The sequence below is a fragment of the Thermobia domestica genome, chromosome 8 (genome assembly GCF_964235325.1).
Source record: "Thermobia domestica chromosome 8, izTheDome1.hap1.1, whole genome shotgun sequence".
NCBI classification, from domain to species: Eukaryota; Metazoa; Arthropoda; class Insecta; order Zygentoma; family Lepismatidae; genus Thermobia; species Thermobia domestica.
The window spans coordinates 237,822,698-237,894,786 of NC_137461.1; the positions used below are offsets into that span (position 1 = coordinate 237,822,698).

The 72,089-nt window shown below is 34.3% G+C and overlaps 1 protein-coding gene across 1 annotated transcript; it reads left to right on the forward strand.

Annotated features, from left to right (window-relative positions):
• Positions 1 to 27,285: 27,285 nt before the first annotated feature.
• LOC145692507 (protein takeout-like) lies at positions 27,286 to 56,491 on the forward strand. The gene is made up of 5 exons (XM_081767814.1): positions 27,286 to 27,298; positions 35,681 to 35,828; positions 42,249 to 42,382; positions 48,062 to 48,205; positions 56,288 to 56,491. The coding sequence occupies exons 1-5, from the start codon at positions 27,286 to 27,288 to the stop codon at positions 56,440 to 56,442; spliced, it is 594 nt and encodes a 197-aa protein (XP_081623940.1). The 3' UTR covers positions 56,443 to 56,491.
• Positions 56,492 to 72,089: the final 15,598 nt, after the last annotated feature.

The following is a 72,089-nucleotide window of genomic DNA, read 5'->3' on the forward strand; positions in this document are numbered from 1 at the left end:
ATCAACCAATATCAGTGTCGTATTCATAATTTTCAAAGGTCGCTGAGATGAGCAATGACACTTCCGATGCCGTGCCCTCAACATGGGAAGGGGGGATATATATAAAAATCATCGAAAGTGACCAATATCAAAGAGCGCTTTAGTAATAGTAAAAAGTGACTGACTGACGGAACATATGACTATTTTTCCTAATTTAATCCAGCGAAGATGATAATTGATGCCAATACCTTATACAAAGATTTTATTCAAGTAACTAAAATTATATGCCCTATTTTGCTTTGTAATTGAGTTCATTTTTCGTGCGTAAGCAACTTTGGAGAACACAAAACTTTATAGTAGTCAAAACCGTTGATTTCAATAAACCAAATTTTCATTTTTAATTAAACTACAATTTACGGTTGCTAACTTCTTTGAATTCAATCAGTCAATATCCATCTGTATCACCAACTTTTATTTTTGGTAGTTAAGTCGAAAACTTATTGTCACTGCAGTAGCTTTTCCCCATGTAAATGTATTGATCGAAAACGACTCGTGCAAAGTCATCATCAATGTATTAACATCCGTTAAAAATTGGTGATTCTGCCAAAAATCAACAGTTGACCATCACTAATTTGTTACTTGGGTATCGGAATTTATATACCTTTTCAAAATATGTATCATCTACGCAAAATGATGTCAGAATGTACGGATACAAGCATCCACTGCATAATAGATTTCTGGAGAAAGTTTATGCTCTTGGGGAATATGAATGGTACTTAAGTTGTATTTCTCCCAATGGGGGAAGTAATTAAAGAAGTTAGAAATTGTACAAGATGTAAATTTGTTGATAGAACAACATATTCTTTTCCTTTGAAAATTCCTAATGCAATTGGAATAATGTTCTCCAATGAAATGAGTTGACAGGTTTCTTTAGTAATTCCAGAAAATGTGAAATGTGGGCAAACTGTAGTGAAAGAGTCTCATCTTCCGGACAAAGAAAATAAAATTTGCACAAAATAGTAGTAATAATAATTGATACTCTTATCTCAATTTCTTATCCAAAGGAAGTTGTCATTAAAGTGCTGAAGCAACGTTTCTACCAACTATAGAGGAAATAAAAAAAGGAAGATTTTATAGCTTGAGCAAATGTAAATGAGTAAGAAAATGTACTATTATCTGATATGCAATAAATTTGCTTTAAAGCTAAATGTATTAAAAATCATATTTTAGAGTTCTATCGACCATGTTACAACCTACAGCAGAAAAATGACCAATATATGCAAATATCTCTTAATAAAATAGTGATGCAGCTACGGTAAACTACGTCAATGAAATTAAATCTCCAACAATTTGTGCGGGAGTAATGTTATTAACCTAAGAAAAGAAATACAATGATATTAATTAAAATGTAGCAAACATGAGCATAATAAGTTGCCCCTTGTTGAGGTATTGAATTGCATTCGTATCAATTGATAAGTGGAAAACGTGAAAAAATCAGGTTAGTGCATTCTATTGATTGTATATACAAAACATAGATAAATTATAGCATGAAGATAACAGGAACCAGAATATTGTTTTGTGAAGGTTAGGTTTAGCCCACCATATATTGATATTTTGGATAGTATGTAAATCCTATTTCTATGATATATGGTTTTTCATTAAACGAACAACATAGACATTAAATCTTTGAAACCTATGAAACGAAAGTTGATTACAAAATTAACATGTAATTACCTCAAGCAAATTTAAAGCACGCATGCACCTGAGATTTTTCATGGCCAGCCATATTGTCAAGTCAATAAGGGCATGAACATCTACCATAACAGAGCGGTCAACTTAAGATACAAAGCAAGATAGAAAGAGAAAATAAAGTTTTCGCTCTCTCTTGAACAAAACATGGGATGGTAGATACTAAAATTTTAATTGGATTAACTATTTGTGACAAAACCAAATCGAAATATGTTATTTCTTATTTTTACTCTTTTATTTATTGGCTTGCGACGAAATGAACTGTAAGAAATTCTTAACTGTTTGTTCACCAAAACAAGCGTCCCAAAATTTTAGAGGGCCTAAGCCACCTTGGCCACAGAATCAGTCATTGAAGAATTTCACTTTTGACAACCTTATGGTCTACTCCTTTTTCACTTCCTAATAATAAGTCCATCATTCTTTTCCTCTTTCTCATTTTTTTTCTTCTTAAAACTAAACCAGAAGTTTTGCAATACACAATTTTACCGTTATTCACCGCCACGTTCCTTCTACTGAAATTACAATGCGGAAATCTTTACGTTCTTAGTTGCTTTAGAAATATCAGCTGAATATTTTTTATTTCGTTACTTTCGTCTGTTACAGTGTTACATACATAATTAACGATACAGTATATGTAGAACATACGGAACCAATCGGTTAGGAGAAAAACAATGAAAATATACTCGTGTTTCATTGTAATTGTTGCAGTGCTATTCGTAAAACATATTGGAGCTCCATACAAATTACGTAAGTTTTTATTATTTCTAACCATAAAACGGTACAATATCATTAGTTGTTATAAATACTATGTGTCTTTTAGTAGTTAATATATATGTTTGAATATTTGCTTTCTTTTGGTGAAAATGTTGGTTTAGTTTCCGATACACTTATTTATTTTATGCGTGAGTTAAATTTTCATTAAAAGTTTTTATTAAAAAATGTTTATCTCAACACCAGAGGTGACTTAATGGTAGCTCGTATGTACTTGAGTAGTCTTAGGCATTGCCTTGAAGATCATCAGACGAAACTAATCGTGTTTTAGTTCCACTAAACAGTATGGCCGTTCTAACAGTCCTTGAAGTTTCTGTGTTAATATCTCTGGTAGTTTAGAGCATTTAGGTTTTAACCCAAAATTTTATAAGAACAAGCTGAAGACTAATTGACATGCTCAAAATATTGTTTTTACAGCTCAAAAGTTCCCCTCCCCCTCAAAAGAAAAACTCGCTTGAGAAAATCGAAATATGACGTCATTAAGATGACCACCAACATAATTTATCCCTTAAATACTAAAATGGTGTATCTTTCCGAACTCTTTTAAAAAAAATAAACTTCATTCCTCCTTTATTTTACACAGAATACGTTAGCAATGTTATTAATAACAATCATTCGTCATACGCTATCGCCATCTTCAAATATGACTTTCTTAAGTTTAAAGGAACATGTATTCTCAATTTCCGATTTTAAGATCTAACTGTGCATAATTTTGAAATGAAATGAAATCTTTCAGTTTAACGCCCTACTTTTATGCCCGTTAGGCTAATGGAGACAGATGATTAAGGCAAGTGAACGATGACGAGTGAGAGAAAACGGAAACACTCCGTGAAAATTCCCGGCAACGATTTTGTCCATTACATACAGGGTGTCCAATATACAATGCAACGTGGAGTGGGATAGTAGAACTTTTGAACCTGAAGTGATACATAAATAATAGTTATACCAAAATCAAGCCTTCTTCATGCATATATTTTTAAACTAGGAAGCAACGATTGAAGTACACTAGGAACCACATAGTGTTGCCAGATGTAACCAAAGGTGTAAATCTTTTTTTCTTTTTTCTTTTTTTTTCTTTTTTTTGCAAAACTTGTAAATTGACTTCTAACTCATACGTATGGATGTTCTGTCGTTAATTTTCAGTTTGTTTAGTTTGAGTAGCTTTGAAACTATGGAGCAGAAGAAAGAATTTTTCATTTCCACCTATAACTAATCGGATGAAGCCTCTGTAAGGGGGAACTAGGGAAATCGAATTTTCATATATTAACACTCTGAACTGGCAACCTTGCTGATGTTTCAGTGCATCAAAAGGTGTGTTAAGGATCTGTCTACATTATGTAATTCTTGAAAACAATGAAAAACAAACTTTGAAATTATCATGATAAAATTGTTACTTACATGCATCCGGCAACACTGTTATTCATTTCTATGGGGCTATTTAAAGCAAGAGGTATACAAGAACAATTCTCAAACTATTCAAGACCTGGAAACGAATATTCGCAGTACCATTGAGAACATTAACACTTCTAATCTTCGTAAAGTTACTGCCAACCTGGTGAAACGTGTGAACCAGTGTTTGAATCAAAACAGGAGACACTCGCAGCATCGGCTGTAGAGCTGATAACTCATTTCTGATAGTAGCAGGGTTGCCAGGTTCATGTAAGTAAACGTTTTATCATGATAATTTCAAAGTTTGTTTTTCATTGTTTTCAAGAATTGCATAATGTACACAGATCCTTAACACACCTTTTGATGCACTGAAACATCAACAAAGTTGCCAATTCAGAGTGTTAATTTACGGAAACCACTATTTCCCTAATTCCCCCTTACAGAGGCCTCATCCGATTAGTTATCGGTGGAAATGGGATTTTTTTTGATCGATAGTTTCCAAACCACTCCAACTAAACAAACTGAAAATTAACGACAGAACATCCATACGTATGAATTATAAGTCAATTTACATGTTTTGCAAAAGAAAAAAAAATGATTTACACCTTCGGTTACATCTGGCAACACTGTGTGGTTCCTAGTATACTTCAATCGTTGTTTCTTAGTTTAAAAATATATGCATTAACAAGGCTTCATTTTGGTATAACCAGGAATGTAGCCACCAGGTTTGTGTAGGGAGGCATCGTTTTTGAGGGGGGGACAGCTACAATTGTCAAAGCAAAAAAACATGTGTTGCTGCTAGTGTTTTTGAGGCCTGAAAGAAAGGAAAATTTTGGTTTCCTTCTGGAAGACTAAAAACACTATTTCTTCTTCTTCTTCTTCTTCTTCTTCTTCTTCTTCTTCTTCTTCTTCTTCTTACTATTATTATTATTATTATTATTATTATTATTATTATTATTATTATTATTATTATTATTATTATTATCATCCATAAATTATATTCAAGATAGTTTTTATTATGCTTAATCAAGAACTACTGCCCGGGATCAAACGCTATACTTTTGTGCGTAACTATAAAGGTAACCAAGGTTCTGTCCATTTTCGTGGAGGTCTGTGTTCAATTGGACCTCAAACATGAGTTGAATGCGAGTGGAGATAAGGCGAACGTCAGTTGTTGATGTGGGTATATCCAACATACTACCTGGTTGTGGCAATTCAGACACACCATGAACTTGCGTAAAGACAGAGGGAACATGGGACATCCACAGAGCGTCATAGGAGCATGTATGCTGAACGAGTTCAAATGGAGGTCAAACGCCGCTGTAGCGGGACAGAAGATATGCCAGGTTTTTGGTGAGGGTGTCGTGACGACGCGGGCATTGCTGCGATGGTTTAACAAGCTTAAGAACGATGACGAAACACACGAAAACACCACGTGCCAGAAGACCAACACATGTACAAAGAGGAACTGGGACTACAATTCAGTATATGGTGAAACCATTCGGCAGCACATCCATCAACTTGTGAAGCCCTACAAGTTGGGTCGATGGGTCTCTCATATTTTGACTCCGGGCCAGAAGGCAACGCGGCAGTCGCCTGTGTTTATTTACTGTTTCAGAGCCATTTCTGGACAGGGCGTTGACATGTGATAAAAAGTGTGTCCTATACGAAGCTCCATGGCGCAGTCATCATTGGTTAGCATCCCATGAACCGATTTCAAAACAGCAGAAACTAGCACTGTACCAGAAGAAGATCCTTCTGTGTGTTTGATGCATCGTGCATCGAGAACTGCTACCAGCTGGTCAGAGTATCAATGCAACTGTGTACTGTCAGCAGTTAAGCTGTTCTCAATAAAAACTCAAAACTCTGGAGCCATCACTTCTGAATTGCAAATGGGTCCTCGTTTACGGAACAACGCTAAGTCCCAAGTGGCTAGGATGACTCAGGACACCATTTTCCGCCTTGGATGGGAAACAATATTGCAACCACTATATTCCCCGGGTATTGCACCGTCCGATTATCACCTGTTCCGTTCTTTGGACAATCACCTTAGAGGACGCCAGTTCAAATCCCTAGTAAAAGTCCAAAATGCACCTGATACTTTCTTCGTTTCACGGCCCACCAAGTTCTACCGCGATGGATTGCATGGCCTTCCAGAACGTTTTCAGAAAGACGTCGTTGCTGATGGGTACTATTTTTGATCTTCCAGGTTAGGTGACATATCGATGTTCGAAGGGGGTGAGTGAAAAAGCAACAAAACTTTTCTTGGTTACCTTTATATTTAAATTTAAGACCTTGTGTACAGAACCTATCTACACAAAATTGATTTTCTTTGAAATTTCACTTAATTTCTTTATGGTTTCCTGACAAAAATATTTATTTATTGTTCGTGACTTTAAAAAAAATAATTATTTTATTACACTGAGTAGAAATAAAAGAGAGCGAATGAAATCCAAATTAAATAAAAGCATTGTTTCTCACCAAATTTTCCATCCTCTATGTGTTTTAAAACACTTGTTAAAGCATATAAAATATACTGTACTTACAAATCAGTTTAGTGGCTTTGTTTTATGGCTGTATTTGTAGTACCTTGTTAAAACGTTTGTCTTCAAACTGTCAAATATAAATCGCAGTAAATTGTGTAATCTGCTGTCACAAAAAAGTATCCTATTTTTCGATCGGTATAAGGAAGAGATACTATACTATTTTTTGATCGGTATGGAAAAACAATATTTCTCCATACTATTTTACCATAAATTATTAATTGTCAATAAACTTTGTTACTTTAAATGAATGAAGCGAGATCATTTTACTATGATGTTTTAAAAGCTGGTCATTTCGGGGGGTGGGGGGGGCAGGAAATCATTTGGGAGGCCTGGCTCCGATGGGTCCCCCTTGGCTACACACCTGGGTATAACCATTATTTGTGTATGACTTCAGCTTCGAAAGTTCTACTATAAAAAAATCCTGGTTGCATTGTATATTGGACACCCTGTGCTTACCTGGTCGGAGATTGAATCAGGGACAAGACGCACCAGAGATAAACGCTCTACCACTCAGCCACCGTGCCCCCAACTTTGAAACGAATCCATATAGGGAAAATACATTAAAGTAATCACTATTTTCCCTTTCAAGAGCTCTCCAAAATCATTGTTCTACCTCTATAACTAAGGGAGCCTGTCAATTTTATGTAGAGCAAGTAGTGATCAACCACTTTTAAAAATAAGCGTGTCAGATTGACTTATGATACTGTATGTGGCGGTAAAGAAGATTTGCACTGCGAGTAGTAGCTACAGCATTCGGGATAATTTTTACTATATACCATAAATAAATTTGAAACATAGTTTACGGACATTGCTGCCCGCAGCGTTGATGCAAAAGAGGGAGCAAACGCTCCTTCTGGATTTTCGAAGTGTGTTCAATTGTTAGATGTACACGACCACATGTACTAATTCAATTACTCACATACTAGAGTAATTAATATGTTTACAATAATACTATAATACCAGGCAGGTACGTACGGAGTTGATCCTTGAGGATTCGAATCACATGAAATCCTGACTTTTATGTTAATTTAGTATAATTTTAGGGATGATTGTACAAATTTTAATATTTAACTAGCTGAGCCTGCGGTGTCTACTCAGCGCCTCGTTCTATTATGACCATGAATCTATTTCCCACTCTGCATGTCTCCTTACTTATACAAGTAAAGGATAGGAGACTCACAAAGGAAATTACCTGCTACGTATAGATTTTGGAGTGAGTTTGTTGCAAATTTGTAGAAGTAACAAGATATCAAAGGATATTTTTTTAGTAATAAATCCATGTACGTCCAAATTAGAGGTCTGCACGGGCTCGGACCTACAAAGCATACATCTCTTCGGGCCCGGGCCGGGTTCCGGTCGTAAACTTTTAAATACACAAAAATATTTCTCGGGCTTTTTCGGGCCTAACTTTGTAATTATACTGTACAATGATGTTCGCTCGACCTTCTTACTGGAGAACTTTTAAAGCACAGCTGCAAAATTAGACCTCTTACTGCTGTAAACAAAAATACAATTTTACGTTAATTAAGTTTCAGTAATTCGAGCTTATTTCGGGCTTGTTTGATTATCACATGAGCTCGGGCCGGGCTGGGGTCTAGATGCTATAAAATATTTTGGACTCGGGTCGGGCTTTACATTAAAAGTTTACGGGCCGGGCTGGACCCGGGCTAAAAATTTCGGCCCGTACAGGCCTCTAGTCCGAATTATCATCATTGCGTCACTTGAGGCCTTTCAAGTTGCCAGCATGCAATAGGTTTTGTCATTCAGATTTAAGCTAATCGCCTGCAATGTCCGTCAATCCACTGTATGTAACTTCTCCACTATTTGCCTAACAGTGTGGTTTCGGCTTGCAACAACGTTAATATTATGGGCTCAAAACGACCCCTAAAATGTTGAATAGAACAATAACGACACGGCTATTGAAAATTTGAGTGAGAACTAGACAATCTACACAAAATTTAGAATCTACCAGCGAAAACGGCACGTTTCTATCGCGTGTGGTTTCGGAGATCTAATTGTCGAAACTATTGGGGACAAACATATAAACCTACCATTTTAATATATAGACTAGCTGATTCTGCGCTCTCTACACAGCGCATCATTCACATATGAGCATGAATCTCCTTGTTATTCCTTATATCCGTACATGTCCCTTTACAGACAGAAGTGAAAGACGTATTGATAAAAATTGGCAAGAGATATCGTAAAGGGGAGATTTTGTCGATTATACCTACTTTTTTCAGTATCTCGCACCGTTTGCAAGATTTGAGCCTACTTCCAGTTGGAGTTTTTAATTTACGTATGATCAGTGTTTTCTTTCTTCTTGCATACAGTGTGTAATAAGCAGATACATTACACATACAATTAATTATAATGACAGTGATGTATGGTGTTCATTGGGCAAAACAATCCAAACAATAAAGATTCAACTTACTGTTAGAGTGGAGAAATGGTTATCTTTCGTTTTTCATTATAAATTTACCATGAAACAAATACCTGAGAGGCATACAACCCTGTATACAATTATGTGGTGTTGGAATGTATAATGTGCAGGATATGATGCTTTAGTTTTTTCTTTTTTTTTAATTTCTGCACTTCCAGTGTACCCGTAAACATGTAATAAAGAAGTAATTGCCATGTTTTTTTTAAAATATTCAATCAGAACTGGACAATCTACACAAAATTTGCAATCGATCAGTGAAAACGTCATCTTTCTAGAGTCTGCGGTTTCCGAGATCTCATTGTCGAAAGGATTGACCACAAACATATAAACGCTCACAAACGTATAATTTAAAAGAACTAAAAAGATGGCAGCACAATTCATTTCCATTGATTTTGGAAAGGGTTTATTAAAATACAAAGGCTTTGAACAATAATTTTTAAAAAAATAAACTTTATATGAGAAAAGTTACTCAAATAATTTATTTAAAGTACACATAGTTCAAAATTTTGTTTCTGTTAAACGTGGAATCACAAATAACCGTAAATCAAATGTTTGAAATCATAGGTTATAGGTTACAGTCCAGGCGCTTTTGTTGCTATTGTAGCATTTTAATAGTAATACCCTTATTGAGTTTGAAACTCCAAAATCTTTGGACTCCTCTCAAATTAAATTCCTGCGTGCAACCAGTATAGTACTTCAGTTTATTTACTGTAGACACTAAGGATTTGTCTGATGTAGGTGTGTTGCTGGACAATTAGTAGCAGGATGTCAAATTGTGCATAATCAGGAGCGCAGTGGGAGGACAACTGTCATCACAGACCGTTACAGGTCAACGTACCATCTGCTTGCTCATGATATTAGGCCCATAGACCTGGCACAGCTGACGATGGATTTCAATCGGCGTTATGCCCTGTGCATTCAAAAACTTTATCACTGCTCGCACTTCATACACGGGAGCGGGAGCTGGAATAGGAACGTCCATCTCCAACCACTGCCACGACGCTACAGAGAGCATTAGGAAATTTCCGCTTGTCCATGTACCGTGAGAGACTTTACTCTTTCACGTGCATGCAGTCGCTTCGCGCAATGTCGTTTCCCAGCTATGGGAAGGTTACTTTCTGGATGCGCCTCGTAACGCACATTACTAGAGTGAATAAGATAGTAAAAAAATCATTGTAAGCAAATATTTCTGACTTATATACATGACATTGCGTCCATTCTTGAACTTATTGTTATGCGTAAGCCACAAGATAAGTACTATGCAATAAAAGCAATGAGTCGACTATAGCCAGTCAGGAAAAGCGTAAGATCGAAATCCATAGTCTCGATGCATCACTATACACAATCAGGAATAAGATAATGCCTTTAGAAATGCTCTGTTTTTACGCTCTTACTGTAGATTAGCAGTTCAAAAAAGCTCTGCTTCAAGCTGCACATGAGCAGTTTAGCTATTGTTTTGGCTGGATGGCAGCTTTAAAGTAGAAAAGGTTCAATTTCTTTATTACGTATATTTGCACAAAGAGAAATCTTTTCCATGAATACAATGAAAAAGTGTCTTTCCAGGCTTGAATGATTATGAAATATGATTATGACTATATAAAAAGATTATACTTTTCTCTTCTATGATATCAATTAGTGCAATTTCTAACAGTAGGATTGTTACTTTGATGTAGCTGTCGTTGATAAAAGTGAACGCAAGTCAAATGCCGACTCAACTAGCTGCGTTGCTACAGTTCCCATGCATTGACGGTACACCTGGTGATTCTCTTCGTCTAGGTCATCACCATCCATGACAAAGATATGCAAATCGAGTAGAAAGGGTGGTAAAGCAATTTCTGTTTCTTTGTGAGTTTTGTCTGATATACTAAATGCACATATACATTTTCTTAAAAACAGGGTTTTCTCGGTATATTTTTTTCAAGCTACCCTTTCCAAATGGCCAAGAAATTGTATTACACCCAGTTACGGCGTGTAAGAGAAGAATATTAGAAAGAATTTCTACTGAGAGAAGTCACGTTGATAAAGGTTTAAAATTTAATGATGAGAACTAAAGGAACAGAGCTTCATACATCTTCATGAAGCTTGACATAAGAATTAGCATATTCGATCAGCTTTCTTCTTTAAGTTTGAAGTGATAGGCTATATCTATATACACACACATATACGTATATGTATATGTATGTATGTATTACCGATCTGGCTTACACCAAGCTTCACTCACGACTATTGTTTCTCAGCAGAAAGTGTAATGTTTCTGTTTTACAGAACTACAAACTAGTCAGATAATATTGCTTTCTGTTTTCTTCCAGCTGATTATTTTAAAGTGTGTAAACAAAGTTCTCCGGAATACAAAGCATGTGTGCGAAGAGGAGTAGAACATATTATTCCCTATATTGTATCAGGTAAGAATGTTTATGTTTTTAACCCCTTCGGTCTCAGGCTACCAACCTTTAAAAACCGCCCTTCAATCTTTTGTATGTTGCAGCATTTAAATCATATTTTTTAATCTATCTTTTTCAGAATTAGAATATTTTTATTCTTTTACAAAGAAACACTATATCCACATTTGTGAACATTGTTTCCATAACAAGTAATTGCATATCCAAATGTTTGAGAAAAATTATGATACTTTTTATTCCGTTTTTTGCTATACTACACCTATCTTCTGATATATTATTATATTGATGTGACACAATAAAAACCACGACCACGTTTATATAGTGAAAATAGAATGAACTGAATACTTTATTAATATATATATATTTATTTAGTATTTTTTAAATATTTTTCTCCTTTCTTGAGAACATAATATGACACATCAAATTGTTTGTTTTGTTTCTGAATACCCATTTTCTCATTTTTGTGAAACAAATAAAAACAATTTTCATCTCCGCTTTTCAAAAACAAGCATTATAGTGTTTGTGTATGGATTCGTTCTTTTCATTCTTAAGAGAGCTAACCACGGAACATGTTCTAGATTTGTTTGAGGGTTCAGATATCGACGATTCAGATAATGATCCAGATTTTATGAATGATCCAGTAACTCGAACAGTGAAGATAACGATGGCGGTATTGCAAGAGACGAAAGTGGTAAACAATAAATTGTTTTACTCGTTATCTATTCTAAAGAACTGAATTATTTACACGAGGTTATTTGGGCAATCAGAAGCGGATCTATTTAGTTGTACTGCGACATCTTCAAATTTGAATTTTAAGTACCGCAGGAAATTTTCCAAATTTGTCAATTTTTGTCCAACCAGGAAAAACAAATTGTACTATTGAAATAAAAGAGGGAATCGCACTACAACTATATAGACCCGCCTGTGATTGGCCAAATAACCTCTTGTAGATAATTAAGTTCCTTAGAGCAGATAACGAGTAAAATAATATATTGTTTATCGTTTTCATCTCTTGCAACCCCCCCCCCCTCCCACCGTTATTTTCAGTGCTGGACTCACTGGAGTCCTCATCCATAAAATCTGGATCATTATCGGAATCATCGATATCTGAACTCTCAAACAAATCTAGAACATCTTCTGTGGTTAGCTCTGCTAAGAATGAAAAGAACGAAAAAATTGACTATATGGTTGCAATATGTTTACATCAATGATTAGCACGAATAGTTGAAATCACTGTAGTTACAAATTTTATTATACTTTCTAATAATGAAAATGAAATAATGCTGTTATCAATAATAGAATTTTAATTCTTACAATGCATTTATATCGTGTTTCGTTTCTAGCATGTGCAATTTCACAGCAAAACAAATCTAAAAAATATATTAAAAAATAAGGAGTAACAACTATCAAATATACAACCAGTGTCCATAATTGTGGACATTAAAAAATAAATTCTTTTATATTATTATTATTATTATTATTATTATTATTATTATTATTATTATTATTATTATTATTATTATTATTTATCAGAGATAAAGCAAAGCTAATGATCCCCAACAAGTCTCTGAAACTTTAATTGAACCTCTGATTGGAAAAAGGGAATAAGTACAATTTTTTGCGATTTTAACCTGAGATAGCAGATGTGTTCCTTTTAGTCTGGTCTTTTAACAACAAAAATGGCTCGGATCGTGACAGACCGGACACAAGTATGAAACTTGGCAGACTTAAAGTACTTCGGTATTCAATTCGTTTTAGGGTCGGGTGCCAAAATTTTCTGGCCGCCATTTTGAAATATACCGCCATATTGGATTTTATGTAATGTTTTCTTAAAAGATCATTATCTCGGTAACTAATGGTCCGATTTTGATGATTCTTTTTCTAAATTATAAGTTAAGCCCGAATGTAATCGATTATAACAGTAATGAAGACAAGGAAACATGATAAAAACGAGAAATTTAGAAATATTTACGCTTTTATGAAACATATTTACATATAAATGAATTTTTCTCCAAAATGGTCCATTTTATGAAAGCATGTACGCTATAACATTTGAAAGAGCATATAAAGAGCTTCAATTTGATGTATAATACGTTAAAATGCGATGAAAAATAACCGAAATATAGTTAAATTAAGATATCAGTATAATAGAATACAAGGAGTATGCAGAAAGTCAACTAGACGAAACTTGGTGTTATGTAATAACAAGCATGCTCGGAACCTGGCAAATTAATATTTTTTCTCCACTTTTGTGAATTGTTATTCAGATCAATATTATTCATATTATTACTATTGTTATTAAATTATCATTATACTGTTCATATAAATTATATTATGTAAGACACTAAAAAGCCACATCATAAATACGTCTTTGCATATATGTCAATTTTTAAATTTAACTCTTTCAAACATAATAAATAGCTACTGAAAAACTAAATATTCCAAATCAAAATGCTAATCAAAGTAACAAAAATTGATAACATCCAATCGCCTATTCCACAAAGAAAAAATACTTCTTAGTCACATTGCTGTTCATCACAGGAGCTTCCACAGCAGCAAGGATCTGTATATTGAGCACCATTCGTTGAACATGCGCACTGTTTTGAGCAAAGAGGAAGAGCTTTGCAGCCATACTTTAGCAATTCTCTTGAACTTTTAGAAACTTATGGTTTGGTCATCCATAAGGGCTTCCACGATCCACCTTCTTTCACCCAGCCGAAGTTTTCTGGACTTGAAAATATTCAGTAGTTCAGACTTATTTGACGACAGTAAAAGTTTCTCGTGATCAATGATGATAGCCAACTACGATTTTCATGAGAAAAAGAGTTGCGGATCACCCTCACGCGTTTTGCATGACATATACAGCCCACTGAACAAACTGTAATCATTTCTCAATTCATCTATCTTCTGTTCAGATGATCTCCTACCCTTCTTTAAGTTTTCTCAGGAAAACGAAAAACTATTCCTTTTTATGGGAGACTAAATTGACTTGCTTTGTTTTACAAACACCGAGTCAACAAAATCTTCATATTGGTTTTTACCAATCACTTTTATGGCTGCAACAGATTTTGAAGATCCTGTAATGCATATGCATGTGATTATAGATTCATTACCTGTTACGTATCTAAAATAGGATTTCCTGCAGCAGAAATTGTGTCATGCAATGTTCGACAAAGATTCTTAAAACTTACATCACTTCCAACATAATTTTCGTTAATTATTTCCTCAATGTGTGCAGCATCTTCAAATTCTTTTGTGGGTCTGCATAACTCAGGAGCAGTGAGCATCCGCCGTTGAAAAGCACGTGTATTTTTAGTTAATGGCTCCACTGGAGTCTCTAACACTTCTGTTATTTTGGTCGAACGGCATGAGACAAAACTTTTGGTTAGTCTTTGAAAACACCCAGTTCTTAAATTCTGCCTTTCCTTTATTTAAACTCTTCCTGTTCCTGAGATGCACAGATAGGGGCAGAAGACGCTCCAATATAGTTACATATAATAGGAAGTTACTTTGTCGTGAGTTCTAACAAATATCAAAATTAGAAGTTCCAATTCCAGTACAAGATCCCAATACAAAAACATAGATCTTTTCTATATCATTCCTTCCCGCCACTGTTGGAATTCTTGTTTACAGTTTCTGGACTCTTGTTCTGTATGAAACCCTGCCATTTGAAGAAAGCCTAGAACTACAGCTGGTTTCTGCTGTGCTCTTCTGGTTCTGGTTAGGTGTGAGCAGTCCAGGAATGAATCAGCTGACTCTGAACCTGCTACTCCGGCCTCAGCTAAGGACGATGTCCATCCAGTACCATTTAGTATGTGGCCTAACACTCTTCCAAGGGCCATTTCTATGTGTAGTACACCAAACATAACGATAGAACTTCTCCACAGTATGAATTGGACCATCTCCACTTTATTTGTTTTGCTATTGCAAAGAGAAGTTGGTCAAGGAAAATAACCTGTATTTGATTAGAATTACATCGATCAGTAATTTTCTTTATGATAGACATATCATGCTTCACCATTGAAAGAGACGCCGCTTTTCAGAAAAATTGGCAACATGACGTTGGTACCTTTAGTAGAACACACACTTCCTGATTGAGTCAAATTATACTTTGCCCACAAGCATTTATTTTCACCTAGCAGAGATTTTTTTTCAATCCACCGCCTCTCTGTCTAAAGTGCTTCTTCGAGCCCTGACCGTATTGGTTCTTGAACAGTAATATGAACTTGCAGTTTGTCAAAATCACATGATGATACTGATGACACAATAGCATAGATATCTGGTAATAAGTAATCTTCTACTGATGAAGAAACTTCAACTCGCATTGGGGGTAAACCAAAGTTGGAATCGGAAGGCAATTGGAATACGCTAATACTTGTTCCATGGAAAGATCCTGTCGAAGTAGTTGATGATGTGTTGTGGTCTAAATTGTCCAATGCACCGATGGTGTACACATTAGTCATTAATGGAAAGGGACAGACAAGACCCTCTGATTTGGAACATCTGCATGTCACTGCTGCTATCTGATCTTGAAATTTGGATCACACGATTATACACAAAAATGTCTAAGTTATGTAAATTACTGACAATCTTTTTTTCTAGCAAGTAAGAGTGTGTACCTGTAAACCTACATACAGTGGGAGCGGCGGTTAATGAGATATGTTGTGCCTTTTTTTCGTGGTGCTAATCTTCTGTTCTTAAAATTAAAATATATTAATTGACTTATTGTTAGAGCAGTTTGAGAATATGTTATAGAAATTTCTTCTATGTTAAATCCATACAACAGCAATTGAACGAAATTCTTTAGATTTTCTGGAACACTTTCATCTTGACAGTTTTCTGTAAAGTATTCTGAAATTGTTTGGTACTCCCAGTTTATCATATTTCTTCTTAAACACTTTGAACACATTGAGAAGGCAAAAATCTCCTTTTATTTGATCGTTTAGACATGAATCCTTGAGTAATTTCTAGTGTCCTTTCTTTAAATACCAATAACATTTTGCCATCACTGTTTAGTACAATCAGAAATAAAATAAGCGAGGATTTTGTTCTTTAGTCTTGTTTTATTCATTGCTTTTGATAAACTTACCGCTCAACTTATATAGAGTGTGCAGTTCTGACAAATTGAAAATGAAATGAACATTTTCTATTTTACATCCCAAGTGATCTATGAGTTCATCAAATACACATCATCATCTTGACTTTCGGTTTCATTTAAAGATCTGTTCTCCCTTTCCCAACTTCTGTACCTATTTTTATACATCCATAAGCACTGTATGTAGTATGTAGCCTCCATTGCTACCAAGTCTCCTCCGGAAATTTTAGAAAGCAGAAATATATATATATACTCTGATTAGCAAGCCATTTCCTTAAGATTTTTGTCAAATGTAAGTGACAGTTTCTTCTAACCCCTTTCCCAGAATTACAAAAAATATAAACCGGTGGAATTACGTTTCCTCTACTTTCATTTCTCCTCTTACGCTTTGGTTCATTATTTTCTGGGAACTGGGACTACAATTAAAGAGGAACTGGGACTACAATTCAGTATATGGTGAAACCATTCGGCAGCACATCCATCAACTTGTGAAGCCCTACAAGTTGGGTCGATGGGTCTCTCATATTTTGACTCCGGGCCAGAAGGCAACGCGGCAGTCGCCTGTGTTTATTTACTGTTTCAGAGCCATTTCTGGACAGGGCGTTGACATGTGATAAAAAGTGTGTCCTATACGAAGCTCCATGGCGCAGTCATCATTGGTTAGCATCCCATGAACCGATTTCAAAACAGCAGAAACTAGCACTGTACCAGAAGAAGATCCTTCTGTGTGTTTGATGCATCGTGCATCGAGAACTGCTACCAGCTGGTCAGAGTATCAATGCAACTGTGTACTGTCAGCAGTTAAGCTGTTCTCAATAAAAACTCAAAACTCTGGAGCCATCACTTCTGAATTGCAAATGGGTCCTCGTTTACGGAACAACGCTAAGTCCCAAGTGGCTAGGATGACTCAGGACACCATTTTCCGCCTTGGATGGGAAACAATATTGCAACCACTATATTCCCCGGGTATTGCACCGTCCGATTATCACCTGTTCCGTTCTTTGGACAATCACCTTAGAGGACGCCAGTTCAAATCCCTAGTAAAAGTCCAAAATGCACCTGATACTTTCTTCGTTTCACGGCCCACCAAGTTCTACCGCGATGGATTGCATGGCCTTCCAGAACGTTTTCAGAAAGACGTCGTTGCTGATGGGTACTATTTTTGATCTTCCAGGTTAGGTGACATATCGATGTTCGAAGGGGGTGAGTGAAAAAGCAACAAAACTTTTCTTGGTTACCTTTATATTTAAATTTAAGACCTTGTGTACAGAACCTATCTACACAAAATTGATTTTCTTTGAAATTTCACTTAATTTCTTTATGGTTTCCTGACAAAAATATTTATTTATTGTTCGTGACTTTAAAAAAAATAATTATTTTATTACACTGAGTAGAAATAAAAGAGAGCGAATGAAATCCAAATTAAATAAAAGCATTGTTTCTCACCAAATTTTCCATCCTCTATGTGTTTTAAAACACTTGTTAAAGCATATAAAATATACTGTACTTACAAATCAGTTTAGTGGCTTTGTTTTATGGCTGTATTTGTAGTACCTTGTTAAAACGTTTGTCTTCAAACTGTCAAATATAAATCGCAGTAAATTGTGTAATCTGCTGTCACAAAAAAGTATCCTATTTTTCGATCGGTATAAGGAAGAGATACTATACTATTTTTTGATCGGTATGGAAAAACAATATTTCTCCATACTATTTTACCATAAATTATTAATTGTCAATAAACTTTGTTACTTTAAATGAATGAAGCGAGATCATTTTACTATGATGTTTTAAAAGCTGGTCATTTCGGGGGGTGGGGGGGGCAGGAAATCATTTGGGAGGCCTGGCTCCGATGGGTCCCCCTTGGCTACACACCTGGGTATAACCATTATTTGTGTATGACTTCAGCTTCGAAAGTTCTACTATAAAAAAATCCTGGTTGCATTGTATATTGGACACCCTGTGCTTACCTGGTCGGAGATTGAATCAGGGACAAGACGCACCAGAGATAAACGCTCTACCACTCAGCCACCGTGCCCCCAACTTTGAAACGAATCCATATAGGGAAAATACATTAAAGTAATCACTATTTTCCCTTTCAAGAGCTCTCCAAAATCATTGTTCTACCTCTATAACTAAGGGAGCCTGTCAATTTTATGTAGAGCAAGTAGTGATCAACCACTTTTAAAAATAAGCGTGTCAGATTGACTTATGATACTGTATGTGGCGGTAAAGAAGATTTGCACTGCGAGTAGTAGCTACAGCATTCGGGATAATTTTTACTATATACCATAAATAAATTTGAAACATAGTTTACGGACATTGCTGCCCGCAGCGTTGATGCAAAAGAGGGAGCAAACGCTCCTTCTGGATTTTCGAAGTGTGTTCAATTGTTAGATGTACACGACCACATGTACTAATTCAATTACTCACATACTAGAGTAATTAATATGTTTACAATAATACTATAATACCAGGCAGGTACGTACGGAGTTGATCCTTGAGGATTCGAATCACATGAAATCCTGACTTTTATGTTAATTTAGTATAATTTTAGGGATGATTGTACAAATTTTAATATTTAACTAGCTGAGCCTGCGGTGTCTACTCAGCGCCTCGTTCTATTATGACCATGAATCTATTTCCCACTCTGCATGTCTCCTTACTTATACAAGTAAAGGATAGGAGACTCACAAAGGAAATTACCTGCTACGTATAGATTTTGGAGTGAGTTTGTTGCAAATTTGTAGAAGTAACAAGATATCAAAGGATATTTTTTTAGTAATAAATCCATGTACGTCCAAATTAGAGGTCTGCACGGGCTCGGACCTACAAAGCATACATCTCTTCGGGCCCGGGCCGGGTTCCGGTCGTAAACTTTTAAATACACAAAAATATTTCTCGGGCTTTTTCGGGCCTAACTTTGTAATTATACTGTACAATGATGTTCGCTCGACCTTCTTACTGGAGAACTTTTAAAGCACAGCTGCAAAATTAGACCTCTTACTGCTGTAAACAAAAATACAATTTTACGTTAATTAAGTTTCAGTAATTCGAGCTTATTTCGGGCTTGTTTGATTATCACATGAGCTCGGGCCGGGCTGGGGTCTAGATGCTATAAAATATTTTGGACTCGGGTCGGGCTTTACATTAAAAGTTTACGGGCCGGGCTGGACCCGGGCTAAAAATTTCGGCCCGTACAGGCCTCTAGTCCGAATTATCATCATTGCGTCACTTGAGGCCTTTCAAGTTGCCAGCATGCAATAGGTTTTGTCATTCAGATTTAAGCTAATCGCCTGCAATGTCCGTCAATCCACTGTATGTAACTTCTCCACTATTTGCCTAACAGTGTGGTTTCGGCTTGCAACAACGTTAATATTATGGGCTCAAAACGACCCCTAAAATGTTGAATAGAACAATAACGACACGGCTATTGAAAATTTGAGTGAGAACTAGACAATCTACACAAAATTTAGAATCTACCAGCGAAAACGGCACGTTTCTATCGCGTGTGGTTTCGGAGATCTAATTGTCGAAACTATTGGGGACAAACATATAAACCTACCATTTTAATATATAGACTAGCTGATTCTGCGCTCTCTACACAGCGCATCATTCACATATGAGCATGAATCTCCTTGTTATTCCTTATATCCGTACATGTCCCTTTACAGACAGAAGTGAAAGACGTATTGATAAAAATTGGCAAGAGATATCGTAAAGGGGAGATTTTGTCGATTATACCTACTTTTTTCAGTATCTCGCACCGTTTGCAAGATTTGAGCCTACTTCCAGTTGGAGTTTTTAATTTACGTATGATCAGTGTTTTCTTTCTTCTTGCATACAGTGTGTAATAAGCAGATACATTACACATACAATTAATTATAATGACAGTGATGTATGGTGTTCATTGGGCAAAACAATCCAAACAATAAAGATTCAACTTACTGTTAGAGTGGAGAAATGGTTATCTTTCGTTTTTCATTATAAATTTACCATGAAACAAATACCTGAGAGGCATACAACCCTGTATACAATTATGTGGTGTTGGAATGTATAATGTGCAGGATATGATGCTTTAGTTTTTTCTTTTTTTTTAATTTCTGCACTTCCAGTGTACCCGTAAACATGTAATAAAGAAGTAATTGCCATGTTTTTTTTAAAATATTCAATCAGAACTGGACAATCTACACAAAATTTGCAATCGATCAGTGAAAACGTCATCTTTCTAGAGTCTGCGGTTTCCGAGATCTCATTGTCGAAAGGATTGACCACAAACATATAAACGCTCACAAACGTATAATTTAAAAGAACTAAAAAGATGGCAGCACAATTCATTTCCATTGATTTTGGAAAGGGTTTATTAAAATACAAAGGCTTTGAACAATAATTTTTAAAAAAATAAACTTTATATGAGAAAAGTTACTCAAATAATTTATTTAAAGTACACATAGTTCAAAATTTTGTTTCTGTTAAACGTGGAATCACAAATAACCGTAAATCAAATGTTTGAAATCATAGGTTATAGGTTACAGTCCAGGCGCTTTTGTTGCTATTGTAGCATTTTAATAGTAATACCCTTATTGAGTTTGAAACTCCAAAATCTTTGGACTCCTCTCAAATTAAATTCCTGCGTGCAACCAGTATAGTACTTCAGTTTATTTACTGTAGACACTAAGGATTTGTCTGATGTAGGTGTGTTGCTGGACAATTAGTAGCAGGATGTCAAATTGTGCATAATCAGGAGCGCAGTGGGAGGACAACTGTCATCACAGACCGTTACAGGTCAACGTACCATCTGCTTGCTCATGATATTAGGCCCATAGACCTGGCACAGCTGACGATGGATTTCAATCGGCGTTATGCCCTGTGCATTCAAAAACTTTATCACTGCTCGCACTTCATACACGGGAGCGGGAGCTGGAATAGGAACGTCCATCTCCAACCACTGCCACGACGCTACAGAGAGCATTAGGAAATTTCCGCTTGTCCATGTACCGTGAGAGACTTTACTCTTTCACGTGCATGCAGTCGCTTCGCGCAATGTCGTTTCCCAGCTATGGGAAGGTTACTTTCTGGATGCGCCTCGTAACGCACATTACTAGAGTGAATAAGATAGTAAAAAAATCATTGTAAGCAAATATTTCTGACTTATATACATGACATTGCGTCCATTCTTGAACTTATTGTTATGCGTAAGCCACAAGATAAGTACTATGCAATAAAAGCAATGAGTCGACTATAGCCAGTCAGGAAAAGCGTAAGATCGAAATCCATAGTCTCGATGCATCACTATACACAATCAGGAATAAGATAATGCCTTTAGAAATGCTCTGTTTTTACGCTCTTACTGTAGATTAGCAGTTCAAAAAAGCTCTGCTTCAAGCTGCACATGAGCAGTTTAGCTATTGTTTTGGCTGGATGGCAGCTTTAAAGTAGAAAAGGTTCAATTTCTTTATTACGTATATTTGCACAAAGAGAAATCTTTTCCATGAATACAATGAAAAAGTGTCTTTCCAGGCTTGAATGATTATGAAATATGATTATGACTATATAAAAAGATTATACTTTTCTCTTCTATGATATCAATTAGTGCAATTTCTAACAGTAGGATTGTTACTTTGATGTAGCTGTCGTTGATAAAAGTGAACGCAAGTCAAATGCCGACTCAACTAGCTGCGTTGCTACAGTTCCCATGCATTGACGGTACACCTGGTGATTCTCTTCGTCTAGGTCATCACCATCCATGACAAAGATATGCAAATCGAGTAGAAAGGGTGGTAAAGCAATTTCTGTTTCTTTGTGAGTTTTGTCTGATATACTAAATGCACATATACATTTTCTTAAAAACAGGGTTTTCTCGGTATATTTTTTTCAAGCTACCCTTTCCAAATGGCCAAGAAATTGTATTACACCCAGTTACGGCGTGTAAGAGAAGAATATTAGAAAGAATTTCTACTGAGAGAAGTCACGTTGATAAAGGTTTAAAATTTAATGATGAGAACTAAAGGAACAGAGCTTCATACATCTTCATGAAGCTTGACATAAGAATTAGCATATTCGATCAGCTTTCTTCTTTAAGTTTGAAGTGATAGGCTATATCTATATACACACACATATACGTATATGTATATGTATGTATGTATTACCGATCTGGCTTACACCAAGCTTCACTCACGACTATTGTTTCTCAGCAGAAAGTGTAATGTTTCTGTTTTACAGAACTACAAACTAGTCAGATAATATTGCTTTCTGTTTTCTTCCAGCTGATTATTTTAAAGTGTGTAAACAAAGTTCTCCGGAATACAAAGCATGTGTGCGAAGAGGAGTAGAACATATTATTCCCTATATTGTATCAGGTAAGAATGTTTATGTTTTTAACCCCTTCGGTCTCAGGCTACCAACCTTTAAAAACCGCCCTTCAATCTTTTGTATGTTGCAGCATTTAAATCATATTTTTTAATCTATCTTTTTCAGAATTAGAATATTTTTATTCTTTTACAAAGAAACACTATATCCACATTTGTGAACATTGTTTCCATAACAAGTAATTGCATATCCAAATGTTTGAGAAAAATTATGATACTTTTTATTCCGTTTTTTGCTATACTACACCTATCTTCTGATATATTATTATATTGATGTGACACAATAAAAACCACGACCACGTTTATATAGTGAAAATAGAATGAACTGAATACTTTATTAATATATATATATTTATTTAGTATTTTTTAAATATTTTTCTCCTTTCTTGAGAACATAATATGACACATCAAATTGTTTGTTTTGTTTCTGAATACCCATTTTCTCATTTTTGTGAAACAAATAAAAACAATTTTCATCTCCGCTTTTCAAAAACAAGCATTATAGTGTTTGTGTATGGATTCGTTCTTTTCATTCTTAAGAGAGCTAACCACGGAACATGTTCTAGATTTGTTTGAGGGTTCAGATATCGACGATTCAGATAATGATCCAGATTTTATGAATGATCCAGTAACTCGAACAGTGAAGATAACGATGGCGGTATTGCAAGAGACGAAAGTGGTAAACAATAAATTGTTTTACTCGTTATCTATTCTAAAGAACTGAATTATTTACACGAGGTTATTTGGGCAATCAGAAGCGGATCTATTTAGTTGTACTGCGACATCTTCAAATTTGAATTTTAAGTACCGCAGGAAATTTTCCAAATTTGTCAATTTTTGTCCAACCAGGAAAAACAAATTGTACTATTGAAATAAAAGAGGGAATCGCACTACAACTATATAGACCCGCCTGTGATTGGCCAAATAACCTCTTGTAGATAATTAAGTTCCTTAGAGCAGATAACGAGTAAAATAATATATTGTTTATCGTTTTCATCTCTTGCAACCCCCCCCCCCTCCCACCGTTATTTTCAGTGCTGGACTCACTGGAGTCCTCATCCATAAAATCTGGATCATTATCGGAATCATCGATATCTGAACTCTCAAACAAATCTAGAACATCTTCTGTGGTTAGCTCTGCTAAGAATGAAAAGAACGAAAAAATTGACTATATGGTTGCAATATGTTTACATCAATGATTAGCACGAATAGTTGAAATCACTGTAGTTACAAATTTTATTATACTTTCTAATAATGAAAATGAAATAATGCTGTTATCAATAATAGAATTTTAATTCTTACAATGCATTTATATCGTGTTTCGTTTCTAGCATGTGCAATTTCACAGCAAAACAAATCTAAAAAATATATTAAAAAATAAGGAGTAACAACTATCAAATATACAACCAGTGTCCATAATTGTGGACATTAAAAAATAAATTCTTTTATATTATTATTATTATTATTATTATTATTATTATTATTATTATTATTATTATTATTATTATTATTATTTATCAGAGATAAAGCAAAGCTAATGATCCCCAACAAGTCTCTGAAACTTTAATTGAACCTCTGATTGGAAAAAGGGAATAAGTACAATTTTTTGCGATTTTAACCTGAGATAGCAGATGTGTTCCTTTTAGTCTGGTCTTTTAACAACAAAAATGGCTCGGATCGTGACAGACCGGACACAAGTATGAAACTTGGCAGACTTAAAGTACTTCGGTATTCAATTCGTTTTAGGGTCGGGTGCCAAAATTTTCTGGCCGCCATTTTGAAATATACCGCCATATTGGATTTTATGTAATGTTTTCTTAAAAGATCATTATCTCGGTAACTAATGGTCCGATTTTGATGATTCTTTTTCTAAATTATAAGTTAAGCCCGAATGTAATCGATTATAACAGTAATGAAGACAAGGAAACATGATAAAAACGAGAAATTTAGAAATATTTACGCTTTTATGAAACATATTTACATATAAATGAATTTTTCTCCAAAATGGTCCATTTTATGAAAGCATGTACGCTATAACATTTGAAAGAGCATATAAAGAGCTTCAATTTGATGTATAATACGTTAAAATGCGATGAAAAATAACCGAAATATAGTTAAATTAAGATATCAGTATAATAGAATACAAGGAGTATGCAGAAAGTCAACTAGACGAAACTTGGTGTTATGTAATAACAAGCATGCTCGGAACCTGGCAAATTAATATTTTTTCTCCACTTTTGTGAATTGTTATTCAGATCAATATTATTCATATTATTACTATTGTTATTAAATTATCATTATACTGTTCATATAAATTATATTATGTAAGACACTAAAAAGCCACATCATAAATACGTCTTTGCATATATGTCAATTTTTAAATTTAACTCTTTCAAACATAATAAATAGCTACTGAAAAACTAAATATTCCAAATCAAAATGCTAATCAAAGTAACAAAAATTGATAACATCCAATCGCCTATTCCACAAAGAAAAAATACTTCTTAGTCACATTGCTGTTCATCACAGGAGCTTCCACAGCAGCAAGGATCTGTATATTGAGCACCATTCGTTGAACATGCGCACTGTTTTGAGCAAAGAGGAAGAGCTTTGCAGCCATACTTTAGCAATTCTCTTGAACTTTTAGAAACTTATGGTTTGGTCATCCATAAGGGCTTCCACGATCCACCTTCTTTCACCCAGCCGAAGTTTTCTGGACTTGAAAATATTCAGTAGTTCAGACTTATTTGACGACAGTAAAAGTTTCTCGTGATCAATGATGATAGCCAACTACGATTTTCATGAGAAAAAGAGTTGCGGATCACCCTCACGCGTTTTGCATGACATATACAGCCCACTGAACAAACTGTAATCATTTCTCAATTCATCTATCTTCTGTTCAGATGATCTCCTACCCTTCTTTAAGTTTTCTCAGGAAAACGAAAAACTATTCCTTTTTATGGGAGACTAAATTGACTTGCTTTGTTTTACAAACACCGAGTCAACAAAATCTTCATATTGGTTTTTACCAATCACTTTTATGGCTGCAACAGATTTTGAAGATCCTGTAATGCATATGCATGTGATTATAGATTCATTACCTGTTACGTATCTAAAATAGGATTTCCTGCAGCAGAAATTGTGTCATGCAATGTTCGACAAAGATTCTTAAAACTTACATCACTTCCAACATAATTTTCGTTAATTATTTCCTCAATGTGTGCAGCATCTTCAAATTCTTTTGTGGGTCTGCATAACTCAGGAGCAGTGAGCATCCGCCGTTGAAAAGCACGTGTATTTTTAGTTAATGGCTCCACTGGAGTCTCTAACACTTCTGTTATTTTGGTCGAACGGCATGAGACAAAACTTTTGGTTAGTCTTTGAAAACACCCAGTTCTTAAATTCTGCCTTTCCTTTATTTAAACTCTTCCTGTTCCTGAGATGCACAGATAGGGGCAGAAGACGCTCCAATATAGTTACATATAATAGGAAGTTACTTTGTCGTGAGTTCTAACAAATATCAAAATTAGAAGTTCCAATTCCAGTACAAGATCCCAATACAAAAACATAGATCTTTTCTATATCATTCCTTCCCGCCACTGTTGGAATTCTTGTTTACAGTTTCTGGACTCTTGTTCTGTATGAAACCCTGCCATTTGAAGAAAGCCTAGAACTACAGCTGGTTTCTGCTGTGCTCTTCTGGTTCTGGTTAGGTGTGAGCAGTCCAGGAATGAATCAGCTGACTCTGAACCTGCTACTCCGGCCTCAGCTAAGGACGATGTCCATCCAGTACCATTTAGTATGTGGCCTAACACTCTTCCAAGGGCCATTTCTATGTGTAGTACACCAAACATAACGATAGAACTTCTCCACAGTATGAATTGGACCATCTCCACTTTATTTGTTTTGCTATTGCAAAGAGAAGTTGGTCAAGGAAAATAACCTGTATTTGATTAGAATTACATCGATCAGTAATTTTCTTTATGATAGACATATCATGCTTCACCATTGAAAGAGACGCCGCTTTTCAGAAAAATTGGCAACATGACGTTGGTACCTTTAGTAGAACACACACTTCCTGATTGAGTCAAATTATACTTTGCCCACAAGCATTTATTTTCACCTAGCAGAGATTTTTTTTCAATCCACCGCCTCTCTGTCTAAAGTGCTTCTTCGAGCCCTGACCGTATTGGTTCTTGAACAGTAATATGAACTTGCAGTTTGTCAAAATCACATGATGATACTGATGACACAATAGCATAGATATCTGGTAATAAGTAATCTTCTACTGATGAAGAAACTTCAACTCGCATTGGGGGTAAACCAAAGTTGGAATCGGAAGGCAATTGGAATACGCTAATACTTGTTCCATGGAAAGATCCTGTCGAAGTAGTTGATGATGTGTTGTGGTCTAAATTGTCCAATGCACCGATGGTGTACACATTAGTCATTAATGGAAAGGGACAGACAAGACCCTCTGATTTGGAACATCTGCATGTCACTGCTGCTATCTGATCTTGAAATTTGGATCACACGATTATACACAAAAATGTCTAAGTTATGTAAATTACTGACAATCTTTTTTTCTAGCAAGTAAGAGTGTGTACCTGTAAACCTACATACAGTGGGAGCGGCGGTTAATGAGATATGTTGTGCCTTTTTTTCGTGGTGCTAATCTTCTGTTCTTAAAATTAAAATATATTAATTGACTTATTGTTAGAGCAGTTTGAGAATATGTTATAGAAATTTCTTCTATGTTAAATCCATACAACAGCAATTGAACGAAATTCTTTAGATTTTCTGGAACACTTTCATCTTGACAGTTTTCTGTAAAGTATTCTGAAATTGTTTGGTACTCCCAGTTTATCATATTTCTTCTTAAACACTTTGAACACATTGAGAAGGCAAAAATCTCCTTTTATTTGATCGTTTAGACATGAATCCTTGAGTAATTTCTAGTGTCCTTTCTTTAAATACCAATAACATTTTGCCATCACTGTTTAGTACAATCAGAAATAAAATAAGCGAGGATTTTGTTCTTTAGTCTTGTTTTATTCATTGCTTTTGATAAACTTACCGCTCAACTTATATAGAGTGTGCAGTTCTGACAAATTGAAAATGAAATGAACATTTTCTATTTTACATCCCAAGTGATCTATGAGTTCATCAAATACACATCATCATCTTGACTTTCGGTTTCATTTAAAGATCTGTTCTCCCTTTCCCAACTTCTGTACCTATTTTTATACATCCATAAGCACTGTATGTAGTATGTAGCCTCCATTGCTACCAAGTCTCCTCCGGAAATTTTAGAAAGCAGAAATATATATATATACTCTGATTAGCAAGCCATTTCCTTAAGATTTTTGTCAAATGTAAGTGACAGTTTCTTCTAACCCCTTTCCCAGAATTACAAAAAATATAAACCGGTGGAATTACGTTTCCTCTACTTTCATTTCTCCTCTTACGCTTTGGTTCATTATTTTCTGTTGATTTCTGTTTACTTTTTGTTTTCTATTCTTTTGCGATTTCTCTTTTTAGTTTTGAGGCAACAAACTTCAGTCTGCATTGTTTATGCCACTTCGCTGCATTGTCAATTAGTGTGTTTACTAATTATTCTTTTCCAGTGACAATTTTTTTAGATATCTTCTAAGTTATCGAAATCTTTATAGGTCCTCAGGAATTCTGAACACGAATCGCGTAGAAAACACTTAATAAACACATAATTTCAAATACTGCAAGGAATGATATTTTTCAACTTAAAAGGCACACTACACTTTTAATGTGTTCACAGTTACATTATAGTAGCCAATATTATGTATATATATATATATATATATATATATATATATATATATATATATATATATATATAACAGCTAGCTGTTCATGTCTACATAGAACTGCTGCAATGAAAACTCCCATAACAATACTAAGCAATGATTAAACGTAGTTATTATTAAGTAATCACGACAAGAATAAAAACTAAATAATTTAATGATAAAACATTTCTGCCAGATACCGCTAAATTTCACAAAGTTGACCGATTACGCAGTCTTCCTATCTGCACTGGGTTTGTTTCCAAGACTTGTATTTCGACTATTTCTCATCGCATTTTAACGTGTTATACATCAAATTAAAGCTCTTTTTATGCTCTTTCAAACGTTATAGGGTACATGCTTTCATAAAATGGGCCATTTGGGAGAAAAATTCATTCATATGTAAATATGTTTCATAAAATCTTAAATATTTCTAATTTTCTCGTTTTTACCATATTTCCTTGTCTTCATTACTGTTATAATCGATTGCATTCGGGCTTAACTTATAATTTAGAAAAAGAATCATCAAAATCGGACCATTAGTTACCGAGATTAGTTTAAGAAAACGTCACATAAAATCCAATATGGCGGCATATTTCAAAATGGCGACCAGAAAATTTTGGCACCCGACCCTAAAACGAATTGAATACCGAAGTACTTTCAGTCTGCCAAGTTTCATACTTGTGTCCGGTCTGTCACGATCCTATCCTTAACAGACCAGACTATTTAAGATAGTTACATCGTTGAGTAGAAAATAGGAATGTTTGGGCCACTCTATATGACCAATGTAGAAGACAAAATCTCTCGCTGATTAGAAAAAGGGAATAACTACGTTTCTTATTTCCTTCTTCCAGTCACTATAGGATACTACCACAACTGTGAGACTGTGTGTAAGTAGACAACCACTAGAGCCCTCTGCTGACGTTTCGATACTTTGCCTTGTCTTCGCATTGCACAATCTGTAGAGAAGTTTTTGCCCCAATCAGTTACAGATTTACGTGTTTTCAGTGATACAAGTGGTGATCATACAATGCCAAAACTGCAATCACACAATGACATGAATGCTTTTCAGCCTCACCGTGTCATAACGGTTCACAACTATGCAGCAATATTTGCCTGTCAGTGGTCACAGTTTTTAACATGTGGCCGAAATATTGCTATAATCAGATATAATCATTTATTTACCAGCACAATATAACCACATGATTACGAATGCAAGAAATACTGATACTCCATTTCAGGTTTACTAAGTTGTCAATGAAGAAATCTTAGATTTTGAACATTGGTGGTAACCGTTTTACAAGAAATCTTCAGGTAGCGTTGTGGATAAAACAGTGAAATTCCAAGTAAGTAAATAGAGACACTGAGTTTATCAATGGACTAAGAACTGATATTTTTCGATTACTCGAAAGTAATGTCACAAACGTTCCACTGCCAACGTCAAAGGCATACGATTGGCAGGTCTCGATCAATCAGAAAAAGATGAACGATTCTTCACAAATCATTAAATGCCTACCTGACCAATACAAACAGTTTTATAGGATGATCTCTTCATGGAAAACCACTGACCAACAAATTGTAGAAGACGAAGATGGACACGGATAGGACCCTATGTAAAGCCATTCTATTGTGACAACGTATTTTGTTCAGCTGTCTATTATATTACTTTTCTTGCTGTACGAATAACATATGTTGTACAAGAAAACGAACGGTGACAATAAAAGTGTCAGAAGCCTAACATTCGTGATAGTTCGGATACATATATCCAAGATTAACATACAACATTGCATTCAACATGTACATTTTCATAGCTTTTTATCATAAACTGCACAGTACATACCCTACACACAATTACAATTGCGTCCAACTCCAATTGATTGGAAAAAGGGAATATTTTTTCCGTTTTTAAGCTTATCTAACCAATTGCAGTGGTGCAATACAAGATTCTTCTTATTGTCTTAGTGTTTGTTAGTTCTTTTGCTACAAGTAATCAATTATACACTTTTTTGCAAGAAATAGAAACAACGCTTCGGGAAGGTTTTTTTTTAGCGTTTTTGAAAACTTAGGTCTGATGCACTTATTCCCTTTTTCCAATCAGTGATTCAATTGTTTATCACAAAAAATCTCGATTGTAGCAATAATATATTACGCATTCGAATTCGATTCGATTCGAATTGCAGAAATATGTTTTTCGCTATCTATTACCATTTTTACTGTATAGCGATCAAGGTGATTAATTTCAGCAAATTCTGGTTAGAACAGAGGGACAAAATATAAAATGATACTTACTCTTAGAATGGTAAATGAATTCGTAAAATGCGGCGTCGCTATTCTATATGTTTTGCTCTAGATAGACCTATATTCAAACCGAAAGATGCATTGGATTTCCATCATTTTCGGTTTAAGTAGAGAGTTAAGGGTGAAGATTAAATGCATTCTTGGGACGCTTAATCGATTCAGGAAACCGTTTCTCCTTATTTCTTACCATATTCGCAATCAACGTCAAAATCGGAAATAATCACCTCATCATGGAACTCGATTCACAATTTTTAACTTTTCCTAGCCTGAATAGATAATGATGCACAATGTAATTGTTTAAATTACTCCATTTCTCGGACGAACGGACACATGAACTGACAGAGAAAATATATAATAAATGTTTTGGTAAACTAAACTCATTTCATAAAAATATTCAGAAAGTATTAGAATTTGAAGGGGAAAAGAATAATATTAAATATAACAAAATCAGGTGCGAATATGAGAAAACACAAAAACAAAATGTGACCCGTCTATGTGTTACCGCAGTCACAAATTTCTAAGTTACGCACACGCAGACACAGGCGTTGGTAACACCTATCCGTAAATGAAGTGACTTAAATACTGAATTGTACTTTTCGAAGTGCAATTTTTATAGTTTCAAACTACGTGAGAGCTGCGATAATTCAAGCTAATGTGGAATTGACTAACCTCAGATATTTGGGGCTTGAGCTAAGATTTTCTGTCAAATGAAGGGCAGTGCTGTACTTACAGTTGTAAAGGCGTGAGGTAGTGGCTAAATGATCCTATATTAATTGCTGTAGAGCACGTTCAATCTTGTATTCTCGGATAATCTAGGTTCGGATAATAGAGGTTCTACTGTATGTTTTGCACATTTTTTAAACGTCTATGTTAGTTCGTCCAACCGTCTGACCAAATGGTCTCCTGTCTCGTGGCAGGTATCAAGGGAAGAACAGTGAAGGATATCGATTTTTTTTTTTTTTTTAATAATGAGTTCAATCCCCAAGAATATGTTTGTTTCTCTTTTTAAGCCCTCTATCCAAACCGAAAGCGGAAGAAATTTACCATTTGTGGTTTTAACGTCGGTATACATGGAATAAAAACGTTAATAGCTACAAGGAATATTACGAAATGGATTTAGCATTCCAAAAAGAGGTTTCTTTTCTACACTTATCCGTCTATCGTCTATCCGAAAATTTGCTACAATTTTCGATTTCAATATTCAGTTCCTTAGAGCACAATCATAACATAGATTTTATAATTTGTTTAGGAATTAGATTTCTGGCCTTTTAGTATCTATGGCATGTTAGCCAGTCATGTATGAGGGATGACGTCTCTTGGCAATCACACTATCCGAAGAAAGGGAATGAAGGAATGACTGGGAAAGGAAGGATGCGGACTGGAACCAATATATAAGTACCATCATGACATTTGTCTTGTCTGAATGAGAAAAATCCAGGAAAACTTCACTCACGATGGCTAGCTTGGAAAACCGTTTTTTAATACCTCTTCAACCGAGTGTCGCCACAGGGAATCGAACTTGGGACTGCTACGAGACGAGATGAAAACTTTTGCGAGTACATTACGCGGTGTAATTTATCGGTATCATAAAGTCAGAAATTGATTTTCCATATGGATTCAGCGAAGAAAATATATGAGAAAATCATATAGAAGTATGATTTTACTCTATAGTATATGTACTATCGGTTCAAAATTATGATATTCTTTGAGAAGATTTTTAGGGCAATTTATCAAGATATCTTCTTCAATGTGAGGAAACAATGTGTTTCATTAAAGTATAGGATTTACTTCTATCAACATCTGATGTTTAGATTAAATAAGTGTGTCACTGAATAGATGATTTTTGTACAAGGTGCTGTTTACTATCAAAAATAATAAATTTAAGGTAAATTTCTGGAGTTGAATATTTGAAAATTGTCCGAAACTAAAACTCACCGAAAAAGTTAACTATCATTTGTGTATTTTTCATGAAATATAACCAATGCTCTCTCTCTCTCTCTCTCTCTCTCTATATATATATATATATATATATATATATATATATATATATATATATATATATATAATATCAGTAATCTTTTTCTTCTGGAGGTAGGTATATTAATCCTAACGTCTCAAATATTGATTCTCCTGTTGGTTTCGGAATTATGTAGCAGTCAGATAGCGTTCCCTGTTGTACAATTCCAGCAGTTGTTTAATTTAGGGGAAACCGTCTCTAAATATGATGTTTTCAATCTAAAATGAAGAATGAAGGATTTTTTTTAAAAATCGAACGAGCCGTTTGGGCTGTACACTCTTTACGCGCCCAATGAAAATGCAACGTTGCCATTTTCCTGCACCCACAACATAAGTGAATGAAGTTACCTTATTTTACGATAATGCGTCCATGACAAGCCCCATTTCAAACATGCCTCCATTCATTAGATTGAAAACATATTTGGAGACGGTTTTCCCTTTTACGTTTTGTTGTAACTCTGATGGTAACAGAATTACATTCTATTAGGGTATTTTTGAGACACTCTGTATATATATATATATATATATATATATATATATATATATATATATATATATATATATATCAGTTAACTGATTTAAGGAAGGTTCCTCAGAAGCTTAATTTCCCTGTTTACTACTGTTTTACTTCATTTCGCTGTCTTTCCATTAACTTTTTTTTAAGAACAGGGACACGAACATAGAAACATCGAGGACTGTTAAATTTACAAAGGCCCTCTCACCGGGGTATCGAACCTGGGACGAAGTACACCAAAGGTGCACACGCTCGTCACTTGAACAGCGGAGAGGACAGTCATATTGTAACGATAATCTAATTATTATTTACGGAATATGTAAACTTACCTAAGTATTTTTCTTTAAAAAGAAAATAATCCAAAAAAAATCTTATGCGCATGAGTAAAAACAATTGCGGTTTTTCCAGTTGAAATATCTTGCCATAATCTACAATTGATAATGAAAAAATTATCCTTATTTCAATAGCAATACATTTCCGTCTGTGCGTCATACTATTTCCTAATTCTTAACTATCGAGATAATGGGGTCGCTACGTGCGCTGCGTGACACTTGTCAATATATGATGCTAGTTGTTATTGCTTGATTCTCAATAAATTAAATTAACAATGTTGTGTACAACGAATTCCGTGGATAAGTGTGTAAATATATTATGGAGTTTGGGTTAATTTGTGTACAAACACAGGAACAAATAAATACATAAATTTGTTAAATGTAAACAATTGGAGCTTTTACTTAAGTATGATCTCAACCTATAGTACATTAGAACATTTTAGTAAATATGATTTAACCTATAGTGTATTAGTACTTTTATTTACGCATGATTTTAACCTATAGTGTATTTAAACTTTAATTTAGCAAGATTTTAACCTATAATTTATTAGAGATTTTAATTAAGCATGATTTTAACCTACAGTCTATTAAAGCTTCTAATTTAGCATGAGTTTAACCTATATTGTATTAGCATTTTATTTAAACATGATTTTAACCTTTAATGTATTAGAGCTTTTAATTCAACATAATTTTAACCTATAGCATATTAGAGCCTTTAACTAAGAATGGTTTAACCTATAGTGTATTAAAGCTTTTAATTCAGGATGATTTTAACCTCAAGTATATTAGAGCTTTTAATTAAACATGACTTTAACTTATTGTGTATTAGAGCTTTTAATTAAAAATGATTTGAAACTGTAGTGTAATTAAGAATGGTTTTAAAATATAATGTATTAGAACTTTTAATTAAGCATGATTTTAACCTATGGTATATTAGAGTTTTAATTACGCATAATTTTAACCTACAGTGAATTAGAGCTTTTATTTCAGCATGATTTTAACCTAGAATGAATCATAACTTTTAATTAAGCATTATTTTAACCTTTAGTGTATTAGAGCTTTTAATTATGCATAATTTTAACCTACAGTGAATTAGAGCTTTTATTTCAGCATGATTTTAACCTAGAATGAATCATAACTTTTAATTAAGCATTATTTTAACCTATAGTGTATTAGAGCTTTTAATTAAGCATGATTTTAACTTATAGCGTACCTCTGCCCGTAGATCTGGAAGGAAAACCATATAATGTTTTGTAATATAAAACGAAAATCACTTGAGTCGTTTGTTTCAAAAATCCTCCGGGAAAATCTTATAAGAGTTAACTGCCTATTTTAGATATTTTACGCAAGAAGAATGACTTACACTATATTAAAAGATAATAATGAAATACGGATCTATGCAAATAAACAAAATCCTTCAACTGTTTTCGAGATAAATATCACTTCTTTCCCTAAATTCAATCTTGAATAAAGTACACTTTTTCGTGAGATATAAATACAATCAGAAACTTCACTGGAGAAAATTAAAGTTTGATTCTAATAATACATCGAACTCTATGGCACTAAGTGTGTTTACACAGATCGAGATGACGGACAAACAGATATCTGGAAACCGTTTTCTTGGCATATAGGTCCTCTAAACATGTAAATCTATTGAATCTCGAATTAGATTTAAAAAGAAACATACTATCGCCAATGGAAAGTGAAAACAAAGAAGGAAAAAGTAATATGTCTTCATAGCAAACTATCATTTGAAAGTTTTATTATGTTTGAAAATAGTGTTTCTGAATACATGCTTTCTAAAACTGTGATAATTCATTTTAAGGGCCGTGCTGTAATAGAATGCTTACATCTGCAGCGTGGGATCTCCTTTTTCGATCCTAGCTCCCAGCAAGTGTAATCATATCATGTCCATTAGCCTCGGTGCATAACTGTGAAAAATTAAATATTTTATTTTCATTTCAGGCTTAAAAGAATATGGAACTATAAAATTTAATCCACTTGTAGTGCCTAAAATAGAGATTAATGCTAAAAGGGATCTTGTTGGATTTGATGCTACAGGAGAAAACATTACAATTGAAGGATTTGAAAATCTGAAACTGACTTATCTCCGGTAAGTTTTTTCTTTGTAAAATAAGGTCTGTCAACATTAACTCTCACTGATTAACATTTGCTAACTAAGTTTGTCTGTCAACATTAACTCTCACTGATTAACATTTGCTAACTAAGTTTGTTTAGATCAACTTTCCGTTTCGAATTATAATTCCAGTACATTTATTGCGAAACACATAAAATTGATGTTGTAAGTAAATGTTAATATTTATTTTAAAGTGTGAGCCTAATAAAGAATCGTTAAGAAATCATTAAGTGAACTTATGCTTCTATGTCCATTATTTTATTTTTGTATGAAAATGCATTGATTTTAACTTTAGTTTTAAATTACAAGGAACAGTACCGTGCCGTGGGTTGGGCAAGCGGGGCGACGGCAGCGGGCGCCGAAGTAAGGGGGCGCAAAATTCAGAAAAAAGAAGGAAAAAGTAAAGTTAAAATTACTTGGAATATATGTATGCGGGCGCCGTCGTGTACTCCAGTCCCGAGCCCTGATTTTCCATGGCACGGCACTGACAAGGAATACTTTGGAACTTCAAAACGGAATCAGCAAAATCAGCTTTAGATGCCTTTAAAGCGTGACATTTTCAAAAATTGTAGCTGCTATTAGCCTTAAATAACAAAGCTAAGGCACAACAAAGTTCGGAAATCGTGAATCCAGACAATAGTAAAATTTTAGAGATAAGTCCAATATCCTCATCTGCATGTATTCAATCAGCAAAAAACTTGATAAATATAGTACAAACTAGTTATATGTACTATTTATAACTGTTACTATCTATCTGGAAAGTAATTCAGTATTACCAAACGAATAAAAGTTTAGACCTTATATTAAATCAGTTATTTCATTCTCAGAAAGCTACTTAATGGTTAAAAAAAATCGCATGATTAATGGATGTGTCTTGTACTTATTGCTCATATCCATTTGAAGATATTTGGATAAATATTTATAAAAATTCGATTTTTATTATCATGATCCTCAAATCCTAGTTCACCGTAACATCGTAACTTTGTCCACCAGCAGCTACGCCTTTGCAAAAGGGCACGCTTTTAAGTTGATCAACTGGAGATCAGCGTACCTTTCAAGCTCTATGCCCATATGAAAAACAAATCACTGTTTAAAGTGAAGTCCTATCCATACCACTACTTGGAGTGTCATTCGAAGCATTAATACCGCTGGAAATACAAGTCGGAAACACGCATACAGAGAGCACTGTTTCAGTCACTTAAAAACAAAGAAAAAAAAGAAGAAAAGACTGAAATGCCAATTCTAGTCAGCTTTTCCCTTTTTCTTGTTTTCCTGATTTTGCTGGTACATCAAGGGTTCATAGACAGAGATTTAAAAAAAAAAAAATAGAAACACACTAAAACTATGACATAACAGATTTTGCTATCTGCAGCCTAATACCTTAAGAGTTTTTCAAACTATGGTCCTCAACGTCTGCTTTTGTAGTATTCTTAGATTTAACATTAGTCAGAAAAAGAAAACAGAGAAAAAGAAATAAAATTAAAGTGTATTGCATATCATAATAGATAAGAATGTCGAATACAGTTTCGCAATTACATAAAGAAGAGTCCTTCACTTGAAATAAAATGAAGTGAAAATTTTAAGTTTTACATCCTATGTTGATGCCGGCTGGGTTAAAGGAGACAATGATGATGAGAAATGAATGAAAATGGTGGAATGAAGAAAGTGGGAAGAAACGGAAGAACCCTGAGAAAACCACGCACATGGTGCTTGTTTACCACAAAGCTCAATTGGCGCCAGCTGGGATTGAACCCGCGACCCCCTACAACAAAGGCGCAAGTCCGAGCCACTTTTTTTAAAAAAAAGTTAATTGATTCACCGAACATACCACATTAACTTGCTTAATTACTTATTACTGTGTTTCTACTTAATTTTAGCTGTTCTCTACTCGTTTAGCTCGCTTTACCAGTAATCTAAACCGACATAGACACGAACACAAAAATATCGAAGATAGTTAAAATTCCAAAGGCTCTCTCATCGGGAATCCAACGCGAGACCCCATACACCAAAGACGCACGTGCTAGTCACTAGACCAGCGGCGAGAGCACAACCACTGAGCCACCGCCGCGGCCCCTAGTCTTTCACTTCTTCTCCCAGGATTGACATTATATGATATTAAATTATAGGGTATCCATTCTACCATGAAAATCGTGTAACCGTGAATTACTAATATATTTCGCATACCATGAAGAAACCTGGAATAAATTGTGAATTTCGTTATCAAACCTATACCCTCTTAAATTAATGCTTAAAATTTAGCAGAAGGCACACTGGGAGGTTTTTATTGTCGTTGTGCGATCAGAAATGTTATTTTTATAGTTCTTGACTATGAAATTAAAAATTTTTGAACTGTGAATCCACGAAAAACCCGTGAATTCGATTACTTATTTTGAGTGGGACCTCTGTATTACTCTAGGTATTCTATGAAATATTGTTGATAGCCTTCAATTAGTAAAATAAACTATATGTAATGGGTGGGTGAAAGTAACTAGGTGTTTTCAGGGGCGGATACAGGACGGACTTCTGCGTGGGGCGATGGGTTGTAATACTGCTACTCGTCTCCTCTTCTGAAGGGGGCAATTGGCCCGATCGCCCCCCGCTGGACCCTCCCCTCGGTGTCTTTAATACTTTATAAAAACTATAATGTTAGTTATTTCATGTTGAATACAGTGCCGTAATGTAAAGTATTTATTAGAATTTCACGTTATCTGTTACGCTTAATTCAATCGTTGACTATTGGAAGCAGCACATGCAATGTAAACAAACACGATAATCTTAGCTTATTCATAAATAGATAAGCAGGCGCTTATCTATTTATGAATGAGTTAAGATTATTGCACATTATGAAGTGCAGTGATAGTGGTCTACAACGAATGGGACTTATGATACAATTCGTTCACAGACAATTAAGAACTTCACAGACAAAGTCAAAGACGTAAAAAGAATTGGTCGCCTATCAGATCACGGTCGGAGAAAATGTGACAGGATTTCAAGAAATGTTACCTGCAGCCCAAAAAGCCAACACGCCAGACATCTCGTGAAATTAGGTTAGCAAGGCATGCAATAACTGTGGGTTTGCATGTGAAAAACTCAATTTTCGCCCATGGGAAACCCCCAAGTGTTGAAATTCGAAAACTGTGACCGAAGTATGGAATTGGGGAAATAAGTGCTGATCTGACAGAAAGATTAACCACGACTGCTTGCAAATATTTTATGCAGTGACTAATGGGCTATATTCCGTTTTGAGTTTTGTCAATACCCATAACTAACGTTACTGGACGTCACATGATGATAATCCCAAAATAACTGTTAAGAGGATGCAAACTCGTCCCAAAGTGACCGAGTGGTGCTGAATAAGATTCGTTGGCTTGTGCGTAAAACCATGAACGACGACCGTTATCTTCAGATACTTCAAGGGTACAATATCAGAATAGAAAAACATCGATGACCTTATTTTCATGGAAGATGGTGCAATACTCCATTTTGCAGTAATTGTTCACGAGCAATTGAACCAGAAGTTTATTGGACGTTGGCTTGGATGACATGTGCCTGATGGATGGTGTGCAAGAAGTCCAGATCTCACTCCGTTGATTTTTTCTTATGGTGCTACACTTAGAAGAAGATGTACAAGTCTAGAAAATATACCGTGCACAGTGAAGGAACTGGAGGCACGAATTTAAGAGTTTATTATCTACATCTCAACTGACTTCGTTCAGGAAAGAATGAATTGTATCCTGGTTGTTTAGGAAGCCGGTAAACAACACAACTACCTATGTTGAGACTTAAAATATTATTTTATTTTTCATATCTAACAAACGATATGTAGATTTCGCCAAAACATAATTGTTTTACTGAATTTTTCTATGTCCCTTAATATTGTCAGTTTGGCTAGAGAACGTTTGAAGTAATAGTAATGAAAATAATGAGGAGAAAATAACAAGACTTTGCTGTTTGAAATACTCAGATATTTTTTTGTTACTTAATACAATGATAGATTTAGAACAAAACAATACCTTCGCAAATACAGAAACTTCATTAGTGAAAACATTTTTCGACCAAAAAAAAAAAAAAAAATTCTGAAAAATAAGAGTTGCTAAGAAGTTCGTTATCCATCAAAGCAACTGAAGGAGATATCTGCAGTTGTTTCGGTAGCCATTCGTGTTGAGCAGTTTCTTATTGTCGTGTTGCAATACTTTTGAACCTGGTTCGAATCCCTGTTTTTTTTTATTTTTTCTAAATTTTCTGCTATTCTTGCTATAAAGTATTTTATTATGCGTATTTCGCGGGGGTGATTGACAAATTTGTAACTTAAGCAAAAGTAATAAGTCACACAGTCGTAAAACGTTTTCTATGTTTCTCAACGTAATTCCTTCTTAGTGCAAGTCAGTTTTTATATTGATAAAAAAAAAAAAAAAAAATCGGCGTTCTAGTGTTTAAGAAATCATTAACAGGAATACTAACTCCTCTGTCACTAGTAGAACGTAATTCATTATTGTAAAGATAGAACATCTTCATTTTTATCCTTCTATTCAAGCTTAACGTGTAATACTTGTTTTTAGTTTCTACATTGATCGCTATGAAGAAACATGATAATAGATAGTTAGAAGTAGACTCTTTATATCGATTCAGTATCATAGGAACGCATTATATTTCTTTCCTTATCTTTATAGAAAAACTGGAAGCTCTAATATATATATACGGTAGTGAGAATGCTTTCATACGAATTCAGCGACTAACAACAAGTTATATCTTTGATCTTATCCCTCTATTGTAACTGAAAGTTATAAATCTACCACTTTTCATTTTAATAGTAAACTTCATAATTTGGAAATTACCGTTTTCTTCACAATATACAACGAAACTCACTTGCTCATTGAAGGGAAAATGTTGAACGGAATTATAATTTAAATTGTCAATTAATAGCACTGATAGGACTAGAGAGTGTTAGCCTCTATAACGGATTTATAAGAAATCTACTAATTATTACTATTAGTACTACTGCTGTTTCTATAATTGCCCGGCACTCTTTATTTGACCCTAGATGGCTTAACCTGAAAATAAAGGGACTTTTCATTGTAATCACCATCTTCTTCTTCTTAAGTAAATCCTACACTTATTCTTATTTATAAAGGGGGGCCGCGGTGGCTCAGTGGTAGAGTGTTCACCTCTGGTGCTTGAGGTTCCGGGTTCGATCCCAGCCCCCGTCAAGTGAACATTGCGGTTGACAAACACCGTGTGTGTGGGTTTTCTCGGGGTTCTCCCGTTTCCTCCCACTTTCTTCATTCCATCATTTCATTCATCACTCATCACCACCGTCTCCTTTAGCCTACCCGGCATAACCGTGGGACGTAAAACTCAAAGATTTCATTTCATTTTCTTATTTATAAATGTCGGTTATTTCATTTTGAATAGAAACCAGCAGCCAATGCAAGTATTGGTGTTTCATAGAGGTTCTTACATATTTATTATTATTATTACTAGTATTAGCTTTGAAACCTGGATTTGCCCAACTGCAGCTGTAATACGGTAGAAATGGTGAAAAGAATGCGATTGGAAACTGTTATACGTGAGATATTAGGATAAGAATCATACAAGGTCAATTACTAGTAATGTAGCATTGGACTGATCGTTCCGGTCTTAAAGTATCATAAAATATATGATCGAATTCACTTGCAGAAATCCTCTGATAAAAGTATTCCATTTTATTCAATATATAAATAGAACAACCAGATTTAGTGTTAAGGTAGATTCTATTTTGTTCTGAAAGTAACATTGCATTAAATAACAAAATAGAAGGTGGATATTTCAAACAACAAGCAGCAAAATGTTGAGATTGCTTTACAACTCTGACTCTTCGAATACACTATTGCCTAACTTTCTATTTTAAGGGATTTGAAAAAAATTAGGCCTGCAAATATATTTTAGGGAAGTGCACATATTTTCCAATAAATAATGAATATTATAGAACATAATTATAACAGTTTCAATACGTTTTTATTTTCACTTCCTTAGTATTTTCTTCTATTAATAGAAAAATTGACAGAATTTCAACAGTGCTTTAAAATATAGCCTAAAATTATGCTGATATTAGCAAAACTCAAAGCACCAAAAAATGATAAATTTGTTTTGAACGGGGAAGAGGGTAACCTGTTGGGGTCCATAGAGCATTCTGACAAATACAAATGTCTCCCTTTTGAAAAAAGTCAGAAAATGTGCCATAGATCGTTCCATAATATCTCCGCTCGTTATAAAAGGTCGTTCAGAATGTCTTCCAAAAATCCCCTTTCAAGCTTTCGCAAACCCATTTTAGTTGTGAAGATGTATTGTTAGCCATGACCAAAATAATTCAGATTTAAGATAAACATTATATTGAGTATTTTTATTTTTATTTTTCAGAGTGGATCCAAAGAACATGAGATTTGTATTTAATTTTTACTTCCCGTATTTTCACAGCAGAGCATATTGCAAAATGAATGGAACATTTTTATTTTGGTATTTTGAAGGAGATGGTCCTTCTTTCATAAACATAAGTAAGTATTTTTTTTCATATCCAATTTCAGTAGTTGCTTATTCTAATCATCTTGAAACGATAAAATATTTTACTTTGAATCTCATTTCATTTTCGTATTTAACATCCTTCTTTAGCATCTACATTGTTGAACTCGTAAACCTGTAACTTTATGTGGGATCCGGAGTACGTGTATTCCATTAGGTTTCCCGCATTAAAGGCACGAACTAACTGCTGACTCATGAGAAAACTTATGTCTTTCCGAATTGATCAGTGCTGGCTTTTAAAAAGTAGGAGTGTCACGTGTACACCACAAGAAGCAGTTTAGATTATGGTGTGATATTTTCTCTATATCAAAATCGGAGATTTCTACCACTTCAGATTTTAATAGCCTGATGAGAGTAAAGATATATATTATTAGCAAGCTTGATTACATAATATCACCGCTATCTATTATCATTTTTCCTTATAGTGACCAATGTTAAAGCTTGAAGTGGTTGAGTATTGCCATTTCCGGTTTGAATAGATAGTTAAGAGAAGAGATGGTACCTATTCTTAGGACGTTAAATTATTTTTAGAAAACTCCTTCTCCCTATCTCTTGTTGTTTTCGCTCTATGTATATGCATCAATCTTGAAATCAGTAATTGTAGTGGGCTTCTATTACTTTCGGTTTTAGTAATAAGTTAAGGACAGAAACGAAACGTATTCTGGAGACGCTTAATCGATGACAGAATACAGCTTCTCGCTATATCTTGCCGTTTTCGATCTATACAGTAGTGGTCAACGTAAAAGCCGGACATACTTGAGTTCCACCAATTCCGGTTTAAATATAATCGCAATCAACAAACATGATTTATAACCTTTGACTGCGCACATCCTGGCTGCAATTGATGATGATCCATTATGAAGTTTTCTAATTTTTTTTTCTACCAGGCGGACGGACACATGGAGAAGACCTGTGTATATAAAACAAGGCCTGAGTGAGTGACTGAGTCAACGCCCAGGCTAAACTGCCTAAGCTAGAAACTTGAAATTTAGACAGGGCATAGGATTTGTATTGTAAGGTACCCCTAAGGAAGTATTATACTTTTTGTATATTCGACGAGGAAGAGAAAAGAATTGTAAGATTATTAATAATATTATAGTAAATGTCCATATTTCTGAATCTCTGAAGTTTAGAGGCATGAAATTTGATATTTGAACTCCTCATTTAAAATAATTTGACACTTAGTTCACCGTTCTTTGGTATTTTCCTAACACAAAACAAAACAAAACAAAAAACAAAAAAAACAAAAAAAAAAATCGGGCAGAAAAAGAAGTAGGGTGGCAATTATTAAAATAAGATGCCCATATCGTCCCCAGAAGCAGAAAGGTGCTAAGCGTCAATTCCTTGATTTCCAACTAAGTGCATATCCTGACTACCCATTTCATGTTTAATGTTGTGGAGAAATAGCAGGGACAATATAAAAGGTCTGCAGTGAAAACCGAATTCTAGAAGCAAGAAAGAATTGGAATTAAGTACTGTTTCATTCGTTTTTAGTCATCCCCTTAAAAAAATCATTTTGGCGCTTACCAGCTTTCTGTTTTCTGTTGGCTATATGTGAAATTCCGTTAAGATTAGGGACATGAAATTTAGTGTTTAGGCTTTTAATTTAAAATAATTAAAGACGTGTTTCAGCGTGATTTAGTATTTTCCTCGCAAGCGAACAAGAATTGTGATAAGAGAAAAAAGTCTAGATTGCATTTTCCAAAATAAGATGCCATATCTCGAAATATATATATATGAGTTCACATATATATGAGTTTAATAAACCAAACTTCTTTAAATCTCTCCAATTTTAACATTTAAACAAAAAGACAGAATTCTACATAAGAACAAAATCATGAATAAATCCTATTAATGGTAAATTAAATTCCTTTTAATCTGAAAGTAGAAATAATATTGTAATGTTATCTAAAACTATATCCAGAGAATGATACTAAGAGTTTGAACCTTTCCTGAAGTCCTCAAACTTACTGAACACATTCATCCTGAAAATGTAGGTCTCTTTCCTAAACAATATCCCCTTTCCTAATTCTTCTGAAATTGTTTTCTGAATACGGCTAGAACCAACACACCTCTGGTTTGGTGCTGAGGCATGATAGCCGAGGTCTCTTGGGGGCAGAACAATATGGAGGGAAAAATGTCATAGATATATTATTGTGGTTGATCTTGTATGATAACTTTTGAACCTGGCAACTAAAGCGGATGCAAGCTTCTGATGTATTTCGAAAGTCACGTTTACAGTAAGCCATTTCCTTTGTAATCTCGGTGTGGCATAAGGACGTCTCGACTCAAGTACTCTGATTTGGAAATGAATTCTAGTAAGAGTCTAACATAGATCAGAGTATCAATTTAATAGGCTATTTCAAAATGAACTGTTTCCTAGTATTTGCCGTTATCGAATGATTAAAATTTGGCAATATCATACTTAGTTTAGCAGTTCTTGTTTAATTTTCTCGAAAGACCATTGTTCAATTTCAGATAAGACTGAAATAATTTGAATCGCATATTAGGTTATATAAGATGCACCTTGATATGTGCGTAGTCAGAGATGCAACAGAAAGAAGTGTTACACGTACATCTGTGACGTATACCAACTAACAAGCAAGTGTTTGATGGGCTAAAGTTCTCTCGCCTTAATTTTGTTTTAAAAAAGTAGTACGTTAAAATTCATGGTGTAGTATATATGTACTAGTCTTGTCAGTTTCTGAGAAGAATATGATTTTTTTTCTTTAATTTTGCATTCTCGTAAGTTGCACTACTATTTTGAAAGTTGAAGCAGGTAGAAACACAAGTAAGGCTGACGATGAAACTCATACCGCAGATTTATTATACACTATTCAGAACATGACTGTATATAGGCCTAAATGAAAACACTTTCAGCATTACAGAATAATTCCAATCTCGATAAACTAGTATGGTGTGAAATCTGCATGTTGTGCTATCAGAGTCTTTGAATGTCAATATATGAGGACCATGACCACCAAATGGCTTATCAACCGTGAATTTCACTACATGTTCCATGATCAGGCAATGGTAACGGTACAGACACTAAGCAAAGGTATACACCATTAATAAGGTTTGCATATTACGAGATACATAAGGTGAGCTATTCTTGTATTAAAATATGCCGTCTGGAATTGTCTGAACGGAAGGTATTGCCCCAGAATACATTGGCTAAGTACTATACTGCTGAAATATGCCATCGGAAGTTTTCTCAAAGAAGCCTTGGCCTCTAGAACTCCCTGATCTCGCAAATGAAATCACCCTCAATAAGGGTATCAGCCGAGATCGTGTATTGTATTCAATAGCGCCACATACCATCGAACTTGCAGTTAGGCCAGCATGATGGTGGATGATTGTGTTGTTAGATAGGGCACTAGCTGGTCGGGATAGTTTATAATTGTGATGGATGTTCCTTACATTGTAGGTAAGCATTCAATTTGGAACAAATGATTCAGCCTAAATCATATATTAGGATTTCTACATGTTTGCATAGTTTTTGCAAAGGATTAATCTACACCGTAATATATTACTATCTATTTATAGTTTGAGTTTACTACCTCAAATATTATGAGTATCAGAAATCATAATAAATATTGTAACTAACATGATAGCAGCCGTTTGCATGTTAGCTATTGATTGCACTTTAGTAGTGGCATTGTGAACGATAGGTATCTTTTACAAACTAAGATTAGCTTAAGAAGCTACCATTTAACAACTACATATAAAAACAACACATGCTTGATAGTTTTCCGTCACCACGGTAACGCCTAATGCATTAAATTAGAGCAACTTGTTTGAAAACAAGATCAGTTTATAATTTAGTACACTGTCGATTGCTCCAAACCCCTACTGAAGCAGAGGAGTCTGCGATTCTTTATCAATGGAAGACGACATAATAGAATGTGTGCCAACATTCAAGCGTTCATCAGACATTGTCGAACTGTAGATGAAGATAAGTAAACACCTACTACATCCTCCAGCGTCGGATTTAAATACTGTGGACAACGCGGAACGTACCATCCCGTTTACGTAGAAACATTTTGTGTATTATTGCGTAGTGTAATCATTTTACTCGCTCTATTGTCCGATCGTTACTTCCTATGCTTCTTAATTCGACACACGCAACACCGTCCTGGTTGTATGCTTTGTACGCACACTAATTTCATGGTAAGAGGAGATAACTAGTAATAATCCTTTTCGAATGGGCATATATTGTACTTTTTGAAATACGTATATAAGACATATTTAAGTTTACCTATATGTCTCCTGTTCATCTTTTTAAAGAGCTTATGAAATAAATAAAATATGAAAAATATCGAAATGAAACAAAGCTCTTGCGCAGGAACATTTTTTTTAAAAATTTCGTTTCGAAAATAGCTAAGGTAATAAGGGTAGACGAAACCTATATTTTTAAGGAGATTGGTTTACTACATTTCATTAACATATTTATCCTTGTTTACTAAATTTCCTTTACATATTTATCCTTGTTTACTAAATTTCCTTTACATATTTGCCCTTGTTTACTAAATTTCCTTTACCCATTTACCCTTGTTTACTAAATTTCCTTTACATATTTGCCCTTGTTTACTAAATTTCCTTTACATATTTACCCTTGTTTACTAAATTTCCTTTACATATTTGCCCTTGTTTACTAAATTTCCTTTATATATTTGCCCTTGTTTACTAAATTTCCTTTACATATTTACCCTTGTTTACTAAATTTCCTTTACATATTTACCCTTGGTTACTAAATTTCCTGTACATATTTACCTTGTCTGTGCGTGTATCCGTTCGTCCGGGAGACACAAAAGCTTAGAAACTATTTGAAGGATCATCATCTATTTTGGCCAGGATTTAGAGCAGCGTTTCCAACCAGTGTGCCGCGGCACACTGGTGTGGCGGGAATGGGCCGCTGGTGTGCCGCGAGTAAATCGAAACAAAAATATTAAAAAACTAAAGTGTATTTTTAAAAACTTCAGTCCTATATTCCATTGCATTTTTTTTCTACCTTTAAATTAGAATGAAAAATAAGCATAATGATTTACTACGGAGAAAATCAGTGATCGAGCTTTCTTCTCTGAGAAGGAGATCAGTAATCACGAAAAAAAAAATACCACGGTATTTATATTTACAAATAATAATATCTATGAGTGTACCGCGAGAATTCAAGTTACACCCATAGTGTGCCTCAAGTTGAAAACAGTTGGGAAACGCTCATTTAGAGTGTCAAACTATAGGGAACGAATTCCTTAATGGAGGCGATATTCAAACTAGAAGTTCTAGATATTAAACATTTTCGATTTTAACATTGATCACTATAAAGCAAGAACGAAAAGTGATTTCTCTAATCAAGTAAGCATTCCAACCCTTAATTACCTGTTGCAATCGGAGGTTATAGTACATTCAAATGGGTATCTTTACTTTCATCCCAGGCCTTGCGAAAGATAGCCAGCATCAAATAGGGAACTACCTTCCTATGTGTTTGTATGTCTGTAAACAGATTTTTCCATAGAAAGCAATGGCCTAGAGCGACCAAAACGTTGGATACTGATAAATCTTCACACCAGCCGTTTTTTTTTCTTTCAATATAACTAATGCAATTCATATTTCACGTAAGACAAAAGACCATAACTTTCGCTTTTGTTTTGCAGAGCATTGTCGTTTCTACGTAAGCATTAACGGAGAGCCAGTGTTCCGAGATGGAGTCAAATATATGAATGTAACGAAGGTAGTAGTGGACACGGAAGAAAAGGAAAAGTATGGTTACGTACAGAATCTTCTTGGTGGTGGATTTGGTAAGTAAGGATAGGGAATTATTAAACTGTTATTTATTTTATATTTGTTGCTTTCAGTATTAAATTCATTGTCTGTTGGTTTTTACGAATATCAAATTTATATCTCAATAATAGACTATGTAGAATTTAAGATAGTTTAAACTATCACAAAGCTTTAACTATTTATATACATTTCCATTAACAATAGATAACTTAGTATTACTGTCTACAATAGGCTTTTCTCAACCTTATAAAGGAGGGTATTTTCTTGGATAATTACACTTTGTGTACATTATATAGTTCAGAGTGTCATTATGACAACATTTGCTGCGCTTCCTACTGTCATTGCTGTTTTTACAGACTTGGATCTAGAGAAGAGAGAACTATAGTACTTTCGCTCTCCAAAGGATCTATAAGTCAGTGATAATTGGGGTTGGGAAAAATTAAATTATTCAAAAAAATGTGTATTTTCTCCCAATTCATTCTTACATTAGAGGTAAGTAAGTCATGTATGTAAAATTATTACATTCCTACATCTTCGGTGATATTTATAAAAACAAGAAAGAGAAGAAAATTAAGTTTCCACACTAGAATAATTCAATCCTTGAAAAGTTATAAACCAATAGGCTAATGCTCGTTTTAAAAGCAATCAAGGGGGGAGCAGGGTAGCTCAGTGATAGAGCGGTTGCTACTGGTGCAAAAGATATGTGATTTTATTCCAGACCATGTGACTTTAGGGTTAACAATATCGTCTGAGTGAGCTTTCTCGAAATTTTCTCGTGTCCTTCTGCATCCTCATCCCATTAATTCCTTCATAACCATTCACTCTCATTAACCATCCGTTTTGTTTGGCCTAAAGAGCATAACTATAGAAGGCACAACTAAAAATTACAATTCATTTTATTTCTTTAATTTTTTAAAAAATTCTTCCACAGACGCATCTTCAGAACTAACCTAGTTCGTATTACGAGATTTTCAGTATTTTATATGGTTTGAGATTTACATTATAAATTCTTATTTAAAAACTAAAATAATATAAAATAATTAAAAACAAATAAAATTCATAACAGAAATATAAATTGTCTGACTACTAACAATTAATAAGCGCAACACTTTATGTTTGTGTTAAAAATATGATTAATTATTTAATAGTTGGTTTTTAATTTTTAAATATACTTTTTAAATTTAAATAGTTGGACAGTATATTTTATGTTACATAAATAGCTACATTCCTCAACAAATAATAAGTGATAATTAATAAAACTAATATTGTTATAACCAAATATAAAATAAGTGCGTAAATTGTTGAAATATATTGTCTATGTTCTCTAAAAGTACAAATTGTATCATAATGAAAAGTTAGAAACATTCAAAAGGAAAATTCAAAGTTTCTTATAGATAAAGCAGACCTTGTATGTTTTAAATTTCAAACCTGAATAAAATTACTTCAAACATTTTTCCAAATATTTCCAAAATTGATTATATTCTACATTTTTATTTTTTGTAAGTATTTTACACAAATATTTTAAAAATACCTGTATTACAAAGGAAATGGTTCTTGACTTAAAGCGTATCAAAATAATTACCTTTAATTTTATTATTTAAAATAAAATTTCAAGGCAATGATAATTTTTTATTTCATTAAAAAATAGCGTGTTCTAACGAGAAACTGCATAATTTAAACCGTTTACCCAACAATGTTTGGATCTTCACGTCTAGGAAGCTCAGATGGAGAAGCCATATAGCCACAATGGAAGAAAGTAGGAATGCTTTCAAAGTTTTAACTGGAAATCCAATCGGAAAACGACCATTAGGAAGACCTAGGTGCAGGTGGGAGGACAACCCTATTATGATGGGTCTGGTAGAAATAGGAATACAAAGTAGAAACCGGATCCAGTTGACTAAGGACGAAATTTAGTGGAGAGCTTTTGTGATGGTGGCATTGAACCTCCAGGTTCCATAGGTCATAGCGTTTTCTCTTGTCTTACTATTGCCACAATAAAATGCTCGATGGGAAATATTTTGGTATCAATTTTCATGTTAAAAAAAAATATACTTTTATTGATTTTCTCGCAAACCATACATAAAATTTAGGGGCGTACCCATGGAGAGAATTCACCGGGTCAGGACCCGCCCAAATTCCGTAACTTTTTATACTTATGTTTTGTCTGCACCAGGGGGCGCACTTACCAAGATTCATCCGGACTGGATCCCGTCAACTCTTAGTCACCCGACAGACGTTTGTAAACTTTCTTACGTTAGCAAAATTATATTTGCTTTAACACAGAAATGATTGATGCGACCTAAGGATTTAATCTCAAACTACATTTGTATTTTGTCTTTCCTACACAGTAAAAAGTGATTGTGTTAATTCAACTCAATTTTAACACAGGGCAGTGATTCCAGCTTGACTACCACTATGCGATGTTAATTCAATACACAGCCTGCGGTGTTGATGTTTAACATAGTGGATGTGTTATGTTTAAAACACACAACCGGTGTTGAGCGGTGTTAAATTCGGACCTGTGTTAGTATTTTCGCTGTTGACTCGACACCATGTTACGTTCGGTAGTGTGAAAAAAAAATGTTGAGTGTTACTTTGTGTCCGTGTTGCACCAACAAGAAGAAAGTAACATAATGTGTACTGTCTTAATTATTTTGTGTTAATATTACACCATGTCAAGTATCAATATAACATAATGTCTGTGTTATTTCAAAATCATTTTCTTATTATTTCAACACGCCATCTGTGTCACAATTGAAGGTCAAAGCCATCATTTATTATGATATATTTCTCGATGGTGCGAAACACAACCTTCACCAACATCTTGTGCAAGAATAATACGAAACTCTTACCCATATCCTCATAATATGATTGCTTCTAAATCTTGTTTGTACTTGTTTTCCTCCATTTTTGAAACACAGTCCCCGGTGTTCACTGGTGAGCTCTAGTGCAGTGTAGAAATGACACAGTAATGCGGTTTTGTTTCTCGCTGTTGACACAGTTCTTCAGAAACAGTATGTAAAACAACTGACAGCACATCGCACGGTTTGCATGTTGAAGTTTTGTGAATACTTGGATTTGTTTAAGTACTTCTTTCTACTGTGCTTGTCTGTAGCTTCAGTACATAAGCCTTTATAATTAGATGCCCAACATATTTGGCAATCACGCAGAAAACAATACGGAATGGCTGTGTGTCATTTCAACTACCGGCTTTTGACACACAACTTCAAATGGAGAAGAATGAGTTCTTCTAACCACCTGTTTGTGTTATATTTTAACACAATCGCGTTAATACATAGGCATGTCATTGAAATAACACGATTTTTTAGAGTGTAATAAAAACAATTTATTTCTATCATTTTTTTCCTGAGAATTTACGCGGAAGCAGTGATAATTTTTAATCACCCTCAGGATTTTTCTCCGATTATCCTTAAACTGTAGTACCAGTATTTTTGAATTATTACTGTTATTCTCGTTTTTCGCAAACCCCTCACCCGCTCCTCCTTTTTCTCTCTCTCTTTCTCCCTCTCTGGGAAAATTATCTAAAATCATCAGTGGCTGGAAGTCCTTTAAAACTACTTATCGTTTTCTCGAGTAGAGAATAACACCACTTTAATACTACTTTCCGTATTCCCCTTCCCCCATAACTTTGCACACCCTTTAACAAAAATTTCTGGGTGCGCGTCTGGAAAAATTTATTCTGAAACATTTCATTTTCTTCAACTCGATGAGATGTTCCGAGTAATATATGTTTCATGTATGGACATTTCTTCCATGATACAGTAGTGAAGTACAATTTATTTTGTTGCCTATATTTCCTTTTTTCCCCTTACTGGACTTGTTTACATTTTGCACTTTATTTCAGTTATGGAAGTTGTAAATTAACTTTTCTACAAAGGTTTGTAGATAACAAGAAACAAAAACGTTGATGCAATCCCGCCGTATCTCTACGGGTCCTTAGTCGTTGATTCACAAATAGATTCACATTCAAGGGGCGACAGAAATTTTGTCTCGTCTCGTCTCGAATTCCACAAAGTACGTCTAATGTTGGATCTTTTCCTACTTCTTTTAGAGGAGACGAGACGGGATTCAAAACATGTCCGGTCTCGTTCGCTTCCATGTACAGATTCACTTTATTACTCACAGAACGAAATCTTCTTCTGTTCGAATTTCTTTGTAATATCTTAATTAGTATTATACCATTAATTAAGTGGTGACTTCGTTATGAGTGGAGGAGTCTACATGAAAAAAATGTAAATTAGGCTCCATCGCTAGTTTAGATACCTGTTTAGATAATTTGGCCACTATATGAGAAATTACGCAAATATAGTCAGTTGAAATTATCAGTTTCATTCAGTGTTACCTACAAGACACGAAGTTCGTCGTCTCGTGTCGAAAATGAGACGAATGTCTAGCTGAGAAAAGACAAAAATCATTAAGTTCTTGTCTTGTTTTTGATTTCATTTGATTTGATTTCCAGCTTAACGTCTCATTCAGCAACGAGGCTATATGAGACGTGGACCTACAGCTTAACATGGAATCTGAACGACATGGGCTTCCGCAGAGAATCGAACCCGTGTCTCCCGCGCCCAAGATGCGTACGCCAACCGCTTAACCACGCTCGGTTCCTAATAGACTAATAGACTAATATGATTTCCTAATAGACTAATTTAGCTTAGCTAACCATTAATGATCACAGTATGGAACGTTTGTACTGCTCCACTAAGGTGAACCTGTACAGTTGTCATCACCATTATAAATCTGCACAGTTGTTATGTCAGTACTATTTACGTTGATATTTAAGTTTATTTGATTTATTTACTTTCATGTTTTAGTTGTTTCAAGTTTGTTGTAATATGAATCCAATTTATAGGAATGAACTTCTAATTTGTTTTCTAGTTATAATAGTGTTTTCAAGCATTAGGTAATATGTGTATAAATTCTGCACCTGAATACGAAAAAGAGAAAGCAAGTTAATAATAAAATAACGTATACACAAAATGGTTTTAAAATTGTAAATGCTTGAGTCTTCGTAGTAAGACGTCAAATTCTATAGAAACTCTATATATCATGTAGTCTTATAATTTGAGAGTGGAAATAGAGTCTGAAGAAAGTTATAATTACAAGTTATCAAGAAAGTGATTGGGTTTAAGTACCGCAACTGGACTTATAACTACATAGCAACACTAACGGCAACTTGCATTTTCATATTAGATTTATTATTATTTGAAGAAGGATCCAATACAAAATGATGTCTAGCTAAGCAGTTTAATCTTGTTTAAGCCTCCTGAATACAAAACGTTTCCCCAAAAATGAATCTGCACAAAATTTTAATGGAATAATAAGACTAATCGGAATCCTCAGTTTTAGGTCTAACAGCTAAATTAACAGTTTTTCCGACATAGAATGTTTTCATTGCATATCATATTCAGTATCCCAGGATAATACAGCAACTTAGGTAGATATAAACAATCCATTGCTAATATGATATATATTTACTGTACGTTGAATACTATGGAACTAAATCGCCGTATTTTAAAATAAACAGCAGTAAATAACTATATGGAGTTTATAATATATATCGTCATCTCATCACCTATAATATACATGAAGTAATAGCTATTTAAAATTAAAAAAGATACTACGAAATGGATAATAAATAAAGCAACAAGGAATTTATGATATGGTGTGGAATAATAAGTAAAATGAGTTAAACGTAAATGTGTAATTGTAAAAGAAGTATATAAAGAAATATATATATATATATATATATATATATATATATATATATATATATATATATATATATATATATATATATATATATGTATATAAAGTAAATAAATTGAAGGGAGCTGTTTGATAATAATAAATAAATAGTAATTGAATAGTTTGGTTATTATGACGATTGAATTTCCATCATAAACAATGTCCATACTTATGGTTATGATATTTTAGTTCCATTGTTTATTATACTTTAACCTAACGAATTATCAGCTTAAGTTGCGTACATGGAACATGCTTTTCTTACCTATACTTTCTTAATAACTTATTATGTATGTTGTATATTTATTTGTTTGAGATTCTGTAATATATGTGTCAAATTTGATTTTGTATGATGTCTGCTAATACGTTTTATTTCAGCAATAATTTCGTTATCCATGTTACATATGTATTGTGATGTAATTATTACATCGATAACATAATTTCGAAAAAATAATTATTATAATCTTACAAATCCATATTGTGAAATTCTGAATATTTCTTATTCGTTAATACATGCCTCTGATAAAACTTTTGTTTACATTTTGTTTACTGATAAGCTGTATTTTCAATTCTGATGAGTTGTACATGACTTCTAAAACTAATATCTCGGTCGTCCACCATCCGATGGACTCAAGATAAACTTCTTTCCGAAGAACAATCCGGTGGCGATCTATGGGCCGTGTTTGATGTTCCTAGTTCCAACAATTGCGAACAGAGGGTGTCGAACAGAAAATCACCGTTGCGCAACAACTGCCACCTCCAGTCTGATGTAATGTCACACGTCTGTCAACGGTAAGGATGTTTTCGTGGCTGCAGACCTGGACATCGGAACCAGCGCTTGCGTGACCGGCATTATGGGCACTGGGGTAGGACACGTTGCTCAAAATTTTATGGGTGGTTGTTGAATGTATGTTTGAGCAACTGATTATTATTTGTCACTATAGAATAAATGTTCTCATATATAAATATTTACCGTTATTTATTCCTTATTTATATGTCAACGTCATCCGACACTTGTCATGAATGTCAGGGAATTTCCTGCCAATGATCAGGGAAGGTCAGGGAGAAGTCAGGAAATTAGATTTCTCCAGATCAGTGGGGACCCTGTTATATCATAACCTTCGTGGACCTCTTGGGATGCGGAAGAATTTTGATCTATTCTAGATGAAATCAAGAAAGTAATCAGGTCAATAAACTTCGAAAGAAATTTATAAATTGAAACGAAACGAGAAAAGGATTTTGAGAATCGATACAAGACGAGGCTTCTGCAAAATTTACGAGAAAAGACGATAAGATCTTGTTTCTCGTCTCCCGAGCAACAATAATCTGTACGATTTTAGAGGAAGTAACAATGCTCCGGTTGAACTTTTCATTGTATTAAGAAATTACTTAGTCTACTTACAACTGGTTGGCTCGAAAATATTTAATGGGATGATAAGTGATTAGTGCATAGACTCCCTTGTTGTAATTTCTTATTTTCTAAATTTCAGTTCTTCGCAAATGTTGTGTTCGTATCGGAAATTATAGTTTTCATCAGCATCGAACCGGAGGATACCAGCATCAATGACAAGATATGACAGTACAGGATTTTGCATAATGATATTTTTTCTTATATAGAAATTTAAAATGCATCTGAAATACTTTTAGTTTGCACAGAAAACAATCAATCAAGAAATTTTGCCATGATCTATACAAAAGTTCATATTGCAACGTTGAACGATGAGAGAGATACATTAAATTAAAAGAACAGCAGCTGAGACTGACAGTCGAGTTTGAACCCGACTCTTTGGAAATGAAGGTAACAACTGTGACTACTCACTCACATTTGGTCGATAAATAACTTATAAATAAAGCGTAATTTTAAGCTAATTTTCAGCCTTTTCATTAGATGCAGTCAGTGGCGAGTGCAGAAGTTCGTCAAATGGAGAGACGGGGTTCAAACTCTGATGCTCCTCTAATCATCTATTAGTATACATATGTTAATATGGTTTTGTCATAAATGCTCATTTTTGCATAACATCTTGCTCAGTGAGGATTTAAAACCACGAAATTCTCCTTTCATACGCGTCTGGATGCAATATATAGTAAACGGGCTATGATGGATAAGTGGTAAAGCACTCACCTCTCGTACAAGGGGTCCTCGATTTGATGCCCGGCCATTTGGATGCATGAGTTTTTTCAGGGTTCTTCCGTTTCCTTCTAGTTTCCAACTATTTCAAAATAATTAATTTCAGTTAATCAACCGATAACCTTAAATTTCATAAATGTGTAACGTAAAACTAGAAATTTTGTTTCACTTTAAGTGCATAATTTCTTTTCTCATTTATTTACAGGTGAAGAACTGGCAAATCTTCTTCTTAACTCAAACATCGATGCATTATACAAGGAATACAAGTGGGTTTGGGTGGAGATGTACCAAGCTATTTTTTTCGATGTTGCAAAGAGAGTATTCTTAAAAACTCCATTTGATGAATTGTTTCCTGAGTAAGGTTCAGACAAAATATGGAAAATTTCTTAAATTATTGATGTAAAATATAACCCTGAAGAAATTTTTAAATAAAAAATAATATAATTTAATTGGAAGTTGTGTTATTTGGTTCGTTATGTGTGATAAAACATATCTATTATACAGTGAAAGCCAAAGGAAGGTCACCTCTACATGTTAGTAATTCTAGAATAATATTATGTAGCTAATCTATTCTAATAAGCTTACCAAATGTAGATGGGGACCGAAGGACTACCGGGATGAGGAGCCAACCTCCACCAGGTGCCAATAGTCTCGTTGGAGTGCGAATGAGCTGTAAAAGGTCAGTGCACCTTCTTGTCCTTAGGAGCGGAACAGTCCTAAAAGGAGGATGAACTACTAGGTGATTAACGGCATGGAGATGTGGAAAGAAATACTACCACATTATGTTTTCCCAAAACGGATGAAAGATCAGAATAAATAATATGGTGGTTCTTCCTTAGGTAAAATAGTGCTCGTGGGTGGAGACTACTCGGGGAAGAATCATCAAAGGACAAAATAATAATAACTTTCATTTCAGGACAGGAACCTAGAACGTATGAACTTTACAACGCGCAGGTAAACTTGGAATGTGAACATAGTGGGTTTAAGTGAAGTGCGATGGTCAGGAAAAATATGACCCAGTATCGGGAAATTAGAAAATACTTCTTTCGGTTATCCTTAAGGTGTCGCCATATCAATGAGGAAGAAAGTAGAAAAAGAAAAGAAAAGGAAACGTAACCAAAGTGGAATACTGCAGTGACCTCTTGATGATTGTAACAATAAGTGCAAAGTTAATGGTTATTATGATAATATAAGTGTGTATGTCAACAACCGATTATGGTGACAATGAAGTAGAAAGAACATATGATGAAATTAGTAACATATTGAATCAGGAGACATGAAGAAAAATCAACGCCATAGTAATAGCAGAGTTCAAAACGTAGTGAAAAAAGCTGCACGAAGTAAGGTGGTGGCGCCATTTGAACTAGGTAGAAGAAACTCAAGAAACCAAATGCTGATCGACTTCTGTAGACAATACTAAATAATACAGTGGTGATGAATGCGTGTTTTTTTTTTTTTTTTTTTTTTTTAATTTGTACGCGTGGAAAAGTCAAGGAGATAAGAAACGCTATCAAATCGATTACATTCTTGTCAAGAAACGTTTCAGGAATACTGTACGAGACTTAAAGATGTTACTGGGAGTGAACTAGATTCAGTAATGCAAACGTGCAAAATGAGAGGTTAACAGTCAATCAGATAAAATGGGAGGAGAAGTCGAAAATGAATTAGAGCGACTAAAATGTATGGACAGTGACGTCAATTAACCCTAGGAAGTCCAAACGGGGGGAGGGGCTTCTCGAACCCATTCGTTTGTATTTCTTGAAAAAAAAAAAAACGTCGTAAGTCTTGATTAAAATATTGAGAATTTTATTTATTGTCTATTATTACTTCTTTGATAAATCCATATCATTAATGTGCATTTTTATTTAGTAACTTGTAAGTTAAAAATTATTTCAAAGTAGTGGGCTCATTGAAAACCCTCCTTGGACTTCCATGTAACATATTTTCTACAAGTATATTTCCTGAAGTTAGCTTTTTTTTTTTTTTTTTTTTCGTTTGTATTTCAAAAGGATTGTGTTCTTATGTTGGGAAACAGCATATCAGCCACGAGTAAGTTCTGAATGCTTATTCTATATTCATTTCTTGTTAGATAGTGTTATGTGAGTTATAGTATGTTATATTGTAGGTTCGATGAGCTCCCCTCCTTTCAAGATTGGTGCGAAGATCATTAACAAGATCAAGTATGCCGATGATATGGTTGTTATACCTAGAACCGAAGAAGAACTACTGGAGATGATGGATAAAATAGTTGACACTGGAAAACAATATTGAATGGAAATAAAATCGAATGAAAAAACAATCGAAAATCATGAAAGTATCTCGTAGAAACACACCCTTACGGGTCCGGGTAGAACAAAGAGAACTTAATGATGTAGACTATTTCAAATATCTTGGAAGTATTTTGACAAGAGGCGCTTACTGTACCAAAGAAACAAGAATTGTCGTAACCAAAGAGACATTCAAAGAGGAAATATCACTATTAACTACTAGGTTTATAATATTGGACTAACAAGGAAAGCTATCCAACTGCTCGACGAGTATCGCATTGAAACTTGCACAAGTGGAAGAACATATTGAAAGATGGAAATATGCTTACTCTTTATTTATTTATTTATTTATTTATTGACATATAACACAACAGGCACAGGCCTAATTACAGTGTTACATAGTATATCGCTATACAGATTATATAGGTTAATAAAGCTATTGGTCATAATTACATTTGTCTTACAAAATTAATAGACTTCTTAAAACTACTTACATCCATTGCCAGTACATCCAGGTTGAAATTTTCTTTAACTAACGTGTTGTAGGTTGCACTAACTCTCCATATAGGAGATCTGCTTAAAACGTTTGTTTTCGCTGTTATACAAAAAAATGTATTTTTCGAAGCAGTGCGCAATTTAATAGATGGTACTTGGATACATATTTTTTCGTTAAGATCAGGACAGTCTATTTTGCCATGAAAGAGTTTGTGTAAAAACAATAAATCAATATTTCTTCTCCTGAGTTCTAATGTTTCAAAATTAAAATTTTCAACAAGGTTAATGTAGCTTTCAAATTTTGGATAGAATTTTGTTTTCTTAAGGGTAAGAAGCCTTAGAAACTTATTTTGAGTACGCTCAATCAAGAATGAGTATTTCTGTATATTGGGGTTCCATATATTACTACAATATTCTAATTTTGACCTGACATATGCATAATACAGCACAATTAAAGTTTGATCATTTTGAAAATCTTTACTGACTCGATAAATATATCCAAGATTTTTGTTGTCTTCTTTGCAAATAGTTTCAATATGTTGAATAAAGGTTAATTTTGAGTCAAAAATAACTCCCAAATCCCTTATAAAATCAAGCTTTTTTAGTTTTTCCCCTAATATTGAATAATTATATTGAATATATTTTTCTTTTCTAGTGAATGTTAAATAACTGCATTTACGAACATTTAACTTAAATTTATTGTTTTTACACCAAATTTCAAGATTTTGTAAGTCACTCTGAAGTTCTAAACAGTCCTGAATTGTTTCAATTCTGTTGAATATTTTAAGGTCATCAGCAAAGAGTAGATTTTTAGAAAACTGAAAGCACTCAGGAAGATCATTTACCGCCAAAATGAAAAGTAGAGGTCCCAGATTCGAGCCTTGAGGGACTTCAGATGTTGCATGAAAGATTTGAGATTTATGATTACGATACAATACAGTTTGTTTACGATTTTGAAGGTAGGAAGCAAAATATTGCAGAGTTGATTTCGAGAAGTTAAAGGATGCCAGTTTGTTTAAGAGAATGTCATGGTCAATGACGTCAAATGCTTTAGAAAAATCAGTATATATGACATCTACTTGTCCTTGCTTGTCAAGTTCCTTCGAAATGTAGTCTGCTATTAGTGCTAGATTTGATACAGTAGATCTGCCCTTCAGAAATCCATGTTGACTGACAGATAATGCAGGTTTAACATGATCCATTATTCGCTTATGCAGTATATATTCATACACCTTGGCAAACGCAGATAAGATAGAAATTGGTCGGAACTGTTCTATGTTACTAGCTGAGTTTGTTTTGGGTATTGGACACACAACTGACTCCTTCCATTTTTCAGGAAAGGTACATGTTTTTATAGATAAATTAAATATAATATTCAGAGGTTGTAAGAATATATCTGAACAGCCTTTCACAATGTACGTTGGGATCATATCTGGGCCACTTGCTGTTTTCGATTTCAACTTCCTTACTGCTTCTTTTATTTCTTTTTCAGATATGAGAGGTAGTGAAAATATATCAAGAAGAGCACTGGAACGATCATTTAGAGACATGCTCGATACGTCATAGTCCGCTCTTGAGGAGCCATAGACTGAACTAAAATGTTGCCCGAATGCTTTAGCTATGTCCCTATCATCAGTAAGGTCGTGACCATTGTACTGTATGCGATCAGAAGACAAGTGACGCGATTTATTTTTAATGAAGGACCATAATAATTTCGGATCATTCTTCAATTTATCTTCTGTGCTGCTTAATAACTCTTTATAAGCAGCAGTTATTTCTGCTTTAATTTCTCTACGCAGTTGACGAAATTGCTCTTCATGGTACTTAGTGTTACCTACACTGAGACGACTTTTTTTACGATGATAAGTTTTACGTTTAATTTTATTAATAATATTGGGGGTAAACCATGTAGGGTAGATTTTATTAGTTGCTCTTTTACGGGGAATGCAATCATCAAATATTTGATACAATACTTCATAAAATAGATCGACAGCGTGATTGACATCCTTAATATTCTGCAGCATCCCCCAATCCACAGCTAATAGGTTTCGGTAAAGTTTTTCAAAATCTGCTTTCCTAAAATTATAACCTAATGTGTTAGGCACTGTTTTAAGTTTGGTTGAATACAATGCTGTAAACTGAATAAGAAGGGGAGGATGATGTTTATCTTCTATTACCAGTGGATCGCATTCTCTTTGAACTGTTACTTTTGAGAGATTTGTGAGAACAAGATCTAAGGTTCGGCCATTGCTATTAAGAATATTATTAATTGAAATCAAATTAAAGAGGGACATAAAATTGTCAAGACTTTTACATTTAGCTGATGACGTCATTAAATCGAAATTTGAACTAGTTATTTGTCGTAGATTCAGATCCCCTATACAAAGAATTGTGCAACCCACAGGACAATTTGATTCTACAAATTCAAAAAACTGTTCATATATATGAAGTGGTGAATCAGGCTCTATGTAAACAGTACAAATATACACGGTAATTGAGTTCAAAACCAGTTTGACAATTACACTTTCAAAGTTAGTTTCCCAGCTATTTACTTTTTGAATATTATATTTTTTAAGCGCAGCAAACAATACTCCCCCACCCTTAGTCTTTTTTTGTAGTTCAATATTTCTGTCTTGTCTCCAGACCACATACCTATCATCAAAGAATTCTGAGTCAGAATAATTTGTCGTTAAAGAAGTTTCTACCAAGCTAATAAAGTCATAAGAGTTAGATAAAACAGCATTATGAAAACAACTGGCTTTAGTACGCAGGCCATTGACATTTTGAAAGCACAAAGAAAATGTTTGGTTTTGATGTTTTGATTTTGATGGGTCACTGATTCTACCAAAAGAATAGTTACTTACTGGAAATGTTGGCTTCTGTTGTCTCTGATGGCAATTTTCCCGGCCATTTATTTTGGCGCTTGAGCTGCACCCCTAGTGCGAGGGTCCTGTTGTTTCCCTGCCCCGCCTAACACTGCCTTCCTTTTGTCCCCGAGGGGTCATCCACCTTCCGTGTTTTCCGCCTTTGGATTTCTCTTGAAAGCTGTTTTCAGTATTGCTAACCACACGCACTTTTTCTCTATCCACACTCTCGCCTTTATCTTCATTACTGGTACACACCACAGAATTATTAGAAACACTAGCACTAGCACCAAATTCACTTCTCTTGTTAATTTCATCACTGCTACGACTTTCACGGAAAATTTTAAACACTGTGTTACTTGTTGTGTCAGCACGATAGATATCCCCTTCAATCTTCAGTTTATTAAACACTAACACTGCGTACCTTCCTTCCTTCCTTGCCTCTTGCAGTTTTTCAGACAATAATCGTCTTTCAGCAAGCACTTTTTCTGAAAACTGCTCATGAATATACACACGGGATCCCCGCAACGTCGTCGAACCGAAAGTAGAATGATCGTTCTCCCATAGCCCCTTAAAGTTATGTACTCTGGTCATACATTCCAGAATGTGATACACTGGAACCTATTTTCTCACGAAGACAAATATTGCAAACTCAAGATGATAACAGTCGGTTGTGACACTGGAACCTGTTTTCTCACGAAGACAAATTGGGATTTCTAGTACGTCATTGATGTGAACCGATGTCAAATGGAACACCATACGTTACATTGATCGTAAGTTCCAAACGAACACGTTTACCCGCTGGAGAAAAGGAACACGCTGAAACTACAACGCCAAAATGGCTTTCTATGATTATTATTATTGTTATTAGTATGGCTGTTATCATTATTCATAATAATAATAATAATAATAATAATAATAAATAATAATAATAATAATAATGATAATAATATGGTTACCATTATTAATATGAGAATATGATGAGTAAAAATAATAATAATGAGAAGAAAAGAACAAATAGGCTATATTGTTGGGTCCGTTAAGTAACGAAGGACTTCGGCCCGTCTTAAATGTCCTCTAGCACTGCTATAAAGGTTTTAAAATCCACAAACAACAATATCCCTGCCGGGATTCTAAGTCAGGACCCTTGAATCGCTGGCTTGACTCCTCAACCAACACGAAGGTCGGCAATAAGACAAAGAAGACGACAAAGAAATAATAATAATAATAATAATAATAATAATAATAATAATAATAATAATAATAATATTAATAATAATAATAATAATAATAATCCTATACCAGTGTTCTTAACCTAATTCAGATCACGACCCCCATATTATCACATGCTCTCGCCAGCGACCCCCTTATAATTTCCGGTTTGTAATAAGCTTGTGTGGGATTTTAATGTACCTATTGCGGAGATCTCACAATATCCATCTATTTCTATAATAGTACAATTCATTTGTTGTATATAGTGAATACAGTAACTTCCCTAAAAGCGAATGGATTAACACCAAATTTGGTCCGTTCATTCATATTATAAACGTCGAATCCGATCCATTATACTGTTTCAAAATGGTGGCCGTTGAAAATTTTAAAACTTCATTAACTCCCTCAATTTTGGGTCATATAATAAAAATAAATAAATAAATAAATAAATGCATTTGTATTCTTCTGGTATTTCAATATGCAGTTCTCATTAGTTTCATATCGTACCTCTTACATTTAAATTGATCTTTTTAACCAACTCTGCACGTTTTGAAAATGTTTAGTATACAATTTTTTGTGTTATTCTTCACAGTATGTATACAAATAAAAAATTGACTATCAGAACAAAATTCAAAATAATAATTATTTAAAAATATTTTCCGGTATTAGATTCTAATGATATTTATCTCTTTCGCTTATCTTCGCAACCTCCAGGTTGAGAAACCCTGTCGTATACTATTTCTTCATGTTGCAGATATCTTGTTCGCGTGGATTCAGGCGTCAAGCCAGCGACTCAAGGGTCCTGACTTCGAATCTCGGCTTGGGTATGGTTATCTGTGGATTCTCAAACCTTTAGCAGTGCTGGAGGACACTCAAGACCGGCCGAAAGTCCTTCGTTACTGAATGGGCCCAACAATACATTTGTTGTCTTCTTCTTCTCATTATTATTACTTTTACTCATCATACTGCTCATATTAATAATACTAAACAATTCTACTACTATTTATAATAATAATAATAATAATAATAATAATAATAATAATAATAATAATAATAATAATAATAATAATAAAAATAATAATAATAGTCATACTAATAACAATAATAATAATCATAGAAAGACATTGGCGTTGTGGTTTCAGCGTGTTCCTTTTCTCCATCGGGTAACCTTGTTCGTTTGGAACTTATGATCGGTGTAAAGTATAGGTTATATTTGACATCGGTTCACATCAATGACGTACTAGAGATCCCAATCACCACCGACTGTCATCATCTTGAGTTTGTAATATTTGTCTTCGTAAGAAAATAAGTTCCAGTGTATCACATTCTGGCATGCATGACCAGAGTACATAACTTTCAGGGGCTATGGGAGAATGATCATTCTACTTCCGGTTCGACGACGTTGCGAATCGTAAGAGTAAACATATTTCCATCTTTCAATATGTTCTTCCACTTGTGCAAGTTTCAATGCGATACTCGTCGAGGAGTTGGATAGCTTTCCTTGTAAGAAAGAAGCTGGTCAGGTGCTATATATGGATATTGGACTGAATGGTTCAGAGACTTAGACATAACGGAAGTTAGAGAAATAATATTTAGAGATTTTCGAAATATAGTGTTAGAGAAAAATAGAAAAGACAGAATAGACGGAGAGATTAACAAACGAAGACATTTTAGTACGGGTAGGAGAGAAGAGGACATTTTTATGAAGCATTGTCCGTAGGAACACGAATTGGATTGAACAAATCTTGCAAAGAAATTGTCTTCCTCATATAGTCATAGAGCGAAAGAAGAAAGAAAGCGAGAAATAGGAAGAAGTGAAACACGGCTTATCAATGATTTGAAAAATAGAAGAGAATATGTAAAGAAAATAATATTGGGTAACCATATGACAGGATAATTTGTTTCGTATAAACATTTATTTTACTCGACAAATCTCTTAATTGCGTACAGAAATATAATTTATGTAACTAAATGTTTACAATAACGATTACCGAAATATCTTTCCTTCATGTTTACAGCTGCATTCATTGGTGAAGACAGAATTTCATCAAGGTGGAGATCGAACATGGAAGCTCATATTGTTTGAAGACGCGCACGATTTTGGTGTATATATATTGATATGGTGAATTTCGCTTCAAAGAGGGGGGGTGAGTTAACACTTGGAAACCTCTGTCTTAAGTAGCACCACTGGCTAGAGGTGTATTTTCTCAAGAATCGAAAATAGGAAACAATAATTATATTCATACGAGTCTTGAATTCATGCTTGTATGTACTCCAAAAAAGAGAATGTTTACCCATTTTCATACAAATCATCCCGGACAACTTTTAGTGCCAGAAAATAGGACGTCCAGTAACCTTACTTATATAAAATTTAAGTATCATGGTTGTATTTCATTGCTAATATGAGTGGTGGGTGGGATAGTGATTTATTTTTAGTTTCAAAAGTGGAATGGAACATATGCATTGTTAAAATATATTTGTCTCATATTTAACTAGTGATTAATAAAATCGAAGGATAAGTTTGTTAAAAAAAAAAAAAAATAAGTATGTTTCTGTAGCAACAATATCTAATGGAAATTGAAATCAATAGAAATGGAAACAGAAAAGATTTTTCCTCTCAATATTTTCTAAATGTAGAAATAACACTCGGGAGCAAGGAACACTTCTGTCTTTCCTATTGCAGCATCTGCTCTTACAGGCTACCTCCGGCTACTACTAATTAATAATAACTACATAATTTAGACATCAATAAAATTAAGCCTACAGTAAACTCATTTTAAAGTAAGTCATATTTTTTAAAAAATAAAATTTAAAAGAATACTACATTATTTTTTATTTTACAATCACTTTCTAAGATCTGAGAACATAATTTTTTCAGTTGGTCGTTTTGTATATCAACTTTATCGTTTTGGAAAGAAACACGGTTTCAGGTGCTAATTAAGAGTAGTTGATATTCCATGTTGGTCTAACTTGACAGGATATGCGTGTTCACAGTTATGTTTCATTTTGTTGCTCACGAAAACCAATTGCTAGCTCTTTGGGCTCATTTAATTCCATTAAACCGAGCCAACAACTTGCCCGCCGTTATTTGGGACACATATTTCTCTGAACCTAGTAAAGATGCCACAAACTTGTTATTTTCTAATGAATTGCAGGCATTTTTTTCTGTAAAGTGAAACAACTTCCGCGATGCTTGAATTTGCTCCATATACGCAAAAGTAAGTTGGTTTGTATACTGTTTTGAAGTCTGTGCTTAAGATAGGATGAAAGTTTTGATTTGTGTATTTGCTGTTAGCACGCTCTTTCTGCAGGTAACTGCAGATTTTAAATTACGTAAGTTATATATTTACATTTAGATAGCTATTATTCTAAGTATCGTAAACTGTTTAAAATTATGAACAAGTTAACTCCACATTTTAGTTTAAACAAAGGTATTGATGAAGTGTTTTAAATGCGCTGCGAAGAACAATTTTAGGAAAACTAAAATGGATCAAAAGATTGCAATCTTGACGAATAATTAGTTTTGGGATCAGGAGTCACAAAAATTTCGAAGGCCCCCTAAATCGAGTTTTCGTATTTTGTACGGAATAAACACACCATACTGAAATAACTGATGGTTTGGGTTCGGCTACACTGTATGTAGTTCCCCAGCTACAAGGCGTACAAGAAAATTTTTGATTGAAATATATTGGATTCATTGATTCAAAAATAGATAAGGGCATCGGTTTACTACCCGCGTCGATTTTGTCAGAAAAATCTAAATTTCGGACAAAACGTTTTGCGTCCCAGAGTAATCCAGTCGGAACTTTAAAATATATGTTTTTTCATAATATTTATTATTATTATTATTATTATTATTATTATTATTATTATTATTATTATTATTATTATTAGTAGTAGTAGTAGTAGTAGTAGTAGTAGTAGTAGTAATAGTAGTAGTAGTAGTAGTAATTATTGGAATTTAATTTCCACACAGCGACCAATATAGCAGGAAATCTCACATTGGTGGCAGGTAGATATATATCATATACTACAGACATATACATAGGCCATATACTTTTTAAATTGGCCTTCGTTTTTACTATATAATACAAATATATGGTACGAGTACTTACTGAACTCTAAATGTTTGTTATACAGTATTACCTTTGTACTAAACGTATTACAACAAACAATACGTTGGAAAAAGGGGTCACACTTGATAGAATCATTGTGCTGATGATAACAACAATAATAATAACTATTCAATGTGTCTTTAATCATAAAATGCAATAATTTTCTTTGTATATTTCTAGTAATGTTAATTAAATGCAAAAATATTGGGTTGTGATTGCTGTCTTTTTACTTATTAATACAACTAAAAATTTTGAAATACTTCTAACTCTCTTCTGTAAATATTAAAATATATACAGTGTGTTAATGAACTATACCTACAAAATGTAGGAGGTGAATCATATCATAAGAAAAATAGTTCACGTGGACATGTGGGGTAAGTGCATAGTTTCGGAGTTATGGCCGTTCAAAACCTTGAAAAAATACATCGAAACACACTTTATTCTGGACTAGTATTGTAAAATTACCTAAAATTTTGAACCTGTTGGTAAGAAACTGTTTTTCCGGAAAAATTGGGAAAATAAGAAAAATCTTTGTTGTAGGTCAATTTTACTGGTAATGGGACCGTCTTTTTTCTTTTTTCTTTTTTCTTTTTCTTTCTTTCTTTCTTTCTTTTTTTTTTTTTGAACTCGTGAAAAATGTAAGTTGAAAACTTTCAATATTGTAAATATTTTTTTTTTTTTAAAAAAAAAGAAGCATTCAAAAATAAAACTATTGTAGGGGAGACCGGGGCTAGTTGTTACAATTTTCAAATTTTAATTTCTTGAGAGGTACATATTGCACACAGAGATAAAAATAAACTCACATTTTATACATCGGTCCTTTGTCAACATTTTAGAGTGAGTATTACTTTGCTGTGCATTGTGTAAAACCCACAGTTTGCTACTTTATGCATGTAGATGAAACGTAACAATTTACCCCGAAGTCGGGTAAGTTGTTACACACACTGGGGCAAGATGTTACAAAATACATGTTAACTAGAAACTTGCTCTTATGTACATAAATTATGAAACTGCAGAAAAGTCAAAGTAAAAAATAAGCAAAAATGTATAATGTATTTAAAAAAGAAACGTTTATTTAGATGATTTATTTTTGTTGTAGCCTATCAATAATTGTGACAATAACATATGCTACATTTTGTGTTAGTGTTAATATAGAGTTGGCATACGAGTAACTTGCTTAACAAAACATCAGAATGAATTTAGTTTATTTTTCATTAAAAAAAAAAAACACTCTTGATTTTCATACTCTCTAGATATTATCAGTTAAAGAATGGGCCTAATGGCAAACGTGAAAGGGCAGGTTAATTAGCGTTGTGTCACTCAGAATTTAAAAATGACACACAATAAGGAGACTTAATTTTCATCATCTGTTGTTACGTTATTCCCATCAGAGGAACAATGAATACAAATGTAAAATTGATCATTACCTGCACATCTCTCATGTGCCCATATTTTACATTCTAGACATTGAACCCAGGTTTCTCCAGGCTTACTCTTTGAGTATGTACCTAAACAAACTATACAAGGGCAATCTTCATCGTCGTCTTCCTCGCTGGAAGATAGTGTAATTCTTTTTGGCCTAGGCCTATGTGATTTCTTCGTTCGCTGTTCTTTGAATTGCATGCTTCTTTCCTTGCTTTTCTTTCCTCCTTCTCTTGCTGCTCTTTACATAACATTTCCTTAACCAGTGTGTCCGTGAGGTCTGCAGATTTCCTTTTCTTTCTTGTTTGTCCTACGTTCTTCCGAGAAAGAGCCTTTGGAAAAGGACGAACTGTTTCTGGAGTAGTAACGGTAGTCCTATTTTCCTCTGGAGAGTCTATGGCAGAACATTGTCCACTTGTTGAAGGCAAGTCATTTGGATGGTTGTCAAAGTTGGACGGTACGATTTGTTGATTACTTAGTTCGACAGGGAGAGATCTTTCAGTAACATTAGCACTCAAAAAATCAGGCTCTGTGTACACATTTCGATTGAAAGGCCATATACCAAATTTCTTAAAACCTCCCACAATATTTTTCGGACTCAAAGAACAAGCAAGAGCTTCCTTTGCAATGAATGGAACGTCGTAGATTGATATGGGTGTTCCAAGATGCGAATTCATTCAATAAGAGCAAGCGGTATAAAAATATTTCTTGAAAGGGCCATACACACTGAAGTCTAATGGCTGAAGGCGGTGGGAAATATGGGGTGGAAATGATGGAATATAATGCCATTCTCTTTAAAGAAATCTAGTACTGACAGGGACAAATGAGAAATATTGATGTCCAAAGTTACTAGAACGGGAGATTCGGGAGAAGATGGCAAATTTCTGTGAAAATATCGCATGAATTCTAGAAAATTTTGACCCATTATCCATCCAGTAGGATGAGCAGCGCCTACACAACCAGCTGGTCCCGAACTAATGAAGTGGAGTTTGAACTGCACGCGGGGGAAGACAAACATTGGAGGCACGAAATTTCCTATCGCATTTACTGCAAGAACCATGGTAACAACTGTCCCTCCTATAACCAACAAACTGAGTTCTTCCATTTGATGTTTGCTCACTTTCCTTCTTTCTCTTTATGTATCTCTGCAGTGTTAAAATTTATGTGATGTTCTTCTGCAGTTTTCCTGAGCGATTTACCCTCTTCAACCTCCCTTGCTGCTGTCATATATATTTCTTCCTTTGCTTTTCCTATCTGTGTCTTCCTCTTGTACGTTCGAACCATGCTGTTACAGAAAATGAATGCAGGCTACATTAGAATATATATATAAAAAATATATATATTTCGTATATAGGCTATATGCAGTATTTTATACGGGGCACATTGTTACAGTGTAGCAACTTGCCCCAACGCCGATGTCACAACTAGCCCCGTCCGACGCCATTTTACATCATTTCATATTACGCAAAAACTTCAACAAGTAACACGGTGATAGCACGCAGGCTTATAGTTAACGAATATTAAAATGAAAAGCATATATTACATACAACTTACCTCCTATTTTCTTTGTAGGTATGTACAAGCAAACGATACTCAAAAAAATTACTTTTCTCCCTGAAAACAGAAAATTCGCTGTAACACGCTTCAATGAAAAACCTCAACATTGGAAGTAACTGTGCTTCCTCTTCCCCGAACGCATCACGTGTTACGGTGGCTGAATGGCTCGTTCGCGTTGCCAATATCACGAAAAACACAGTGTTGCAACATCTCTTCTGTAACAACTAGCCCCGGTCTCCCCTAATTATTCTGGAAAATTAAAAAAACAAAACTGCACTCATTTCCTTTATGCGCTTTTTAGTCGTTTATTCGGTTGTGCATTAATTACACAACTTTTACAGTTGCATACACACCTAATTCAACTGTTGGTTTCCTTATCCGGGGCAAGTTAGGTTTGCGGGTTCTTAATACAATTCGTGCTTTTATTTTTGTAGTGATATTGTTTTATTTATATAATACTTATATTAAATGATTTAATACTGTGTTGTCATATGTTCTTGTAATGCCTACATTAATTACCAGAAGATATTTCCAAATTAGGCCTTTCGACAATTACGCCTGCTATATACTATTGGATACATCCTAGGAAATCTCTTACGATTTTACCTGGGGTCAAAATCTCAACGCGTATGGCATCAGATCGCATTTCGTTTAGTATGTTCTGAACGATCCTATGTGGTTTTTCGTGATTAGAGCACGCTCTATTTCGGAACGAAAATTCCTAAGATTTAGATTTAAGCGACATCAGGTGAGAGTAAGTGAAAACAAATTTGTTTTCTCCCCGCCAGCCGTATGTGGGTGAAAGAGCAAAAATGCTCGACAAAGTGAAGAGTGGTGCAGGGACTGATAAGGTATGTTTTGTTAATTTATCTTCTGACTTTTATGCTTTTTTAAAATTTAATTTTAGATGTGTGCATTTTAACAATATAAGGGCTAGTACAGTATCAATATCAGTAGGATGTGCAGTGCAGTGTTGCCAGATCTACTGATTTTGCAGGAGATCTCCTGTTTTTTCTACGTTCTACTGATCTACTGCGAAAGAAAATGAAAAGTGAACAATCTCCTGCTTTTTCCTTACTTCGAGAAGCTGAAGAAATATTATTATTATTAATATTGAATTTTCAATGTTTCCTCACATAAAAAGACGAAATTTCTCTGTTATAATACACAAAGCTCTGTAGAGCATATAGTTATAGAGCTTTACTGTATATAATCTGAATCCAAAGAATACAACTGTAAGTCATTCTCTATATGCATTATGGTTAGCGTTTTTATGACTTTCTGTAAGATTTACAAGTAAGTGTTGTTTAAATTGGGACTTGGGCTGGAAGAGTGGTTTAGATCGTTTCCCCGCGATCGTCAGCAAGAAATCGTCATGTGTGACTGCACAATATAGCTACGTTATCGCTACGTGCATTCCACTTTGCTCTTTCACTGAATGAATTCTGGATTGCTTATTTTGACTACTGTCCCCTTAATAATGCCCCGGATTTACATTCAAACGCCACCACTGTATGTGTCTACTGCTTTCTCCTGTTTTTTATCTTCGAATCTCCAGGCAGGATTTCCTACGAGATATGTCGAGATTTTTCCTCAGATAAATCCTAAGATATTTCGTAAAACTTATAGTGTTTAGCAGGCCTTAGTGTATCTAATGGGACAAGTTTTTCTACAGCCACAAATTTAGAGGAAAAATGTTATTATGCTCGAGATACCAGATTATTGTTACCGTATAATTGTTGTTCAAAAATATTTGATAAACGAGCAGTATACATATAGGTAAACATTATACATTGCTTCTATATGATGTATGAGTTTCCGATTTCTGCATCATAAGTGTTTAGCCCTTTGTGGTCAAAATTGTCAATGCACTTGTTGTGTTTTGAAATTAACATTTTGAAATTAACACATGCACTATTTTGTTCAATGACCTACATTTTTTCCTGTAACACCACAATTCTGTCACTATAAAACTTCTCAGGCTTTTGGTCTTAAAACAAAGTAACACGTGTTTGTTTCATAGGCCTCTTTTGAAAATAATTTAACACATTTCTGTAAGTTCTGCAGACACAGAA

Coding starts and splice junctions, on each gene's coding strand:
- LOC145692507 (XM_081767814.1), top strand. Junction 35,829..42,248: donor CTGAAACTGACTTATCTCCG/GTAAGTTTTTTC, acceptor TTTATTTTTCAG/AGTGGATCCAAAGAACATGA. Junction 42,383..48,061: donor TCCTTCTTTCATAAACATAA/GTAAGTATTTTT, acceptor TTTGTTTTGCAG/AGCATTGTCGTTTCTACGTA.